Source organism: Peromyscus maniculatus, chromosome X (genome assembly GCF_049852395.1).
Source record: "Peromyscus maniculatus bairdii isolate BWxNUB_F1_BW_parent chromosome X, HU_Pman_BW_mat_3.1, whole genome shotgun sequence".
Lineage (NCBI taxonomy): Eukaryota > Metazoa > Chordata > Mammalia > Rodentia > Cricetidae > Peromyscus > Peromyscus maniculatus.
In genome coordinates, this window is record NC_134875.1 from 22,142,650 (window position 1) to 22,214,738 (window position 72,089).

Here is a 72,089-nt window from a genome sequence, read left to right on the forward strand (position 1 = left end):
GCTCAGCAGGATTATCTAGATATCTTCAAGGGCCATGAACTGCAGACAGAATGTCTATAGGAGCATACTGCGCTGTATCTGTTGGAGTTGTTATGGCACATTCCTAAAGTCCTTACTAGAACTGAGTATAGCAGGTGGTCTAAGGTGGGGTCTGTATTGCCTTCACATTACTGATTGTGTGATATTGACTAAGTCATTCATCTTTGAGCCCCAGTTTCTTCATCTGAAAAATAATTGGCAATCAATGCACACCACACAAGTCTGCGATATGGAATTGTGTGACACATTGTTGTGTGTGAACTTTTTTCTGAGACAACATGAACTAACAACTACAACCCAGGTAGAAAAACAACAATAGAAACAAAGAAATGATTCTACCCATGTGTAGCTTGGTGAACCAATGATTCTAACAGGTTGCTTATAGTAGCATGGGTGAGGGGGTGGTTATTTACAGAACATGGGTAACTTATGGGTGATTATACCACTAAAGAAAATGTTTCTGTCTCACAGGAAGTGTTAACTGTCTTTAAATGCTTGAAGAAAATCAGGCTTCATTAGCTCCTCCCATGTTTCATGACAGAAAGTTAATGGGCCTAATGGTGTAAAGGTCTTGTGCAGGTAATCACAAGTGCTCAGAGTTCTAAATGACAACAGCCATTTCAAGTCAGGGGACACTGTAGTCAAGAGTTTTTCTGCAACCTGCCTGGCCTGCGGTCAGGACAAATCTCTCTCACCCACCAGTCCCAAGTAAACACACAGAGGATTATATTAATTAAAACTTCTCAAACATTAGCTCAGGCCTACCACTATCTCTTACACTTAAATTATCTCATAATTCTTATTTATGTTTAGCCATGTGGCTTGGTACCTTTTCCCATTTCTGCCTTCACATCTTGCTTCCGCTGTGTCTGGCTGGCAACTCCTGACTCAGCCTTCCTCTTCCTACCATTCTCCTCTCTGCTTGTCCCACCTATACTTTCTGCCTGGCTAACTGGTCAATCAGCACTTTATTTATTAATCAATCAGAGCAGCACATTCACAGCACATAGTGTGATATCCACAGCACTTCCCCTTTTCTTTTTTTTTTAAAGGAAGGTTTTAACTTTAACAGTAAAATTACATACAGCAAAACAATTATCAAGCAAGAATTACAGTTACAACATCTAGTCTATTTATAATATCTAGTCTATTTGTATTTGGCAAAATCAAAGAAGACATCTCATCCATCCTATATTTGTGAGTCTAAGGTTTTATATCTAACTTATCTTTTATCATAACTAAGGAAATTTAAACTATCTAGTCTTCAACTACATCAAAGACCTCAGAAGGATATAATATTACCTGAGAAATGGGAAAAGGACGCAAGCAACTTTTGGGAGTCTTGCAAGAGTAGACAGAAACAGCTGACAGCCTGGACAGTCATCCAAATTTCCTCTGTAAAGTTGAGGCATCTGTCTTCAGCCCACAGGCCTAGCATCTCTCAATCACTTCTTTCTGTGTCCTGTAGAATGTCTGGCAGTTTCCTCTGTGAAACAGGAACCTGAAGGACCATTTTGTAAGCAAAGTTCAGTGGTCACCTTTCTATGGGTCTTGCATGTCCAGTTGATCAAGCAGTCCAGACAAGAACAGTTTCTTGCCCAAATGGCTATTTTTGCCAAGAAGAAGATAAATTCCACATAGAGTGTCTTCGATGCCCATCCTCCTCTCTGAAATAAATCGGTGCTGCCAGGAGCAGACATGTCTCACTGTCCAGAAAGCCTAAATTTTTTTTTAAATTAATGCTTGACTCAGAACCTTGTTTTATTTAAATGTGTTCTTCATGCTACAATACAACCCTTCAGAGTCAATCAAATATGTAACGTCAACAGTTTCCTCAAAACTCTTAAAAACTCACAGCCACAGTCCTACACCTCTATAAGGCAGCTTCAGTATGCAAAAGATCACAACACAGTAATTGTGGAATTAAATCCCATTTTTATGCAAATCAAAAGAAAAGCAAACAAGAGTATCAAATATCAAACTACCAAAAGCCAGTGACATTATTCAGTATGTGTATTTCTCAACCCCTTAAACTTCATTCTCAACACTGGGGAGTTGCTCCCTGCCAAGTTTTTAGAGACAGGGTTTTTCTGTGTAGCCCTGGCCGTCCTGGAACTCGCTCTGTAGACCAGGCTAGCTGCTTCTGCCTCCATAGTGCTGGGATTAAAGTTATGCACTACCACCACTACCACTGCCTAGCCTTTTTTTTTTTTTAATTCCCCAGCAATTCTCATGACAGCTAGAGTTGGAAATCACTGCTCTAACAGAACATCTAATTAAGCAAAATCACGATTAATTCAAAAGCACAGCACAGGAAAATTGCAGGCACGTGGGGGATAGACTTAGAACCAACACACTCTACTTTTGAACAGTCTTTATCTCTTCTAAGGCTCAAAGATTACTAATAGCATAATTTACACCATAATCCTACCAACTACTACAGCTAGGGGCAGTAGTCAGCAGTAGGGTGCTTGTTCATCATGCAGGAGACTCTGTTACTAAAACAAAGACCCCGGAAAACACAACCTGGACAGAACCTTGTCAACTATCATTTATCATCCATCATTATAATACTATTTTTTGCTGAGGGAAGACTGAGATTTTTAGGCGTAAATAAGAAAGACACAGTCTCAGGGCACTGGAAGAGGGTGAGACCTTCTGGTGCTGGATTGCCCTGGTCCCATCCCGGAAAAAGCTAAGAGCAAAGGGTCACCTGTGGCAAGGGACTGAGCACTCAATTTCTAAGAGCCTTGCTCATTTGAGCTCACTGGTCTTCCTTCCCTTCCAATTTCAGATAACAGAAGACCAAATAAAGGGAGTGGGTCACGGAAAGTGTGGGCCCTTGTTTTTGACAGCAACAACTGTCCTTCACCATGGAGCCACTCCTGGATAAAATCATGAAGAGACCATTTCATTTTAGATAGGTTCATGATATGTGTGCTATAGCAAAGGCTGGTTGTCGTGAAGTTTCACTTCAAACTTTCACTCATTGACAAATCAGACATCATTTTGGAATGTTTAACTTCTGCTAAAATGTAGATTTAACCCAATATAGTATGTACTTTAACATTTACTTGTAGGCCCTATATTAGAAGTTGAGGTTGAATTCATCACCAAAATGAGAATATTCTTACAGCTACTTCTAAGGTAATGAGCTACGAAATTAATTCCCTAGTATTGCTTTGAAAATATACCCCTAGACATTAAAAGAAATCCCAATTCCATCCAAGGCATTGTTTAACTTGGATTCTTCAGTCATCATCTACAGTTGGCTTAATGGTCACTCCTCTTCTTATCTGACCCCAACCAATTAAACGCCAATGTTTCTCAACTCTTCGGCTAAGGGCAGTTTTTTCTCCTACTTCTGTGCACAGAGGATTATCAAAACAATCTTGCCCAAATCAGCCTTGACGGCACTAACTCTTCCTCCCGTTGACAGGGATCCTATGTTGACCATAAGCACTTCATTCTTAGACAGCTCTTGGACCTTTGCTGCTTTCTTGTCTCCTTCAGTTCGGATGCCCAGAAGACGTCTAAGCAGGAAATAGGAAATTTCCAGTTCTGTGAATATTTCAGGCAAAGCTCCAACTGCACCAAGCACTTGTCCCACCATTCTGTCAGCTCTGCACAAAGTGGGGTCAATCTTTGTGTCAACTCCAATGAGGCCACCTGTTCCGCAAAAAGTGATACAATTTTGGAAAAGATTGGTTTACACATGAGTTTTCCTTCACTATCTTTGGAAACAATACCAGGCCTCACTTCTATCTCCTGGCCTACCTTTAACACTCCTTTTAGAATACTACCACCAGCTACACCTCCCTTAAGGTCATCAACTTCACAGCCAGGTTTGTTGACATCAAATGACCTGATAACAATGAGACGGGGGTTCTGAAGTAAAGTCTTTTGGGGGCACTGGTATTTTCTTCTCTATGTACTCACAGACGACTTCAATATTGTATTTCAGCTGAGCAGAAATTGGAATAATTGGTGCTCCTTCTGCTACTGTTCCTTGTACAAATGCAAGAATCTGCTCATATTGTTCCTTAGCCTGACTTTCTTTTACCAGATCAATTTTATTTTGTAAGATCAAAATATGCTTGAGTTTCATGATTTCTATGGCAGCCAGGTGTTCAGAAGTCTGAGGCTGAGGACAAGATTCATTACCAGCTATCAACAGAAGAGCTGCGTCCATCATTGCTGCGCTGTTCAGCATCGTAGCCATCAAAATATCATGGCCAGGACAGTCAACAAAGGAAACATGCCTGACTAGTTTGAAGTTCCCTTTGGTCCCTGGAATGTCAGTAGGAAACTCGTCTGGTGTACTACTTCCGCATGACCTGTAACATTCTGATCTAGGACAACTTGGGTCATCAAGTTTATAAATCTTAGCATTAGCATATCCAAGCTTGATGGTAATATTTCTTTCTAGTTCAGTTTTGAATCTGACGGTGTGAACTCCAGAAATAGCCTTTACCACAGTGGACTTCCCATGAGCTACATGACCAATTGTACCAATATTAATTGTAGCTTGTCTGCTGATAACTTCATGTGAAAGTGGTGTCAACTTGGTGACATCCAATGTGGCGAGATCCTGTCGGGAAAGATGTGGCTGCCCGAGAGTCACTCCAACCTCACCCCCAGCCATCTTCCTCAATTTTTAAAATATTTTAAATGCCATATTTTGTAGGTCTTTGAAGTGTTTGAAGATTACCTACCTAATTGAATTATTACCTACCTAATTGAATTGAATATCTATGTATACCTAGAAAACATGACTAAAAGTTTGACTATCATAGAAGACTAATTATTAATCTGTATTTCTTAATTATCCATTACAATCTAAATGAGTTACATAAACATAATACCTCAAACGAGAATAGAAATATATATACAGTATAACAAAATTAACTTCAAATTTGTATCAATAAACTAAAAACTACAGCAATGTAAAACATTTCTAAACAAGTTGTCGCTTGTTTAAAAAAGTAGGTTCATTATTCGACCCCTTCATCCTATCATATCTAAACTATCCCTTTTCTTCTTTAGAAAGAGATTGCATTTATAATCAACCTGTTTTAGATAAAAATAAACATTCATAAACAATATTTTGAGAATTTGGGCATAGCTTCTCATACTACTTCCTGCTCCATGAGGGCATTGTATTCCTATGGGGACACAAAGCAAATTTTAGGATTACGGAGTAGTCTGTGAGGCTGTATTCTCTGAGCCATTTGCCTTGAAACCATTCTGGATGTTGAATCATCTGGGCCATGGTGTCATCGGAGACCTTTCAGGGGGTCTTGGCTTGTCAAACCTGATGTATCTTAATCTGGAACAAACCCATAGCCTCTTGATTCCTGTGGAAACAAAAGCAGAGCCTCCTTTCCAAAACAGCATATCCTTAGATTCAAATTTTGAAGTCAAGGTACCTTAAAAATATACATATTAGTTTAATTCAGCAGCCTTTACAATCAAATGTCTCTGCAGATAAAAATATCAAAGACAACACAATCCAGATTCTCTGTGTGATATCCATCTTTTTGTGGCTTATTTTTTATATTACTTTTACTTTCTCTTTAAAGACTTTATTTTTTAAAACTATCTATTTCTTTATATAACTGCATATATTTCTGTTTGAAGAAACTGCATATGGAGTTAACTATCATTGTGGCAGAGGTTAGCCACTGGACAACAAAGTGTCCTAGAATCAACTGCTGACAAACAGGACAAAATGGACAGACAGGACATGAAACAAAGGACACTGATTCTTGTTAAGACAAGTGTGGTTGTGGCTTTAGCATCAGGCATCCTCTGAGGCCAGGACAATATGGCACCATTGCTGAAGTGGCCTTTGCAATCTTGAAAAGGTACAGAGCCCCTTTCTTCGAAGGCAGCTGAACAGGCAGTGGACTGATGGCTTCTGATATGCAATGGAACAGCTGCTAAAACAGTTTTTTTTTTTGAGACAGGGTTTCTCTGTGTAGCTTTGTGCTTTTTCCTGGAACTCACTTGGAAGCTCAGGCTGGCCTCGAACTCACAGAGATCCTCCTAGCTCTACCTCCTGAGTGCTGGGATTAAAGGCATGCACCATCCCCCCACCCCACCCCCACCCCCACCCCCCACCCCCCCTCCCCGGGCTAACAGTTATTCTTGAAAGAGTAACAAGGCTGATGGAGTCCAACCTCTCAATGGTAGACTGGCATTTAATAAAAGAGATGAAGCTATCCACAAGCCAAGAAGAATGGGTTGTGGAGAAGAACAGAATGCTTAGATGAAGTCACCCACAAGCCAAGAAAAATGGACAACTGAATTAAAAAAAACATCAACAATTTCCAGAATTTAAAATCCTGAATCATGACAGGACACTAGTGGAATTCAGGTGTTTCTGGTACACGGACTGCTCTCACCCAATGTGAGGTTGAACTGTAGGCTTTGTGTATATCCTACTTCACAAATGAGTCTGTCAGATACGCTAAGCCTGTAGGCTGAAGATGATGCCCCAACACTGCGGAGAAACCTCGGGTGACTGTCCAGGCAGCTGGCTGTTTCTGTCAACTCACATTGTTTTTTGGAAGCCACTTGTGTGCACTTCCTGTTTTATTAAGTAATATTATTTCCTTCTTGCGTCTCTGAGAGAGTCGAAGATTAGATAGTTCTAGTTATAGTTAGTTGAAAATTAGATAGTTAGAGTTATAGTGAGTTGAAGATTAGATAGTTATAGTTAAAGATTAGATAGTTATAGTGTTCCTTGTTAAGAATTTCAGAAAAGAAACTCACTAAAGAGGTGTAAGTGTATAAATTTGTAAGACATTATAAGATAGCTCTGTTAGTAATATAAGTTAGAATAGAAAGTGAATCAGGTACATTTTGGACTTACCAAATAGGGTAGATAATGGAATATTTTCTCTGAGTCTGTCAAATGCAAATGGACTAGATATTGTTTAGGTATTTATTGCTTGTATATATTGTATATAGTTATTGCACTTATTATATATGGTTTTTCTTATATTAGTTATAACTTTTTTCCTTTTTCCTTTTTGCTAGAATAGAAAGGGGAAATATGGTGATATTTTATTTGTGCTGAAATGTGATTTTATTTGTTAATAAATAAAGTTGACTGGAGATCAGAGGTCAAATCGAGTCATAAGCAGAGACAGGCAGTGGTAACACACGCCCTTAATCTGATCAAATGACAGGCAGAGTCTCTGTGTGGTCAAGGACACAGCCAAGCTGGTGACATGAACCTTTAATCCCAGTATCAACTATAGAGACCTGGAGATCTGTATAGACAGGCACTTACGAGGAAGTCATGTGGTTGGGTTTAGAGCCAATGAGAAGGCAGAACAGAAAGGCAATAAAAAGACAAGTCAGACATTAGAAGCTCTCTCTCCAGGGAAGCTACTGCTGGTGGTAAGCTAAAGCTAGTCATGGCTCTTGCTCTGATCTCTTTGGCTATTAACTCTGTATTTGGCCCTGTGTTTCTTATTTAATAAGACTGTTTAGAAATTTGTCTACAGGACACTGTTCCATAGCACACATAATAGAATTTTGCAACTGGGACCTACCCGGTTGCTCAAGTGTAGCCAGAGGTCCTAGTGACATAAAGAGAATCTCCCAGGTTCTTTTCACTGTTGTATACCTGTTTTAATGTCAGTAGGCATGGTGTGAAAGGCAAAGGAGATGCTTCACAGATAACAGAATACATTCAGAGAAACCAGTGCAAACCCAGTGTACTAGTTATCCAACAAAAGCAACTTGAGGAAGGAAGGGTCTATTTCGGCTTACCATTCAAGGGTAGGCACAGTCTGTCATGGCAGAGAAACCATGGTGTCAGGAGCAGAAGGTAGCTGGCCACATTACAATCACAGTCAGGAAGCAGAGGAGATGACTTCTGGTGCTCGGCTGGCTTTCTCTGATTTTGTCAATCCAGGACTCCAGACCATGGAATGATGCTACCCACATTTAGAGTGGAATCCCCACCTCAGTTAACTCAGTCTAGAACTGCCTTCAGAGATATGCCAAGAGAGATTCATCTGCTAGGGGATTCTAGATGTTGTCAAGTTGACAATCAATGCCAACTATCACATCCAGTCTCCTAGGAAGTGACAGTCTGAGCCAGTGAAATATAGTGATCATCAAAAGACTGAATAGAATTCAAGGTGTGTGTGTGTGTGTGTGTGTGTGTGTGTGAGAGAGAGAGAGAGAGAGAGAGAGAGAGAGAGAGAGAGGGAGGGAGGGAGGGAGGAAGGGAGGGAGAGGGAGAGGGGATTCAGGACACTACAACAGGATCTCTGAAGCAGGTAGACATTCTGTTGGTATGGGAATGAGGGTACATGTACAGTACATGTCTAACTACAGTATTAATGTCTTTTGGGTACAAATAAGAAGGCAATGAATTACTTATTCTGCTTTGAATGCAGCTTAGTGGTGGGGCCCCAGCTGCATAGCTCCTTGTGCTAAAGGAAAGCAGAAAATACTCTAATAATCTCCTTTGCCTCTGTTTCATTTTCTCAGATGGGTTTTTCACAATGGAGAACCAAAGCAGAACTTTCTTCCCTTTTCTGGTACTCTGCTTGCCAGGGCTGGGGCCAACTTTACACAGCCTTCACTATGGGCTGGGTAGGTTCTGACTCCAGAAATTTCAATTGCAGAAAGTATCCAGAGAGGCCATCTAGCAGAGTCATTACTTTGGATTAAGGCTTCATGTAGTAATGAACTCAAAATATTCTCCCTATCACTTGATCTACCTTCCCAAACATACATATATACCACTGATATATATATATATATACACATACAAACATATATATGTGCGCGTGTGTGTATATATATATACCATATGATGAATGATATACTCTCCAGAGAATGCAATTACAGGAAGTGTAAGTATATCAAGGAGGAGACAGATATGCTTGGCCAATTTTCAACTGTCTGTAGCACGAATCTTAGAAGGTCTTATTAATTAAAAACAAACCTGATGCCAGGTATTGGGGTGAAAGCTGGAAGATCAGAGAAGCAGAACAAGCCACAGCTTCCTTACCTCACCAGTTCCTCAGCTGATCCTGCTTCCTCAGACTGGAAGCCTCTGAGTCCTCATCTGATTGGGTCTCAGCTGAACTGCTGCTCAAAAGCCTAAAAGCTTAACCAGTTCTAGTTCCTGGTCCTCAAGTCTTATATACCTTTCTTCTTTCTGCCATCACTTCCTGGGATTAAAGGTGTGTGTCACCATGCCTGGCTGTTTCCAGTGTGGCCTTGAACTCACAGAGATCCGGATGGATCTCTGCCTCCAGAATGCTAGGATTAAAGGCGTGTGTGCCACCATTTTCTGGCCTCTATGTCTATCTAGTGGCTGTTCAGTTCTCTGACCTCAGATAAGTTTATTAGGGTGCACAATATTCTGGGGAACACAATATCACCACAACTGTCAGTTTAAGATCATAGTAACAACAACAAAGGGAACTTGTGCTGATTCTTTGTGATCTCTGCTCATCCTCCCTATAAGACTATTGATCCTGTCTTAGAAGACGAGGAACCCAAGTTGCCAAGTTAACAAGGGTAGTAAGTGACTAATGTAAGCCTGCACATTCAGTCTCTGGTGCTTCTTTGGAGAGAGGCCCAACTCTGGTGTTTCTCTTTCATGCCTGTCTTTGAAGCCAGACTGCTTGCAATGGTGTTTGCTCAATATTACCACTGATGCTTCTTAGGCATATTGTTTCCAAAATAAAAAGAATGACTAGCAAAGGTCCATTGGTACTGGAAGAGTTATTTTTCTAGCTTTGTCTTCTGGAGCCCGGGGTATACACCCTGAGAACATCATGCTTTGATCTAGTCGAAAAGGAGCAGGAGTTGGAAATCACAGTAGGTTTCCAGAGTAGGAGCTTAAGTGGGACTTAGAAACCCAGCAGTGCACAGCATCCCAGACCTTTTAGTTCACTGCTGGCAAGAGTCCTCTGGGAGGCAAAATGAACCCTCCACTTTGCCACTTCAGAAGCGCCTCTGCCTCCTGCCCCATGGGCAAGTCATATTGCCACCTCCTTTGTGAACGCATTCCTAGCCTCAGGGCCAGAACTCATTGATCCTCTTCTGCTGTGGGACATTCTGTATGGCAAATGTGTTGCTCTGATTGGTCAATAAATAAAACACTGATTGGCCAGTGGCTAGGCAGGAAGTATAGGTGGGACTAACAGAGAGGAGAAAAGAAAGAACAGGAAGACAGAGGGAGACACTGCCAGCCGCTACCAGGACAAGCAGCATGTCAAGATGCCGGTAAGCCACGAGCCACGTGGCAAGGTATAGATTTATGGAAATGGATTAATTTAAGCTATAAGAACAGTTAGCAAGAAGCCTGCCATGGCCATACAGTTTGTAAGCAATATAAGTCTCTGTGTTTACTTGGTTGGGTCTGAGAGGCTGTGGGACTGGCGGGTGACAAAGATTTGTCCTAACTATGGACAAGGCAGGAAAACTCTAGCTACAAACTCTTCTGTCTTCTAACTGCACTTGCTATGACAGCTCTTAGCACTTTGTTTTAGTTCACTGTGCAACTAAGGGCCCTGTCGTCGGAGAGACTGGTCATATTCATAAATCCTTTGATTCCCATATCCCCAGTCTAGCGCATTTCCTATTTCACCATATCTGAAACCACACTGATTGGAAGATACACCGTTATTTCAAAAATGACTGAGAAAAAGTACTAACGGCTATACCATGGCATACCGTTAGTTTGAAGTTGTATCCTGAATTCAGGAAAGTCAAGTGTTTTTTAAAGCATGCATTAGAATATGTGACATCTGGGGACTGCAGCAAAGGCTACCTGCTGCACAAGTTTGAGGGCCCGAGTTTGGAGTCCCAGTGCCCAACGAAAAGCTGGGCACTCAGAGGCAGAGACAGGAGGAAGCCAGGGCCTCAGTGGCCATTCAGTCTAGTCCGTTGGCGAGTGCCAGGTTCAGTGGGAGACCCTGTCTCAAAAAATAAAGTGGAGAATGATAGAAGACAACTAATTGTAGCAGAAATCTTAAAAGTTCTTATTAATAAAATCAAACCTGAGCCAGGTATTGGGGTGAACACTGGAAGATGAGAGAGACAGAACAAGCTACAGCTAACCTCACCTGGCCAACTTCTCAGCTGATCTTGTTTCCTCAGACTGGAAGCTTCTGTGTCCTCATCCAAAGGGATCTCAGCTGAACTGTGCTGCTCGAAAGCCTAAAAGCTTAACCAGCCAAATGCTTCTTAGTTTCTGGTCTTCACACCTTATATACCTTTCTGTTTTTGCCATCACTCCCTGGGATTAAAGACTCACTCCCTGGGATTAAAGGCATGTGTCACCATGCCTGGCTGTTTCCAATGTGACCTCAAACTCACAGAGATCCAGAGGGATTTCTACCTCTGGAGTGCTAGGATTAAAGGTGTGAGTGCCACCATTTTCTAGCCTTTGTATCCACTGGCTGTTCTGTCTCTGACCCCAGATAACTTTATTAGGGTGCACAATATTTTGGGGAACAAAATACCACCACAACTGTTGACTTGTGGCCTCTACATGCATACACACACATGTATGTACACACACACACACACACACACACACACACACACACACCACGTACATAATTAAAACATTTCTAAAATGAGCTATGATAACAAAGGTTCAGCAAAATTTTACAGAACTGGAGCCCATTCCAATAACACTGACAAGCCAGGTTTCTTGTGGGGAAGAATTAAGGACTTGGTGGTACTTGGTGGTTCCATTGCTGATTTCAAATTCTTCACTCAACAAGTTAAAGGGATGAGTGCTCTAATGTGCCACCCCCATTTTAAAAATACTTGTATATTTAATTAGCAATTGGAAAGGTAAGGGAGAAGAATATGTAGTTGGAGGTCAACAAGGGCTACACACTGAGGCCCTGTCTTAAAAAAAGAAATGAAGGAAGGAGGGAAGGAAGGAAGGAAGGAAGGAAGGAAGGAAGGAAGGAAGGGGAAAGAGAGAGGGGAAGGAAGAAAGGAAGGAAGGACAAGAGGGAGGGAAGAAGGAAGGAAGGAAGGAAGGAAGGAAGGAAGGAAGGAAGGAAGGAAGGAAGGAAGGAAGGAAGGAAGGGGAAAGAGAGAGGGGAAGGAAGAAAGGAAGGAAGGACAAGAGGGAGGGAAGAAGGAAGGAAGGAAGGAAAGAAGGGAGGGAGGGAGGAAGGAAGGAAGGAAGGAAGGGAGGAAGGAAGGGAGGGAGGGAGGGAGGGAGGGAGGGAGGGAGGGAGGGAGGGAGGGAGGAAGGAAGGAAAAGAAACATATTAACAGTGGGAGTATAACTCAATGGTAGTGTGCTTGCCCTAGCCTAAAGATTGGATTCCCAGCACCACATAGACAAAAACAGAATCACGTTGAATGGTTGAGCTTGGTGGTAGAGCACAGTGTGACAGCTCAGCATGCTATCATTAAGGATGAGCACCTTCATAGGGCAAAGACAAATGAAGATTTTTTTTTTTTTTTTGGTTTTTCGAGGCAGGGTTTCTCGGTGTTATTTTGGTGCCTGTCCTGGATCTCACTTTGTAGACCACACTGGCCTCGAACTCACAGAGATCCGCCTGGCTCTGCCTCCTGAGTGCTGGGATTAAAGGTGTACGCCACCACCGCCCAGCCAAATGAAAAAAAAATTTTCTGGAGCTGAGGACTGAACCCAGAGCGTCGCTAAGCAAGCGCTCTACCACCTAGCTAAATCCCCAACCCCCAAATGAAGAATTTTTAAGGGTGTGTTGAAGAATAAATAGATTCAAGCAGGGCAGAGAACTCCTAGTTAGTTTCCTTCTGTGGGTAGACCCTTGGTGGGAAGTCAGAGTGACCGCTAAAGCCACAAGCATCTTCGCTTTGAAGCAGGCTCCCAGTGCCCGCATTCCCGTTCTCAGGGCTAAGTGGAAAGGCACCAACATTAACCTTCCAATCGAATCCTGTCTTCCCTGGCCAGGCAACCTTGCCTAGCTCCTGAGTCAGCTTAGTTTGCTTCCATTCATTACCTTCCCTTGTCTTAATGAAGAGAGAGAGAGAGAGAGAGAGAGAGAGAGAGAGAGAGAGAGAGAGAGAGAGAGAGAGAGAAAGGAGTAGTAACCTCCCTTACTTGTTCCACACATTTACTGGCACAATATTTGGAGATGTTGAAATAACATAAAGATCCTGCATACAGTTCCTTGGAAAGGCAGGTGTGAAGTATAGGTGCCCCAAAATATTAGAGGTGAATGTGCCTGATGCCACAGCAATTTCACATCATCGTGGGTACAGCTAGTTACACTTCCAAATAAAAATCATTAAGTTGAAGTCGCTACCTAAAACCTGAACAGAACGTTTCATAAATGATGCTCAGGCTAACCTTGGACCTCTAGGCTGCAGTGATCCTTCTGTTCTTGCTTCTGGAGTGATGGAACTACAGGCCCATGCCACCATAGTCAGCTCTGAAGAGCATCTTTACGGCAGATCTGTTCTCTCATTTTATGTTAGGGCTTTTAGATCTAGAAGAAAGTCATAGTCACTGGGAAATCAGAGTATCCTGACTGCCAGTTTGGGCATTTTTCCACCTTTCTGACTGTACCCCACTTTCGTAGTCTGTGATTACATCTGACTCATTTGGGGTTAGAAATACCCCAATAAGAGGCTAGAGAGATGGCTCTGATGTTAAAAGCACTGGCTGCTCTTGCAGAGGACCTGGGTTTGCTCCCCAGCACCCACATGGTGGCTCACACCTATGTATAATCCAGTTCCAGGGGATTTGAGGCCTTCTTCCGGCCTTCATAGGCACCAGGTACATATGTGGTGTTCAGATATTTGTGCATGCAAACCACCCATACAAATCAAATTATTAAAATAATTAGTGATTCCCTTGTTTATATACACCACATTAAAAAATACCAGGGCTAGTGAAGTCACAGATCTTCGAGGAGAACCTACAACCACTCCTGTACTAAACCAGCATAGCTCTTAACTACATTCTAAATGTTTGTCCTTACACCACAGATAAGTGTTCTCCTCACAACCCAAATGCAGAGTTATGGAGCACAGTCCCAATGGATACATCTAGAAAACAACAACTGAACATAAGGTCAGGAAACATTTTTCAAAAATGAGGGGACAGAAAAAAATTGTAAGAGCCAGAGGATTAGGGAGTTTGCTGTGAGACTGTGTCTCCTAGTAATGTTAGAATCTATACCCATAAAGTCTCACCAACATGGTTGCCTAAACATGATCTGAACAAGGACAACAGGAATAGACATGCCAAATGGACTAGGAAAATCCCAGGAGGCCTCAGCTCTACACAAAGAACTACAGCAAACTAAGGAATGCTCAAAGTGGGAGAAATAGTCTTTCCCAAGGAAGAGCACTCCACCTGGTTATCCAATACCAAATGTGCCGAAAACATACATCCAAGTAGCATTATACAGACTAACCAGGTTATATTTAGGAATATGCCTGCATATGCATACACATATGGGTATGTAACAATTAATAAAAAAAAGAGGCCATAAATTTGAGAGAGAACAAGGAGGGTATGTGATGTGAGTGCGTTTAGAAGGACGAAAGGGTAGGAAGAAATGATGTAGTTATATTATAATCTCAAAAAATGCCATGCAAGTATGTGTCTGACTACCAGAAATCTTGATGGTCAACACCCACCAACTCAGAGAATCACTGAGCCATCATTTCCACCAAAGGACAGAGGCAGCATATTTTCACTCTTTGTAGATACAAAGCAAATGATCATTTTCTGGGCCCCTTACAGGGGTGGGTGATGTGACCTAAATCAAGCCAGCACACTAGACGTTTGTCCAGATGACATCTAACACCTTTCACAGCAGTCCTAGCTCAATGATAGAAGCCAGTTAAGGACTTGGAAAATTCCCCTGGCTGAACTCTGGGAGAACTGTGTAAACTAAGTGCCTCTCGCTGGCCAACATAAGAAAATGCAAGAGCCATGGCTGACAGGCCCTGATTCTAGCAAAGGTCAGAACAGTGATCTAAATCATCCTGTAGTCTATGAGAACTGTGTCAAAGTCCAAGGAAAAAGCATGGGGGAAATCAGCAGGGGAGATTGTGTTCCCCAGATGTTTCCATGTACCTAATCAAGGTTAGACCCCAAAGAAAATAGATACATATTTGTCCTGCTGTTTGACCAGGCAACTACAAAAGTCACAGGCATATTCTATGCTTATACATGTAAACAAGATTTTTATTGTTCACATTGATTACCACAGATGGGAGAACATTGATGTGCCAAGGACATGGCTAACAAGATCACACAATGCTGCTGATTCGGATTCATCCGTGATCTGGTGAATCAGTTTGGGTTTTTTATTGTTGTTTTGTCTTAGTGATATTATATATGCACCCATATAAAAGAGATTTTAGAAGTATCAGTTCAGATTCTTGACAATGACTTCATCAAAAAGAGAAAACAGATGCTTCAAAGTTAACATCTGCACGATCTGTTGGTATTTTGATTCACCTGTAGGTATTCTGATTCACCATAAAGATTGCAAGCTATCAAATACATTTTAGCAGTACACAAATGGGTGGTACAATAAACATCGACTTGGCTCAATGACTTGCCCAGTGAAAGGCTTTTTCCCCCTTGAGTTTAAAAACCATTCCCAGTGAAGTGGTCAGCGGTACGCGATGACCTTATCACGGAAGCAAGTTGTCTTCCAAGCAACTCCAGGGCTCTGCTGTTCTTTGCTCGCAGGGTCTTCTCAGCTCTCAGCTCATTCTTGATGGCACCCAGCTCTAAGCGGATCTTTTCCATTTCCAGCTCGTAAAACAATCTCATCTCTTCTCTGAGGAGTGCAGTACTGAGTTCAGTTTGTTGCTTCAGTTTCAAGAGAGTGTCTTTCAAGTTTCTGTTCTCTAGATCCAACCTGTACATAAGTTCTTTGGCTTGCTGGAGCTCTTCGGTTAAGTTTTTTACGTTTGTCACTTTTTCAGACAGGTCATTTTTTAAAGCTTGCAGTTCCCAGTCATTCTTTGAAGCAGCTGTCCCTGGTTCTTGAAGATTGACAGATTTCATTGAGGCTTCCTTTCGAGAGTTCAAAAGTTCTTTTTCGGCGTTTTCAAAGTCCTCTTCAATCTCCCTGCATTTCAGGTTAAGTTCTCCCAGCTCTTCGTTCAGGAGGTGCAAACGGAGTTTTGGTGGCATTTCTTCTGACCATTTCTTCCTGGTGCCTTGTACGGCAGTCGGCAATTCCTTTCTACTCCACGCGGAGGCGCTCTCCCTTCTGTAGGAACTTGCCTTGGTTGCACCACCCAAATTAAGCAAGTCCAAGAAGGCAGAATCTGTCTTTGCCACGTTCTTTGACGCGTTCATCCTTCTCTCTCCTAAATTGGGGTCTTGTTCTCTTTCCACTATTGGGGAATAACAGTCTTTGCTCCTAAATGTGTTCCCTTCTTGAACCTTTTTACTGGCAAAGTTAAAAATTCTCCCCATTCTCCTGGATTTGTCTGCAGGTGTTTCTTCAGAGAAAGACTGAAGAGGAGCAGCCTCTTCTAGAACATCAGGCTCATTTAAAAAAGGAGTGAACGTATTGTCTTTCCACTGCTTTCGTCTAGCATCCATTTTGTTGGGCACCTCTGATTTCCTGAAAAACAAAATTTAAAACCAAGCTAAACGATCTTCATGAGTCGCCCACGAAGTAGAAAGAACTAAGAATGCTTGTTTGCACCTGAAGGTGCCTGAACAGTTGAGGGCCATCTCTCCTCAAACTATCGAGTGACTCGGACCTTCTTTCCCTTTTGTATAGATGAAAGGGGCTAACGCAGCTAAGGTCTGCGAACACCTGCACCTGTAATATTCTTCCATCCCATGAAATGGAATCAGTAAATGAATGCATTTAGTTCTTCTTTGTAGACAGTTCTACGGGAAGGCAACTGTGTGCATGAAAACAAACTGCTTTAAAATAATCAAGAGGTTCTTTTGAAATTACTAGGCAAATATTGTTAATACCGTTTCCTTCAATGTGTCTTACTCTGTGTCTCGTTCTCTCAGATCGAACTACTGTTTGTTCATTCCTTAAAGTGACTGAAACTTCAAGACTTGATGAAACATGAGCTGCTTCTGGTAAAGTGTACCAGGCAGACTTCCTCATGACTAACTCTGCCAAATGCCCTTCTGCCTTGACCTATAAATTCCTGCTAGTCCAGTCTTAGGCTTTGCCAAGTGTACAGAATTCTCTCTGTTCGGAGAGCAGTTTTATAATGAGCTGCCATGTCAACAATTGAAAATATTAATGCTATTGAAAGTGGTTTTTTTTTCATATACAGACTCTGAGTATCAGTTGCAGGTGAAAACATAGCCTACAAAATCTCAACCAGCATCCAAAGTTTAGAAATACTGGAGGGCAATCCCCGCCAGTGTGGGAGGCAGCACCAGCTTTACAGCTCCAGCATTCCGAGGAGGAGTAGGCAGAAGGAGTCGGAGTTCAAGGCCAGTCTTGGCTACACATAGAGTTTGAGATCAGCCTGACTTTCATGAGATTCCCCCATCCAAAACACAAACAAGCCAAAAAAAAAGTTTAGTTAATCAGGACTGGAGTGTAGCTCAGTGACAGAGTGTTTCTTTAGTATGTAACAAATCCTGGGTTCCATTCCCAGACCGTAGTGACAAGAAATGCATGGTGTACACTTGCCAGAATCATGGTTTTTCCTCTAGAAATAGTCTTTTCTGACTTTTCTTAGTCTCTCAGTCACACTCCAGAAGCATCTATGACATGCCTGTCCTGGAATGGAATGATGATCAATCATAATCTTGGTTTCTCTCCTTTTCACAACTACGAACACAGATGAGTCAAACAAGTATGAGGGAAAGGAATGGATGCAAGAGGAAAGAGAGCAGGCTGAGCTTGTGTGCCACATCTTTTCAAAAATCAAAACTTTACCAGAGAATTCTGTAAAACAAACTGCTCACAGTTACGGTGAGGCCACTCTATACCTGGCCATGCAAGGAGGGCCATCAAAGGCAGAGGTCTGGGTACAGAGAGAATTCATGTAGAAAACTCTCCATTAATAATTTTCACGTTTGGGGGCTGGGCTCAGTGGCTAAGGTACTGACTGCTCTTCCAGAGGACCGGGGATTCAATTCCCAGCAACCATGTGGCAGATCACAACTGTCTGTACCTGCAGTTCCATGGGATCCGACACCCTCACACAGACTTATATGCAAGCAAAACACAAATTCACATAAAATAAAAAAAAATAATTACAAAAAATAATTTTAATGTTGCTCCTCAGATGCATGCGCACACATACTTTTTCATTTTTACCCTGTCTTTCTTCCCCACACCTCTGTAGAATTTCCTGAGTGGCTGAAAGGATTTGCCTTTCAATGAATCCTAGAAATGCAATCCTTTCTCCAAGAAGCTGGAAGAGTCCATTGATTAAACAACTGGCTCAGAGATCCAGAGGGACTGGAGCAAGGCCTCATAGGCTGTAGTCATGAAACTGAGCTCCTGTCTCCCAGGTCAGTGCTTGTTCTGAAAACCCCCTTTCTTCATCTGCTAGGTGTCATTCCACAGACTGAAAGAACAGATTCCATTGTTCGCAGAGCTTAGGGGATCCTTTAAGGAGCCACAGGAGGAGAGAGAAAAGCTGACGGGGGGAGGGGAAGAGAGAAAGAAATGTCTGAAAGGCTCCTGGCATTCCTCTCCCCAGGCTTCCCCAGGCAGGGTCAAGGGGTCTCCCAGATGCTCCCTTTTCTCTTTCACTGGCAAGACAGCCTTTAAGGACTTGTTCCCACATTTAGTTAGAGCGTGGCAACGCTCCAAGGAGGCCTGAGATCTGTCAGCAGCACCTTCTTCAGCGCAGTTTGCTTTCTCGGGCAGAGCAAGTATGGCATGAGGACTAGGAGCAAGGACAAGGGATATGCTTGAAAAATAATGACATCCCCCCACCTTGGCCGGGCAGCCATTTTGTCCTCAATCAACCTCACTAGGTGATTTGCCTCAGCAGACTCGGGAAGCCGTTACTGAAAGCACACACAGGCCCTTTCAGCTGGGCAGTGTGCACATGTGTTCTTGTGTCCACTCCACTATACATTGAACCTCGAAGGACCCCAGAGAAATGAAAAATTCAAAGAATCCAGTCAGAACACAGACAGGAGAAAAATAAAGTCACGACAAAAATAACATCAGAGGGCGTCTAGGAAAATTTTTCCCTGGAAGGCCTCGGGGCGGCACAGCTAGTTATACAACTCGAGCTACACTTGCTCTACCTGAAAACATCGCCATTGATCCTCTGGGAACTATTTTGTGGTGGCAAAGTCGTGGGGCATTTGGGGGCAGTAAGAGATGGCCTGCCTCATGCTTGGTATGTTTTTTCAAAATGGTTCGCAACGAATGTCGGGTGTGTCTTATTTGTTTCCTGAGCACCTCTCTTTCTGTTAACCTCTGTGCTTAAGATTTGTGTCAAAGATATCTTCAGTGAACTAAGAGGAGGAGGGGGAGGAGGGGGGCTTCTAGAGAGGCTTGAAGTCAAGAATGGTGGTGGCGAACACCTTTAATCCCACCACTTGGGAGGCAGAGCCAGGCAGATCTCTGTGAGTTCAAGGCCAGCCTGGGCTACAGAGCAAGTTGCAGAACAGCCAGGGCTGTTACACAGAGAAACCCTGTCTTGAAAAACAAACAAACAAACAAAGCTACAAAAAAGTGTTTTGGAATCACTGATTAAACAAATTGAGAGTGAATTAATAATGTAATGTGATGTAACATAATATTAATGTTGAGGACAAATCCAAGAGTGATTATTTATTAAGACTCTCAGATTTATCATTGTACTGAAAATACTAGGTGAAAGTGTATCTATCTTCATACAGCTTCAGAAAATGATATGCTACTGTTTATTGGGAAAGAAGAAATCAATAAAACCACTTCTCTTTCATGTTCAAGGTCAGGCCCTGGGGAGGAATCTTCCATTAAGGTGTACAGGAAACTTAATTATTTGTTTTCTAAAATATTTGTATTTGAAATCATATGCTTTGGGAAAGTTCCTGATGCAACCCCAATATGGTTTTTTTCCCTCTGTTGTGTTATTCCATTTACATTAGAGTATGGTTTCAAATGTTCAGAACTCTCTTTGTATAAATACAGGTCTGTTTGTAAGTGCAGCTATTTGTCGTGTCATAGGTAGGCAGTGACTGGGAAGCAGTTATGGGAGGATGTCAGGGGCTTTTGCCCATCTCACAAAGATCCTCTTTCTCAAGCTATGTAAACGTGGAGTGATGGTTGGTAAAGTTCACCCCCCCCACACACACCCATATTGAGCAACATCAGTCACTACTCAGCCATTCAACTTCCCTCAGCTGGCTTTCCAGGCTGGAGAGATGGCTCAGCAGTTAAGAGCACTGGCTGCTCCTCTATAGGACCTAGGTTCAATGTCCAACACCCACATGGCAGCCGCTCACAACTGTCTGGAACTCCAGTTGCAGGGAATCCATTGTACTAGGTATTCATGTGGTGCATCTATCTGTGCAAGCAGGCAAAATACCCATACACATAAAATGCATAAATCTTTTTTTTTTTTTAAAAAAAAGTCTGGCTTTCAGTCATCCCTTAGGAACCATTAAGTGAAAACAAAGAACACCCTCTCTTTATTCTTGGTGGTTTCCACTCTTTTGAGCCTCAGAAAAACCGCTCAGCCAAAATAGGAAAAGAAAATATCTTACTCCGCTAGGCATGGTAGTGCATGTCTTTAATTCCAGCACTCGGGAGGCAGAGGCAGGTGGATGGCTGTGAGTTTGAAGCCAGCCTGGTCTACAGAGTGAGTTAAGGCCAGTCAGGGCTAAAGAGTGAGACTTTGTCTGGGGGGGGGGGGGGGGGCGGGGAGTAAGCTTGCAACTTTTTTTCTATTTTCATTGCTTCCGGGCAGGAAACAGAGAATTCTGACCTGGTTCCTCTAGGATACCTTCTGGTTTCCCACCCTCTTCCACTAAGTTGTAGAAGACCACTTAATAACCAAATGAAGAACCAAGGGAACTGTGTGCAACCCAAGTGGATCAGTGTGTTCTGCTAGACAAACCGAGGGGAGACGGAAAGGATTGGGGCAGGTTGGGGCAGGCAAAGTGCTTGTCTTTCAGAACCCAGGAAGACTGCCTTCTGGGAGGCAGTCGTAAGGGATTAAAACAGAGGTGATGAACCTGCTTCACAGCTGGTTAATAGCAAATGGCCCCCCTCAAGAACTGTGATCCCTAACACCAGGACTCTGTCCCAATCCCAGGAAGTGGGGCTTACAGCTAAATCTACATATGCGCATTTCCTGGTGTTCTTAGAAGTTGTAACACTGGCTGTAGGACAGGCTGAGACTTTTCTCTCCAAAACTATGAGTAAATTCATTTTTCCACTTCAAATCTGTCATATTCCTTTTTCTGGTAGCATGACCGAGCATTCCGAGCCAGAGCCAAGTGTAATGGTCACACTGGTATCTGGTAACACTTGATTTTAATTGAATGGTTTTTGTTTTTTTAAGAAGAAGAAAAGAAAATCCATAATCTCCTCTCTCGCTTACAAAGTGCTTTGGATGACATTTTAGGGCAAGGGCTTTAATTTTTTCCCTTGAAGTTTATTTGGCTTAGCTAAAGTCTTCAGGGCACTTTTCTTTTGAATGTTTATGAGGCTATCTTGAAAGCATACTGACAATGAAGACTGATGATTCTGTTACAAAGTTGAAGGTTTATGTTGGGCAAGACTCTGGGCTTCCAAACTCCCAGGATGAGATAACAGCCAGAACAACTGTACTTACCCTTCCTGAGGTCCAAGGTCTTTAGACCGGATGTCACTGGTCTCCTCCAACTTGAGCTGGAAAAAAAACAGTCCACCCCCATCCCCCTGAAGTGTAATCAGGAAATATAATTTAAAGAATGTTCAAACTCATGTTCCTCTCTGAAGTGTGTACTAATGTCACACATGCTACACCTACAATGTCCATGGGTCTACCTGCACTGTGGCAGACCAGACAGAAGCAATTCCTCTTTTTAAGTTTCCAGTACATTTTCCCAACTGTTCCTCAGGCAATACACATGGCAAGTGGGACAAGAATCATGGTGAAACTGTATTCAACACAGTGTCTCTCTACCCTTTGTGTGTATTGAAGAAATGAACCACCAGTGGTGGAGACAGAGGCTTGCTGAGCATAAAGAGCCACATTAGCAAAGGGCTGGAGCCTAGTCCTGGCTTCCCTCCCTTAGAGTACAGTTAAATTATAAAAACAGGACAAAGAGAAGTGCTCTCGTTTTCTGCTTTCATCTTTCAGGGCCCTAACATATGGGTCAAGTGTCCACTTCCTCGGATAGAATCTTTTCTATTGTTTGGTCAGAATGGTGAGAGAAACAATGTTCCATTGAAAACTGGGTACCGTGTATGGTTATCAACCCCAACTCTTTGTTATTAGTGTGAAATTATTCCTTCTTGAAGAAGAGATACGGAGTCACCTGAGTTCCCAAGGCTCTGACTTTATTACTATGGGAGTCACATTCTTACTATAAAGCTGTATCTTTGTATGCATAGTTTGGGGATTTTTTTCTCTGTGAATGGTTAACTGAAACTCCTGCCAGCCTTGCTTCTGTGGAAAAGAAGGTGGCGGGGAACGAGATGTTGCTAGAGCCCCCACTGCAGGTGATACTTTTCACCTCCCCAGTCCCGATCCTGTATCGGGCGGGTGAATGGACAAGCTTGACCCCACTTCTCCTTCCACAACCCCTTTCCCACGCCCCGTTTCTTTTCAAACACTCGCCAGCTCCAGCCTGGGGCTCTCAAGAGAAAAAACAAAAACAAAAAACAAAAACCTGCTGCCGGGACTTCCTTGGTTTTCCGCCTTCTTACTGGGCGAGTCGGGGGTAACGAGGGGCGCGCCAGGGGAGCCCGTGATGTCCCTTCCACAGACATACCTGGAAGCGCGGGTGCGGTCTGAAGAGCCCTGTCCGCTCTTCCCCGAAGCCAGCCACCACCGGCAGGCGGCAGCCCCTTGTTCAGTGCCAGCCACCGCGACCGCGACCGGCCAGGCTGGCCGGGGTAGAGCCTCTGCAGTGCAGCTCCAGCGCGGGCCGCACTGTTGCCTAGCAACCAGGCGGATGGATTTAAAGGGACCTGGGCACTGAAGGGACCCGGCTCTGCAGGCTGAGTTACTGCTAGACAGGGAGTCCAGGCCAGGCCAGAGCACTGAGCATGCCCGGTAGGGCGGCCACCGTGGTGGCTTCTGCCAGGCAAGAAATAGGAAGGCAGGGAGAAGAAGCTGAGTCAGAATAGGAAGGGTCAAGAAAGTATGAGGCAAACCCATCCACCAGTGGGACTGTTAGAATGGGTCTGGGAGACATTCAAGGCTATGTAGTAATTTCTGTGGACGGATGGAGTAGCAGTTGCATAGGGTTAATTCCTAGGTTTGATATATTAGTTACATGATGTTATGGATGCTTAACTTTGATCTGGGTTGGAGTCAGAGTTGCTAATAATGTGGGGGTTGCATCATATTCCCCATCCCTATCCCCATGCACACCCTTGCAGGTCAGCACAATGACTTAGCCAGGAGTTCTGTATTGGGGCAAGTACTAAGGATCTTGAATCAAGAGAGTCTTGTCATCTCCTGGGTAAACTGACGGAGGGGGGGGGCAAGGGGAGGAGATGGCAGCTGGAAACATGAGGGATGAAATGGCGGAGTTGGGGAAGGGACGGAGAGGGGGAGCAATGAAAGATATCTTGATAGAAGGAGCAATTATGGGGTTCGGGAGAAACCTAGTGCTAGGGAAATCCCCAGGAATCTACAAGGATGACCCCAGCTAAGACCCCTAGCAATAGTGGAGAGGGTGCCTGAACTGGCTTTCCTCAGTAATCAGATTGGTGACTACCCTAATTGTCATCATAGACCCTTCATCCAGTAACTGACAGAAGTAGATACAGAGATCCACAGCCAAGCACTGGGCAGAGCTCCTGGAGTCCAGCTGAAGAGAGGGAGGAGGGATTATATGAGCAAGGGGGTCAAGACCATGACAGGAAAACTACAGAGACAGCTGACCCAAGCTCGTGGAAGCTCACAGACTCTAGATCAACAGCTAGGGAGCCTGCATGGGACGGACCTAGGTTGTGGGTTCCTGGGAGTTTCACTGGCACCAGGTTTCTCTCTAACCCAAAAATGCCCCCCTCCCCCCAGCATCAAGATGTCTGTTTCTACTCTCCCCCTTCATCCCATCCCCAGCCCACCTCCTGCACTCAGCCTACTCAACCCACACCCTCAAGTTCCCATTCCCTAATCCCTCTCCACCCCCACCTGTGGTGGTATTGTGTTCCCCAAAATATTGTGCACCCTAATAAACTTATCTGGGGTCAGAGAACAGAACAGCCATTAGATATAGAGGCCAGAAAATGGTGGCATACACACCTTTAATCCTAGCATTCCAGAGGCAGAGATCCACCTGGATCTCTGTGAGTTCAAAGCCACACTGGAAACAGCCAGGCATGGTGACTCACACCTTTAATCTCAGGAAGTGATGGCAGAAAGCAGAAAGGTATATAAGGCATGAGGACCAGGAACTAGGCTGGTTAAGCTTTTAGGCATTTGAGCAGCAGTTCAGCTAAGATCCACCTGGATAAGGACTCAGAGGCTTCCAGTCTGAGGAAACAGGATCAACTGTTGGCGAGGTGAGGTGACTGTGGTGTGTTCTGCTTCTCTGATCTTCCAGCTTTCACCCCAGTATCTGGCCTCGGATTTGGTTTTATTAATAAGAACTTTTAAGATTCATGCTACACTCACCCCCAGTTTACCCAGGAGATCTCTTCTATTTCTCCTTCCCATGGAAATCCATTCATCCCTGTTTGGGCCTTCTTTGTGATCTAGTTTCTCTTGGGCTATGGATTGTAGGTTGGTTATCCTGTGCTTTACTCCTAATATCCACTTATAAGTGAGTACATATTGTGTTTGTCTTTCTGGGTCTTGGTTACCTTACTCAGAATGATTTTTTTTCTAGTCCATCCATTTTCCTGCAATTTTATGATGTTATTGTTTTTCACTGCTGAGTAATACTCCATTGTGTATATGTACCACATTTTCTTAATCAATTCTTCGGTTGAGGGACATGTAGGTTGTTTCCAGGTTCTGGCTATTATGAATAATGCTGCTATGAACATAGTTGGGCAAGTATCCTTGTGGTATGATTAAGCATCCTTTAGGTATATGCCCAAGAGTTACATAGAACTGTGGCTTTTTGTTTTGTTTTTGAGACAGGGTTTCTCTGTGTAACAGCCCTGGATGTCCTCTAAAAGCCCTGGCTGTCCTGGAACTCACTTTCTAGACCAGGCTGGCCTTGAACTCACAGAGATCTGCCCGACTCTTCCCCTACCTCCATTCTTAATTGATCCTTGGCTTCCTCTCCTACTCCTTTCACCTTGCTGTCTCCACTCCAGCAGGCTGGCTGTCTGGTTTTGAAAATACCCATGTTCCTCTCTACCATCTTTGCTCAACTTGTTCCCTTTGTTTTAAATGCTTTTTTCCAGGACATCAGCACATCTTCCTTCCTTCCCTCCCTGTGTTAGACTGTTTTCTTGTTGCTGTGATAAAATATGCTGACAGAAGCAGTTTAAGGGAGAGAGACTTTATTCCGGATCAGTTCAATAATACACTCCTTCATGGTGAAGAAGTCGGAGCATAGGAGGCTGAAGCAACTGTCATAGCATATCCACAATCAGGAGACCGAGAATTAGGACTGCATGGTGCTGCTCAGCTCCCCTTCCCCATTTGTCCAGTTCAGGATCCCAGCCAGGGAATGGTGCCACCCACAGTAGGTGGGTCTTCCCACTTCAATGAAAACAATCAAGATAATCCCCTCCAGACATGCCCCAAGAGTACTGCTTAGTTTTCTCAAATTGACAAGTAACACTAGTCATCATGCTCCCTCAAGTCCTAGTGCTTCTTGGTGAGACCTGCATTGACCATTGCGGTTTCTGAAAATATGACAAATGCTTTTATTCCGGATAGGGCATTGGTTAAATGGCCCAACACTGGATGCATCCTTACTAGACAGCAAGTATTGCTGGAAAGTATTTATTGAATGAACCTTGATGTTTGGGCCTCTAATGCTTCAGATTTATTATCTGCCATGGATACTTATCATTCTCTGTGATGTTCTATTTTTGTCTGTGTTTGAAGTCGTCATTAACTCTTTTTAAAATTTATTTTTAAATAGTAATACAAAGTAGATAGATGGCATTGGTTTTGTTTTTTTTTTTTTTTGTGTGTGTGTGTGTGTGTGTGTGTGTGTGTGTGTGTGTGTGTAACCGATCCCTCTACACTATATTCTCCCTCTGTCGTCTTCTTGCCGGTGACTTTTCTGCCCAAACAGCCCCTCTTTCTACTTTCATCACATGTTTTCCAATATTCCAATAATCACCTTTTTATTCCCTCTCCTAAGATTTCTTCTTCCCCTTTCTGGATCCCCTTTCTACTCTCATGAGCTACACACATACAAATTTACACACACACACAGACTCTAGAGTAAACACATCTGAGGGAAATGTGGTATTTGTCTGAGTCTGCCTTGTTTTGCTTAATGCAATCATTTCCAGTTTCATTTATTTCCTCACAAATGCTGTGATTTCATTTTTCTTTAGGCCTTAATAAAGTTCCATTGTGTATCTGTACCACATGTTCTTTGTCCAGTTCTTCTTAAACATCTAGAATGGTTCCATGTATTTGGTACCAAGAACAATACAGCAATAAACTGAATGGGAAAGCATCTCTGTTGTAGCAGGCTTTTTCTTTTGGGCCACCAACCAGCTCCCAAATCATGACACAGAGACTCATTAGTTTTGAATGCTCAGCCTAGCTTAGCTCTTTTCTGGCTGGCTCCTTTAACTTTAGTGAACCTGTTTCTCTAGCTACCTTTTGCCTTGGGTCTTTTTACCTTTCCTGCTTTCTTGTTGTCTCTGTATCTGGTTGGCTGATGGCTGTCTGGCTTCTAGCCCTGGGCATGTCCCCCTCCCTCTTTCTCTCCTCTCATTCTTCTTCTCTCATTCCTTTTTTTCTTTTTGAGCCTAGATTTCTCCTCCTATTTGTTCTCTCTGCCTGCCAGCCCAGCCTATCCTTTCTCTGTCTAGCTCTCGGCAGTTCAGCTCTTTCTTTATTAGACCAATCAGGTGACTTAAGCAGGCAAGGTGAAACAAATGTAGCATGCCTTTTCAAAATTAAACAAATGCACCATAAACAAAAGTAACCCACTTCACACAATAAGTAATGTTCTGCAGCAGAAACAAATATAACACATTTTTGCCTAGTTAAAATAATAGTCTACAACATTCTGTAGTATGTTGACTTAGGGTATATACCTGGGTCATAATATAGGTCTTGTTTTAGTGTTTTGAAGATTCTCCATACGGACTTCCATAGTGGCTACACCAGTTTGCACTACCACCAACAGTGTGTAAAGATTTTATTTCCCCAATCCTTGTATTTGCTATTGTTTGTTTTCTTGATGCTAGCCATCCTGATTGGGCTGACATAGAGTATCAATTAGTTTTAAAATGTATTTTCTGAATGGCTAAGAATGCTGAACACTTTTAAAAAATGTTTACTGGCCAGTTTTAGTTTTTCTTTAGAGAACTGTTTATTCAGTTTAAGAACCCATTTATTGACTGGATTTTAGTGTTTCCTGTTTTCTTGGTCTTCAGGGATTTTGGTTGTTTTGTTTTCTGGAGACAGAGGCTCACTATGTAGTTGTCTGTTCTGGAATTTAGGATGTAGTCCAGGCTGGCCTCGAACTCAGAGGTCTGCCTGCCTTGGTCTTCTGAGTCCTGGAATTAAAGGTGTGCATCACCACACCAGGTTCTTTTAGTATTTAGCTTTATAGTTCTTTATATATCTTAGATATTAGGTCCTTGTTTGATTTGTAGTTGGCGAAGACTTTGCTGCATTCTGAAGACCATCTTCACTTTAATGATTGTTGCCTTCCGTAATAGAGGTGCTGGTAGTGAGGTAGAGGGTCCCCACGTTTATTCCATAGGGTGGACAAAGTTGAATATCTGGGAAAGACAGAAGACCGAGTCACTGAGAAAGTGAAAGTAACAGCTTGATTGAAACAAGCAAACTGCTTCCTTTGGGATGGGTGGGGCCCTAGAGCTGGAAGCCCTCCCCGCTTCCTCTATTGGTCCCCTTCAGATACCGCCCCTGAACCAGTACATGCCTCACAATGTCTTCTGGGAACTAGAAACCAATCTTAGAGAATCCACTTTCACTTTTCCTGTCTAGTCATGTCCTGCTAACTCTCCCTCACTTTACCACACAGAAGCTTTTTTTTGGTTATGTATATTCATTCTCCTTAGTCAGTTCTTGGATTGTTTTCTGTGCTATTAGAGCCCTTTCCAGAAAATCTTTGTCTTTGCCTGTGTCTTCAAGTGCTTTACCTATGCTTTCTCCGAGCAGTTTCAAGATTTCAGGACTTTTTAAAAGGTCTTTGAGCTGTTCCAGTTTGAAGTGATTTTTGTGCACCATGAAAGATATGGAGTTCCCATTCTTCTCTAAGTGGAAATCGAGTTTTCCCAGTACCATTTGCTAAAGAGGCCGACTTCTCTCCATGGAAGCTCTATGACCCCCAATTTGTCAAAAATTATGTGGCTGTAACTCCGAGCCTCTTATTTTATTGTTCTTCATCTATGTTTCTGTGCCAGTACCATGCTGAACTTTAACATGGCCGCTCTGTAATAGAATTTGAAATCAGGTATCCTGATAGCTCCAGCTTTTTTCTTAGCCTTGCCTCCTGGGGGGTAGTGTTTCTGTTGTATTTTCATGGAAACCTTTATATTGATTTTTAGTTCTGTGATGAATGTCATATGGATTTTAATGGGGGGGGTGCATTCATTCTTTCTGTGGGTCACTTTTGGGACTAGAACTATTTGACACTGTTAATTCCACCAGTCCACGAGCATGGGAGGTCTTTATCTTTCACCGCCTTCAATTTGCTTCTTTAATGTCTCAAACTTTTCATTATAGAAGGTTTCCCCCTCCTTGGAAAGTTTAATTTGTACTTAAAAAAATAAGCTGTTGGGAATAGGATCTCTCCATGATTTCTCTTTTGAGAATTTGACTATTGGCACACAGGAAAGCAACTACTTTTTAATGCTGGTTTTGTGTCCTTCTACTTTGTTGAACGTGTGATCAGGAATAAGAACTTTCTGGTGGAGTACCTAGAGTCTTTTAAGTATTGAGTATAGTATCATGTCATCGGTAAACAGGAATTCTTTGACTTTTTTTGTTTGTTTGTTTGTTTGTTTTTTGAGACAGGGTTTCTCTATGTAGCCTTGGCTGTCCTGGAACTCACCCTGTAGACCAGGCTGGCCTCAAACTTACAGAGAGCCATCTGCCTTGACTTACCCTTTTTTTTTAATGTTGAAAGTTCTTTTTTTTAATTATGTAATTTTATTTATGTACATTGGTGTGTGAGTGTCAGATCCCCTGGAGCTGGAGCTACAGACAGTTGTGAGCTGTCATGTGGTTGCTGGGAATTGAACCCAGGTCCTCTGGAAGAGCAGCTAGTGCTCTTAACTGCTGAGCCATCTCTTTAGCCCTTTACTTACTTTTTGAGACAGGGTCTCTGGTATCTGAGATTAGCTTAAAGCTCTCCATGGAGCTGAGAATGACCTTAAACCCCTGATCCTCTTGCTTCTACCTCCAAAGTACTGAGAAATTTTCCTGTCTTATTTGTATCCATTTTATTTCTTTCTCTTGTCTTACTCTTATAGATAAGACTTTGAACACTGATCTGGTTAATTTTTTGTCAACTTGACACGAGCTAGAGTCATTTGAGAAGAGGACCCTCAGTTGAGAACATGCCCCCATCAGATTAGCCTGTGGACAAGTCTGTGGGACACTTTCTTCATGAATGACTGATATGGGAGGGTCTAGCTCACTGTGGACAGTGCTCCTGTGAGGCAAGTGCTCCTGGCTGGCACACGAGCAAGCGAGGAGGAGCAAGGCAGTCAGCAGCACCCCTCTCCACGGCTTTCCTCTTCGGCTCCTGCATCCGGATGCTTTCCCTGCTTGAGTTCCTGCCTTGACTTCCCTCACTGATGGACTGGTACCTGAAAGTCTAAGATGAAATGAACCCTTTCCTTCCTCAGTTTCTTTTGGTCCTGGTGTTTGATCACAGCAATAGAAACCCTAACTAACACAAGCACTATGTTGAACAAGAGCAGAGTAAACATCCTTGTCCCGCTCCTGACTTTAGAGGAAATGCTTTCAGTATTTTCCCCACTTAGTATAATGTCAGTTATAGGTTTGGCATATTTAATTTGTTATATTGAGGCATCCTTCCATTCCTGTTTTCAGAGATTTTATCATGAAGATATGCTGAATTTTCCTAAAAAGCCTTTTCTACATCTTCTCAAATCCTTCATCTATATGAGTCTCTCTACTGTTCATATACCTCACTCAAAAACAAACTACAAAAAACAAAAACAAAAAAACCTCGGGCTGGAGAGATGGCTCAGTGGTTAAGAGCACTGGCTGTTCTTCCAGAGGTCCTGAGTTCAATTCCCAGCAACTACATGGTGGCTCACAACCATCTGTAATGAGATCTGGTGCCCTCTTCTGGCGTGAAGGGACACATGCAGGCAGAATACTGTATATGTAATAAATAAATAAATCTTTTAAAAAAAACAGACAACAACAAAAAAAACTTCAGAAACAAAATTCAGCTATCTTCTACTTCAGCTAAACATACCTCAGAAATGTAAAATAATGCCACTTTATGCACTAAAAATTTTGTTTTGAATCAGGTGGTGGTGATACACACCTTCCCAGCACTCGGGAGCCAGAGGCAGGTGGATCTCTGTGAGTTTGAGGCCTCCCTGGTCTACAAAGCGAGTTCCAGGACAGTCTCCAAAGCTATACAGAGAAACCCTGTCTCAAAAAACAAAACAAAACAAAACAAAACAAGAATTTTGTTTTGGAAAAAAAATTTATAAAATGTCATTCACATTAACATGAGTTTTTGTTACCTTTTAGATGGCAATACATAGTTTTTTAATTTCTCAATTTTATTTTCTAGTCTGGTATGTATCAATAAATACAGTTCATGTGAACCAAAGCTGTTTAACATTTGCAGTAAGTTTTACCAGTTTGAAAGTATCTTGGAGGCTGGCTATGTAGCTCAGTTAGCATGGTGATCGCTTAGCATATGCCAAGACATTGTTCCATCCCTAGCACACACACACTGGTTGTTACTCCAGCATTTGGAAGGTGGAGGAAGGAAAAAGAGTAGCTTGGAACTTAGAAGTGTAAGAACTACTGATCTAAGATATACTCAGGAGTGGCATTGGCAGATTATAGTTTACCTTCTATTTCCAAATATTCTCTCAAATGGTTGGACCAATGTAAAGTCTCACTTTTATTGTGTTAGGATGCCTGTCATTTGTTTCAGGCCTAAGTTCTGCTTATGTCTGAGAGGAGCCGAAGCCGGGAGTGCTGCTTTGAGTTGGCATGCCTCTGAGTACTAGTGAGATTGTGTTACTTCCCATGTATTTATTGGCCTTCCAAATTTGTCTCTTATTTCATGTTTCTGTTTCTATTTTTATCCATTTCTTGAGTTATCTTTTTGCATCATTTAAAAATATTTTTTGTTTCTTATTTGACAATTTCATATGTGTATATAGGGGATTTTGATCATGTTCACCCTACACAATATTATATCCTCTTGGTTTAATTTCGGTAGGTCATCTGCATGTGGGAATTTATTAATTTCTTCTAGATTTTATGATTCTTTGGAATATAAATTTTCAGTGTATTCACTAATAACTCTCCAAATTTCATTAAATTCATTCCTAACCTTCTTGTTTCACTTCTAGTTTTATAAATTTGGATGTTCATGGGGTTGGAGAGATGGCTTAGCAGTTAAGAGCAATGGCTGCTCTTCCAGAGGTCCTGGGTTCAATTCCTAGATCCCACGTGGCGGTTCATAATCTGATACCCTTCTGGTCTGTAGGCATACATGCAGACAAAGCACCTTTATACATAAAAAAAGAGGAAAAAATTAGATCTTCTCACTCTCCTTTTATTTTGGCTATGGTTTTATCAATTGTTGATCTTGCTTATTTTTTCCAAAAATCATCTCTCTGGTTGATTTTATATATTGTTCTTTTAGCTTTCATTTCTGTAGCTGAAGTTTTCCTGTGTCCCGCCTGGTCCTGGGTCAGGACTAATCTCTCTCATCCACCAGTCCCGTAGTCACTCAGAGGCTTATATTAGTTACAAACTGTATGGCCATTAGCTCAGGCTTATTATTGACTAGCTTTTACATTTAAATTAACCCATAATTCTTATCTATGTTTAGCCACATGGCTTGGTACCTTTTCTCAGTTCTGCCTTCACATCTTGCTTCCTCTGTGTCTGGCTGGCGACACCTGACTCTGCTCTCCTCTTCCCAGCATTCTCCTCTTCTGCTGGCCCCACTTATAATTTCTGCCTGGCTACTGGCCAATCAGCATTTTATTAAACCAGTGTACAAGGACATTATCCCACAGCACATTTTAATAATTTTTGCCTTGATCTTTATTATTTCTTGCTGGCTACTGCTGTTTGGATTTACATTGATCTTGTTTTTTCCAAGACCTTGATGTTCATCATTAGGTTATTTATTTGGGATCTGTATGATTTCTAACATATATATTAAATTCCAGAGATTTTGAAAGTTTACTGAAATAGGTAAAACACAGGATAAATATTTAAAAGTTTACTGGTAGATGTGATTGCTGACCTAAAAGAGGGTACAAGCAAAAGAATTAAGTCAGTCAAAAACCTTTCAGAAATGTGTTAGCTTTTTCCAATGACTGTCATACATTGTGGCTTTCATTTTCATTTAATTCTAAGAATTTTTAAATGTCCTTTCTGATTTCTTCAATGACCTAACAGTCACTCATTCAGTCTCCATGTATTTATGTCATTTCTCTAGTTACTGATTTCTAGTTTTAGTCTACTATGATCCTATAAGATAAAAAAGATTGGATTCTTTTGTATAAAGATTTGCCTTGTAATCTAGAATGTGTCTTGTGAAAGTACATGGACTGCTGAAATGAGGGTATATTCTGTACCTGTGGGATGAAATAATCTCTCTATATATCTGCTAAATCTGTTTGTTCTACAGAATGTTTTTTGATTGATTGATTGATTGATTGATTGATGTTAAGTTTGGATGAGAGTGGGGTAGTGAAGCCATCTGATGTTTTGTGTACATTATTGTTTGCTTTATGAAATTAGGAGCCTCATTTAGTGCATATGCATTTACTATTGCTTTATCTTCTTGACGAATGATTCCCTTTATTAATAAATAGTGACCTTCTTTATATTTTTGGAATAGTTTTGATTTGAAGTTGACCTTATCAGATCTTAGAATAGATTCCAGCTTTGTTTTGCTTCCATTAATTTGATAGATTGCCTTCCTGCCTTAGACACTCAGAAGTCAGTCAGCCAGTCTGTATCTCTTTATTGGTGAGCTGAGGCCATTGTGCTGAAAGTTATTATGGTGAAATGTTTAGTAGTTTCTAAAATGTTGGCTGTTTTTCTAGTTGGTTGAATTATTGTTTGATCTCTTCTATCTCAGTTATTAGTGCTGGGAGTTTGCTGGTTTACTGTGTTGGGACATGACAGATTCTTTCCTGACTTTCCTTTGTTCATCCATTATTCTCATGAAATTTATTGTTTCCTGTGATCTTGTGATTGATGCTGTCTTTCTTCTTCTGTGTATATTATTCTCTTATCTTCTGCAGCACTGGCTTGAGAAACATAAACTACCTTAGCTAGCTTGTCTTGATGGGCTATTATTTCTCTATTGACTTTAAAAGATAGTTTTGTTGGATAAAGCAATATTGGTGGGTAAGGTATTTACTTTCAGGGCTTGAACTACATGGTTCCTTACTCTCATGGATCTTAGGGGTTTTGTTGAGAGAACTGAGGTCTGACTTCATAAGTGAATTGGCTTTTTTCCTTTACAGCTTTGAATGATTGTTTGCTTTGCATTTTTGGCAGCTTGATTGTAGTATTTTTTTTGCATGTACTTAGGGGTCTGCATATTTGAATATCTCTCTACATTTGGAAATTGTTCTGCTATAATTTCATTGAATAGAATCTCTACACTATTAGCATTTATCTTAGCTCCTTCTAGCTCATGGAGTCTTTGGTCTCCTGATTCTACCTCAGAATTCTTCAGTATTGTTATCACAATCACTCATTTTCACATACATTTATTTTTTATTTATTTATTTACTTACTTATTTATTTATTTAGGTTTTTCAAGACAGGGTTTCTCTGTGTAGTTTTGGTGCCTGTCCTGGATCTCGCTCTGTAGACCAGGCTGGCCTCTAACTCACAGAGATCCACCTGGCTCTGCCTCCCAAGTACTGGTTTTAAAGGCGTGTGCCACCGACGCCCAACTTGTATTTATCTTTTTACCTCCATGTATACATGTTCATGCCATGACATACATGTGAAGGTCAGAGGACAACTTGCAGGAGTCAATTCTCCTTTTTCACCATGCAGGTCCCAGGGATTGAACTCAGGTCAATGGCTTGGCAGCAAGCACCTTTACCCACTGAGCCATTTTGCTGACTTATTTACTATATTATCTTGTTGATGTCTGAATATATTCATCAACCTTGCTCTTCTGTTGTGGAATATTATTTTAAGAAGTGTTACATTTATTTATGCTTTGGAGCATTTGTTGAATGATACAAAGATGTGTTGCATTCTTTTATGTTGCATTTGTTTAACTCTGGGAAGCTGTGTTACTTTGCCTGCATAAAACACTTGATGGTCTAATAAAGATCTGAATGGTCAATAGCTAGGCAGGAGAAGGGATTGGAGGGGCTGGCAGGCAGAGAGAATAAATAAAAGGAGAAATCTGGGAGAAGGAATGAGAGAGGAGGGAGGACTTCAGGGGCCAACCACCCAGCCACCCAGCCACCCAAGGAGACATGGAATAAGAAGGAAAGAAAAGGGATACAGAAACAGAAAGATAAAGGCCCCAAGGCCAAAGATAGGATAATATAAGTTATGAAAAGCTGGCTATAAACAAACCAAGCTAAGGCCAGGCATTTATAATTAAGAATTAGACTCCATGGATTTATTTGGGAGCTGGGTGGTGGGCCCACAGAAGAGCTAAAGAGTAAAAAGAACAAAACCAACCAACAACACTCTTCATCTCTGATGTTCTTCCTTCTGCTTTGTGTGCTCTATTAGTAATGATTCCCACTGTGGTTTTATTTGATGTATTGATTATTCATTTCCAACATTTCTATTTTTTCAAAATCTCAATTTTATCACTGAATTTTTCCTCTATATTATTGGCTTTTCCATCCATACTGCTGATTTCCTCAACTATTTTGCTGGATTTCCCCCTCTATATTGTTGCCTTTTCTCTCCAGGTCTTGGATTGAATTCATCTTCTTGTTTGTATCCTCTTTTTAGTCAGTGATCATTTCTGTAAATTTATTTCTTTTTATTTACATTGGTGTTTTGCCTTCATGTATGTCTATGTGAGGGTATCAGGTCCCCTAGAACTGGAGTTACAGACAGTTGTGAGTTGTCATGTGGGTCCTGGAAATTAAACCCAGGTCCTCTGGAAGAACAGTTAGCACTCTTAACCTCCGAACCATTTCTCTATCCCTATCAGTGATCATTTTTATCAGTATATTTTTGAATTTTTCATTAGATATTGCATACGTCCAGTAGCTGAGGAGCTCTGGGTTGTTTTTGTTTTTGTTTTTGTTTTAAGAGTCAAGTGACTTTGCTGTTTCATATTTCTTTTGTTGTTGTTGTTTTTGAGACAGTTCTGCCTGCCATGGAACTCACTCTGTAGACCAGGCTGGCATTGGACTCACAGAGATCCACCTGCCTCTGTCTCTCAGAGTGCTGGGATTAAAGGCGTGCACTACTACACCACCAGGCCTAGCAATGTACTCCTGAAGGCTCAATCCCACAATCCTACCAAGACAATAGAACACAAAGGGCTGTATCAACAACATCAAACCATACAAGACTTAGAAATATACCTAATATCAACTAACTGTCATCACACATCAGAAATGACCAAAAAAGGAAAAGGCAAACTACTATATAATGTGATGTTCAGTTAAAGGCTTGTTGTGGAATATTATTTTAAGGTGTGTTACATTTGTTTATGCTGTGGAACATTTGTTTAATGATACAAAGTTGTGTTGCATTCTTTTATGTTGCATTTGTTTAACTCCGTGAAGCTGTGTTACACCTGATGGTGTTTTAGACAGGCACAGTAACACAGCTTCACAGAATTAAAAGAGCTGAACGGCCAATAGTGAGGCAGAAGAAAGGATAGGTGGGGCTGGCAGGTAGAGAGAATAAAGAGAAGGAGAAATCTGGGAGGAAAAGAAGAAAGAGCAAGAGAACAAGGGGAGGAGGACACCAGGGGCCAGCCACTGAGCCACCCAGCCATGGAGTAAGAGTGAAAGCAAGAAGTACAGAAGTAAGAAAAGGAAAAAGCCCAAGGGCAGAAGATAAATGGGTTAATTTAAAGTTAAGGGAAGCCAGCAAGAAACAAACTAAGCTAAGGCCGGGCATTTATAAGTCATAATAAGTCTCTGTGTGTGATTTATTTGGGAGTTGGGTGGCAGCCCCCCAAAAAAGCTAAGAGTAAACAACAGCAAAGGCTACTTAGTTGATGTGTGTGGATGGTATATTAATGATATGAAGAGTCAGGAGAGGGTAGAAACAAGAAAATATAAGTAAAAGGCAAGAAGAGTAATTATAATAGTAATAATAATAATTGCAGAAAAGAATGTTGCGGAGAGAATAATGAGAGAGCAAGATATTAGGAAGAGAAAAAGTAAAAGACATATACAAAGAGGATTTCTCAATAAAGAAAATTTTTAGACTAAAATTAGAACAATGTAAGACAAAGAATAAATGTAAGAGTGTTTTTTTAAAAACTAAGCAAGTCAAGCACTACTACTAGGAAGAAACAACATGAAACCAGAGGAAGAAGAGGAGGAGGAGGAGAAGAGGGAAACAAATATTACTCCCTAATGAAAAAAATGTATAAATAAAAGTGAATGTATGTTGAAAGCAGCTAATTGGTGAAAGCATACTTTTTTTTCCCCTCGAGGCAGGGTTTCTGTCCTGGAACTCACTCTGTAGACCAGGCTAGCCTCTAACTCACAGAGATCTGCCTACCCCTGCCTCCCGAGTGCTGGAATTAAAGGTGTGTGCCACCACCGCCCGGCTAAAAGCGTTCTTTTACATATACTGAAGTGGAACAAAAAAAAAAAAAAAAAAAAAAAAAGAGGGGCAAAAAGATAGAAAAAGAAAAACAGACTGAATTTTGGAGCGGCTTCCTTCTGAGTCTTTAAAAACTGCATAGGGAATTGAACTTGGGAACCCTTGCTTTTTTTGTGTGTATGGTTTAGGCTAATGTTGAGCCTTGATTAGACGAACAGATGCCCAACGTCTGTCAAACCTAGCTTCACTTTACTGGCTTCCCATCTTTGTGCAGCAATGCCCTCTGCTGGCCACATGTAGCTTTGCAGCCTGTGGGCCGGTAAGACTATCTCACCCTCCTGAGATTTTCCAGATCACAGCCTATAGGTGGCCAACGTTCTAGCCGGGGCGTGTGTCCCAGTTGAATTTGGAGTGAAGGAAGCAAATGTGGCACTGAGATGGGTACAGGTGGCGGACCTGTCTTCATACTTTCAAGGCCCCGCGAGTATTAATCACTCTGCTGGAGGGATGCCATTGTGGATGCTATATATAACCTGGATTTTCAGTGTTCTTGGGCTCTACAGTAGTGAGGAAGTGGCTCCAGAGTGTGACCCATTTGCTGACTTCAGATTAAGAGCTCTCAAACTCCAGTGTTATTCCTAGTTGAGATCTGCTGCTCCTGTCCACCAACGACAAGGCTAGCTTTCCTTATGTATTCTTTGTTTTTGTTTTTGTTTTTGTTTTCGGGACAGTGTTTCTCTGTGTAGCCCCGGCTGTCCTGGAACTCGCTCTGTAGACCAGGCTGGCTTCGAACTCACAGAGATCTGTCTGCCTCTGCCTCCCGAGTGCTGGGATTAAAGGAGTGCACCACCACCGCCCTGCTCCTTATATATGTTTCTTGAACAGAGCCTCTTAGCACCTGCATCCTTTGTCCTATCAGCATCCATCCCTGTGGCACTCGACTGCCACCCAGGCCTCTGTGTGTGTGTGTGTGGGGGGGGTTGTTTTTGTTTTTGTTTTTGTTTTTTGAGACAGGGTTTCTCTCTGTAGATTTGGTGCCTGTCCTGGATCTCACTCTGTAGGCCAGGCTGGCCTCGAACTCACAAAGATCTGCCTGGCTCTGCCTCCCGAGTGCTGGGCACCCAGGCCTTTTATACTAGTTTGTTTAAAAAATTAATGCAACATATTCTGACCATGGTTTTCCCTCTCCCACCTCCTCCCAGACCCTCCCTACCTCCCCACCTATCCAACTTTACAACTTTTCTTTCTCTCTTTAGAACCAAATAGGCAAATAAAACAAACAAACCAGAATAAACAACAACAACAACAACAACAAAGCACAAGAAACACACACACACACACACACACACACACACACACACACACACACACACACCCCAAAACCAACCAAACAAAAGCAGAAACCACAATATACAATCAAAATACATGGGCCTTCTTCTATATTGATGGCTGAGGCAGGTCAAATTGTGATTTTCCTGCCCATGCATGTTCACCGTTTTCAGCCTCTCAGAGAACCTTAGATTTTAAATAAAAGGTTTTTTGTTTTGTTTTGTTTTGTTTTGTTTTTCAAGACAGGGTTTCTCTGTGTAGTTTTGCGCCTTTCCTGGATCTCACTCTGTAGACCAGGCTGGCCTCGAACTCACAGAGATCCGCCTGGTTCTGCCTCCCAAGTGTCATGCCCAGCATATTTTAAATAAAAGTTTTTTGTTTTTTGTTTTATTTATTTATTATGTATACAGTGTTCTGCCTGCATGTATGTCTGCAGGCCAGAAGAGGGCACTAGATTTCATTACAGATGGTGGTTGTGAACCACCATGTGGTTGCTGGGAATTGAACTCAGGACCTCTGGAAGAGCAGTCAGTGTTCTTAACCTCTGAGCCATCTCTCCAGCCCATAAAAGGTTTTCTTATTGGTGTATCAGCTGTCTTTTTCCATACAGTTTCCAGGAATTTCCAAAATTTTTTACAAACAGTCATTATTTAGATTTTTTCCCTCCTGCACACATGTTTATTTCTGCAAATATACCAGGCATAATCTTCTTAATATTCATCTAATAACTACATGATTTACATTCCCTGTTTGTTATTTGTGTTGATTCTCATTTGTGAACTGCTCACTTTTCCTTATAAAATAATGTGAATACATTCTTTGCGATTGAGGACAAAGATGCACTCCTCTTCAAAGGATCTGTTTGTTTTTTTGAGGTGTCTGGCAATATTAACAGGCCAGGGTCTTTTTAAATTTGTGGTTAGAAGTTTCGTTAGTCACTCAGGCAACAGGAGTGGGGTCTGCACAATTACAACTTCTAGGCTGTTCCCCACCTGCACTCACTGTCTGCTCAGCACCAGTAAGTTAAGATTCTTTTTAGTCTCCCTTGGAGCACATAGGAAAACAAGTTAAGGTATCCTTTTTGCTTCTCATTTCCATGTCATAGAAATGAAAAAGGATTCCCGTGCCACCTTTAGGGGATCTCTAGCCTTCTCCTTAATCTATAATTTGTGTACCTTTTGATAACGCTGAACTCCATGAATTCTTTAGACTGGGCAGTGGATAAGAACGACTTTTGTTCTTCCAGTATTTCTGCGCTCGGTCTCTTAGGTTTAACCGTGCTAAATCCTTACCTTGCCTATCTTAGAGGCCTTTAAATCGCTGTTTTCTCATCTGGTAGTCAGGACTTTCTGCTATGTTCTGCAGTGACAACATGCAAGAACAGAAAGCCCGAACTCCTTCCTTGATCCATTGCAACACAGCTTCGGGAGCCCCCCAAATTCCTCTTCCTGCGGTCAAAAATGATCATGAAGCTGTCATAGCAATTCCACGTACTTTTTCCTCCTATCTAATTCCGCCTCCACATAGTCTCTACCACTGGATCCTTCCGTGCCTGCACTGCCTTTGTCTGAACTTCAAACTACTGAGATCTTATGTATTCCTTCAACAGCTTCCGACTTGGGTGCTTTCTGCCGGCTCTTCCTCAACCAGTCCACATTCCCCATAGCAATCAAAGTGATCGATCTTTTCAAAAGGAAAATTGCATCGCATAATTTTACTTGGGTAAAATTCCTCAATGTGCTGCGTTTGAGCATTCAATAAATTCCAAGCTGTTTAACATTGCCCACAGAGCCTTGTAGGATTTAACTTCTGCCCGTGGACACACATTTATCCTCCTGTATAACGAATGGTGTGTAGGCAGACTGACTCTGTTCAGTTTCTCAGGTGTGTCCTTTTTCTCTCACTTCAAAGCCTTGATGCACGCTGTTATCCCTTTTTGTTGGACACTTGTCAACTCTTTAGTCACACTTAGTATCTCACCTTGACTGTCCATTTGTCAGACGTCTTCTCTGATCACTTAATCCAATAGGCTCTTGTCCTTTTCCTTAAGGACATTTATGATAGTTCATCATTATTCACTGTGGGTTCATTTATTCCGGATCTAGTCCACAGTCATGTGTGAACACTAGGAATACAGAGGTCCCGTGTGTAATCTTTCCACTCCCTGCCCAGGAGTTAGCATAGTGTTTGACTCAAACTAGTTGAAGAAACATGTGCCAAATGATGGATCTCCCTCCCTTTAAATGACCGGTTGAAAAGCACAATTACCTATGTACAGTTATTCCCTGGTGAGTACGGAAGGAGGATCAAGGAGGATGGTAGCTTAAATGATAGTAGCACTCATAAGAAAAAACGTTTGAAGAAGATATGTACAGGGGGCGGGAGAGAGAGCTTTTACAGGGGACCTGGATTCAGTTCCCAGAACCCACATGGCAGCTCACAACCATCACAAACTCCAGATAAGGGGCATCCAATTCTGCCTTCTGACTTCCATCAGTACCAGGCACGTAGGCAGAACACTTCTACACGCAAGATAAGATAATGAATCTGAAATAGAAAAGGCATACATGCATAGACTAATATAGCTTCCAGCTAGGTGGTTCCGTTGGGTTTTCCTGATTTGTATTTAAAACCAGGACTTTCATCAAGGAGTTAGGACAAGTTTTTTTTTTTTTTAATTATTGTTGTCTATACTTGGATGCTTAAAATATCTACATTTAAAGCAAATTACACCCTACAGAGAGTTATTTTTCTCATGTGCATTTGGACATTTGCTATTTAGAACTCTGAAAGCATTTTCCCACTGGTGCACTATCATAGACAGTGCTTACTTTCTTATGGCTAGCTCATGCTTTACCTATCATTCATCTTCAGAATGTAAATTGTGAGTTACTCTTTGCTGAGAAATGTTTGAGCCCCTAGGATACAAGAAACAAAAATAAAAATTCTGTCCTTGTGGATCTTATCTTCACGTGACCAAAGAGGAAAGAAGTGACAGATAAAAAACAGTAAATTGTGACGGATGGTACAGTGAAAAACAAATCAGGCTGTAAGAAGAGGAAAGGAGCCGGATGGTAGTGGCACACACGCCTTTAATCCCAGCAGGTAGAGCCAGGCGGATCTCTGTGAGTTCAAGGCCAGCCTGGTCTACAGAGCGAGATCCAGGACAGCCAGAACTGTTACACAGAGAAACTCTGTCTGGGGGGGGTGGCGGGAGGAAATGAGGGCAGGGCATTGCAATATTAGTTTAAGTATGAGAAGCATAATTCCATACAATTGCCTAAAAATGACTTAGATTGGGTGTTATTCATAGAGTGGAGGTACAAGGAAAGACTTTCAACTGGTAAATTTTTATCAAGAACCACACTTTTTCCCCTGTAGTAGTGGCAAGTAGAGCCATGCTCAGTCTCTAAGGAACTGACAAGCTACTGTAGCCTGAGACAGGGTTCCCAAAAAGGACATGGCTAGGGGAGGCGAGAGGCTGAGAGAAGTGTCAGAGACTCCAAGAAGACAGAAATGAGAAGCCAAGAAACAAAACACACTTCTTGCTGACGATATAGATGACTGCTAATAGCTAGTTCCACTGTTCAGTTATGGTGCTGAGGATGGAAGCCGGGGCATCCTCAAACATGCTAGACAAATATTTCAGCACTGAGCAATAACATTTCTAGGCCATGATGACCAGGACTGAGACAAGATGTTGTTAAAATTCATACGTGCTTTGTTACATAGCTATTGAACAAAGACATGTCTTGGAAAAATTATATCAGAACTTGCTAGAATTATAAATGATATTTTCATATCTCAAAATGCATCAATAATAGACATAGTAACAGGATTGATGAGGATGAAATAGCATAGCCAGGTCTGCACAGTGGTGTAAGGCCAGCTATCAGAGGCAGCTTGATCTCTGAGTTTGAAGCCAGCAAGGTCTCCATATAGTGAGTTCCAGGTCAGCTGGGGTCCATACCAAGTCCCCGTTTTTTGTTTTTGTTTTTGTTTTTTAAAGATGTACTTATTTATTATGTATACAGTGTTCTGCCTGCATGTATATCTACAGGCCAGAAGAGGGCACCAGATCTCATTACAGATGCTTGTGAGTCACCATGTGGTTGCTGGGAATTGAACTCTGGAATTCAATTCCAGAAAGGACCTCTGGAAGAGCAGTCAGTGCTCTTAACCACTGAGTCATCTCTCCAGCCCCACAAGCCCCTGCTTTTTGTTTTGTTTTTGTTTTGGAGAGAAATACTATAGCCATATAGGTAAGGTAATAGTAAAATATAGATACAAGCAATACTAAGACTGCCTGACTCATCATGCTGTATTTATATATTCACACACACACAGAGCTTTGATATGCACCCATAGGCTTGTATATTTGAATGTTTAGTTCCTAGTAAGTGGACTATTTAGGAAGGATTGGGAGGTGTGGCCTTGTTGGAGAAAGTGTGTCACTGGGTGTGGCCTTTGAGGTTTCTAGAGCCCATGCCATGCCCAGTCTCCCTCTCTCTCTGCTTCCTGTCTACAGATCAGGATATAAGCTCTCAGCTCTTGCTCCAGGCCTGCCTGCCTGCTGCCACTGTCCCTGCCATGATTGTCATGGACTCCCTCTCAGAAATGGTAAGCCAGACCCTAATTAAATACTTTATTTTATAACTTGCCTTGGTCATGCTGATTCTTCAAAGCAATAGAAAAGTAACTAAGGCAGAAAATATATATTCATTTATATATACACATACCTTTATTTTATTTGTTTTATCTTATTGGGGGGGGGGGCAGGTCAAGACAGGGTTTCTCTGTGTAGCTCTCTCTGGCTGTCCTGGAACTCACTCCGTAGACCAGGCTGACCTCGAACTCAGAGATCCACCTGCTTTTGCCTCTGGAGTGTTGGAATTAAAGGCGTGTGCCATCACTGCCTGGCATATATATATATATATATATATATATATATATATATATCAATAATTAAAGAAAGGGCATGAATTTGAGAGAGAGCATGGAGGATCGGGGAAGGGTTGGAAAGAGGAGGTGGTAAAAAGATATGAATACAATATAAGTATATGGAAGCTTAAAAATGAGCCAGGCAGTGGTGGCACACACCTTTAATCCCAGCACTTGGGAGGCAGAGGCAGACAGATCTCTGTGAGTTCACGGCCAGCCTGGTCTACAGAGAGAGTTCCAGAACAGGTACCAAAACTACACAGAGAAACCCTGTCTCGAAAAAAAAAAAAACTAACTAACTAACTATCTAACTAACTAAATAAATAAATAAATAAATAACTTTAATAAAAGTTACATAAAGCAACGACAAGGAGAAAGACAAATCCACATGTGTAAAACTGAGGCTTCACTATTCTCTCTCAATAATGAGTACCACAGGTAGGATGAAATTCATTAAGAACGCAGGAGAGGGATTGGAGCAATGGTTCTGTGGGTCAGAGTGATTACTGCTCTTGCAAGGGGCCTGCATTGGATTTCCAGCACCCACCCATACAGTGGCTTACAACTGTCTGTACCTCCAGCTTCAAGTGATGTGACCCCTTTTTGTGACCTCCTCCTCAGGCACACACATGGTGTACATACATATATGCAGGCAAAACACTCATACACATAAAATTTTTCAAAATGTAGGAATTCTGGGGCTAGAGAAATGGTTCGGTGATTAAGAACACAAGTTTGGTTCTCAGCACCCACAGTGGGTGGTTCATAACCACCTGTAACTGCAGCTCCAGAAGATCTGACAGCCCCTTCATAGGCCCTGCACTCAGATGCACATGCATACACAGAGACAAACACATACACTTAATTTAAAATCAAATGCATGCCATCTCATTCAGGTCACAAATGACAGGATCTCCTTTTGAAAGTTGAATAATATTCCATTGTGTATGTATGTCACATTCCTTTTTCTATTTACAAGTCCATGGACACCCGAGTTGGCTCCAGATCTTGGCTATTATGAATACTGGTGCAATGGACATGAGAGTGTGATATGCTTATTTTGAAATGATACATTTTCAGAGAGGGCTGTGGTGGTACACACCTTTAATCCCAGCACTGGGGAGGTAGAAGCAGGCAGATCTCTGTGAGTTTGAGGCCAGCCTAGTTGGTCTACAGAGTGAGTTCCAAGACAGTTAGCACTGTTATACAGAGAAAACCCATCTCAAAAAAACAAAAAAAAAACCAAAAACAAACAAACAAACAAACAAACAAAAAAGGCTGGAGAGATGGCTCAGAGGTTAAGAACACTGGCTTTTCTTCCATAGGTCCTGAGTTCAATTCCCAGCAACCACATGGTGGCTCACAACCATCTGTAATGAGATCTGGCGCCCTCTTCTGGCCTGCAGGCATACATGCAGGCAGATCACTGTATACATAATGAATAAATAAATCTTTAAAAAAAAGGGAAGGAAGAAAAAGAAAAAAGAAAAGAAATAGAAATGAGGGGGACTGGGGGACTGGAGAGATGGCTCAGTGGTTAAGAGTACTGACTTCTCTTCCAGAGGGCCTGGGTTCAATTCCCAGTATCCACATGGCAGCTCACAACTGTCTGTAACTCCAGTTCTAGGGAATCAGATTCCTTCACACCAATGCACATAAAATGAAGTGAAATAAATAAAAAAGAAATAGAAATGATGCAGTTTGGTATGTATAGGTTTTTTTTTTGTGCTAGGAATTGAATTGAACCCAGTGACTTGTACATGCTAAGCAAGTGATCCACCACTAAGCCACATCTCCAGCTCATATAGCTCATCTTATGTTAATTATGCAACAACAAAGTTGCTCTTGAAAAATATTACAAAAAGAATAAGAGTAGCGAGCATTCTGGAGAGCCTCGTTCCCCTGAGGGATCCTGTAGGAGAAGGTAGTATTAGAGCTCCCCAAGAGGAAAGTGTGTGTCTTGAAAGCAAAACATTTTGTCATACTAATGTGATTTTCTTGTAGAAATATTATCTTGAAATTTCAAATAGTGTAAAAGAGATGACATTTTTAGATGTACCTGAAGAGAAACATAGATTTGTAAAACTTATAATATTATTTTTGATGTCAAAAACCTTTCTTACCATCTCTGTTCCTTTTAGATTCATATGCATTTTATTTTTAATTTTTGTTACATGTATTTATTTATGTGTGTGTTTATGCACACGTGCACAGCTCTTACGTGGGGATCAGAGGACAACTGTCAGAAGTCAGTTCTCTTTTTCCACCATGTGGGTCCAGGGATTGACTTCTGGTCAACAGGCCTGGTGGCGGACTCCTCTACCCAACAACCAGCTCCTTGGTCCTCACATGCACTTACAAAAGTCCAGCAGTTGGGTCCAGTACAAAATGAAAGAAGAAACAATAAATCTTGTGCCCCTTTCACAACTTAATCTTGACCTTACAAGTTACCATCTTTAATAGTGTCTTATGAAATTAGGTACAATATTCAAGTTGGAAGGAGAGGTTTTGTTTTGTTTTTCATTTTGTTTTGACACAAAGCACAGGGTCTGAAACAAATGGACCTGTATTCTTTTTAACAGCCACATGTTATTCCTCTGACTGCTATACCTCCACTTCATTTAACCAGACCTTCATTCGTGAAGATTTAAGTTGTTTGCAGTGGTTAGGCATTTCACCACTGCTGTGAGCATTCTTAATCCTTGCCATTCTTCAAGGCACGTGTTTGTAGAGAATCATTTAAGAAGTGGTTGAGAAAGTCAGGAAGCTAGGAGACCAGGGCAGTATTAGTGTGATTAGCAGCCTGGACCTCGGCCCTTAGAGATTGCAGGGATTTGCTGGCTGGAAACATTTGCCTTGGTTCCATCACCCCCTCCTGAATATGGGAAGTCCATTATTCCATTGTGAGTGAGGCCGGGCACTGGAAATGTTTTACTGGGTATTTGTATTTCTTTAAAGAAGCGTTTTGCAAACGTGAACCGAAAAGTGAGCGTGTATGCAAACATGCCACTTTAGGGGAGCCCAGCTAGTAGAGTAAATGAAATACACTTTCATGTTACTTATACTTCAAAGCAAATCCAACTTCCCTCTTACCCATATAAGTGCTAAATCGCTAAAAAGCAGGACAATAGAAACACGGTTTTCTGTCATTTAAGAAAAAATAGGCCTGTAATGTGCCGAGGGCAGTCAAACATATGGTGAGAATTAAGATTTTCAGAGGGATAGAAAGGATGGTTTGTTTCTTTCTTTGGCTAAAAGGTTATGACCTGCCATGCACCACATGACCTGTCAAGACCTACTGACTGCCTCTCCCCCAATTATCCTGGGGAAAATGGACCTCACTAGCTCTTCCTCACGCTTGCCTTCATCTGCTGTTCCTGCATCCTTATCCCTACTAAAGGCGCAGCTCGTATCCAGTCAGCCAGGGTGGAAATCTGAGGCTCACCACCATTTCTTTCTCTGGCCCACACAGCTGCCACCAGTTCCTCACCCTTCCCTCTGAGGCTCCGTGAGGAAGAAGCAAGGTCATTTGTGATGAAGTGCCCAGTCAGAAAAAATGGCAGTTTGCTCCATCCCTGACAGTTACCACAAACCGCCCCCCCACACACACACCAGTCTCCTGTGGAAAGCAAGCAGTTGTCTGTCCTCTTCTTGCGGATTTACTGCTTTCCACGCGGCCCTGCTCAGGCTTCTGCCTTGCTTGTTAAACTGTCTACCTGAAGGCATCGGTGGAGAAGACGGCGCCCCATTCAGTAGGCAGGAAGAATGGAGTTGTCCATGTGGAACACATTCATTGAAAAAAAAAATCCCCTAATCTTTTTCCTTTATAAGCGGAAAGGATGGGGACAACTTCTCTTCTTACATGTCAGTATTGTTTGCAACTTTGCTCATGGAGGAAAATTCGATGGAAGGCTCTCTCTCAGAGTGCTTTTGGAAGGGAGATCATAGCAGAGGCAGAGGGAGAGTGTCTCAGTGGTGGTGGGAAGCGAAATACAAGTCTACAATCACCACCCCCGACCTACTTGTAGGTCACCAGTATCTACCCTACCATGAAGCTGATTCCGGGCCCGGGCCTTCCACCACCTTCTGTAGGTGGAAATGTAGAAGCTACACATTCACTTCACAGTGTCTATTATCCTCAGCAATAATTAAGAACATAAATGGCCCACTTCTAAAAGTAGAATTATCCATTGAAATAGGAAATATTATGAGGTTTGGATGAGGTGCTGTTTCGGATTATCTTCACCACTACTTTCAGAGGGTCGAATTACCTCTGTAGTTTAACAACCCTGGAAAACATGTGTTTAGTAATAAACATAAGCTCTTCTGGGGAAGCTACAAATAGGATTGCTTCTGGTGTGTGTGTGTGTGTGTGTGTGTGTGTGTGTGTGTGTGTGTAATGTGCATGTACTTCCTTTGACACAAAGGGAGAACTATCATTAATATTTGGCAGTTTGCAGATAATTTTTAAATGTGTTGAAACCCTCCAACATTTGCCAGGCATCAAAAGAAAAAAAATCTAGTATCTATTCAGTATTGAGGTGCGTCCATTCAAGCAACTTAGTTGCTCATTACTTGTCTGGGTTACTATATTTTAAGACGTTAAACAAACGGAAAGTATTTTTCTGAGACGGGGTTTCTCTGTGCAACAGCCCTGGCTAGCCTGGAACTATGTAGACTAGGCTGGCCTACACCTCACAGAGATCCACCAGCCTTGGCCTCCAGAATGCTGGCTTTAAGGGAGTGTGCCTCCATGCATGATGGAAAGCACTTTTTATTTATTCTTTAAAATGTTTTATTGCATTGACTTGAGAGAAAGACACCATGGTACACTTGTGGAGGTCACAACTCTTTGGGCACATGGTTCTTCCTTTCTGCCATGTGGCTCTCAGGAATAGAACTCAAGTTGTCAGGCTTGATGCTGTGTTTATCCAGTAAGCATTCATCTTGCACATCTTGCAGGCCCCTAAAATTACTAATTAGCTAATTAATTAATTATATAATTAATCTTTGGTGGTGCTAGAGATTGAACCCAGGTGACCCTAGTGAATAATAGGCAAAGATTCTGTGACCAAACTACATGTCAAGCCCCTAAAGCACTTTTTATATGGGAAAAGTGGTTTCCCTCCTTACAACACACACACATGCTTCCGTTCTTCAGAAGTAAACACGCAGCAATCTTAAGAATACTTTTAGAAATAACCCACGGAGGGGCTGGAGAGATGGCTCAGTGGTTAGGAACACTTAAACCTGGGTTCAACTCCCAGCACCCATGTGGTGATTTACAAGTGACTCCATTTCTGGGGGATACGACATTCTCTTCTGTTCTGTGAGGGCATGGCATACATGCATGTGGTGTACTAACATACATTCAAGCAAAAACTGATATGCACAAAATCAAAATAAATAAATCTTTAAAAAGAAATATCCTAAGGAAATATGTGTACATACACACAACACTCCATTCTTTAAATAAATGAGAGTATTATTCATATTTTCCACAGAATTTTCACTTGTTATACCTTGGGGATTGTTAAACAGCAATAGATAGATGCTATTATCTTTATTACATGTACAAAACCATAGTTTCCATGGTATAGATATGAACCAATTCTCATTTTAGATATTTAGATCATTTCTATGTTTTTTATTACAAGGAATACTATCAACTTTCTCCTTCTGTGCCTTAACAGGGGAGTATGTAAAAGTCACGGAAGTGATGAAAATGTCCCTGACTCCCCAGATTCAGGAGCTGCCAATATCTCACAGGCAACATTGTTTCTTCCATACGGGTGCACTGTCTTTGCTCCATTATTCTGAGGCAAGTTTCTTCCTTAAATATTTCATAACAACCCCCCCAAAAAAGGAAAAGAACTCCTTTTAAGAGTCATGAGGCTGTAGCGATGGCTCAGTGATTAAGAGTGCATGCTGATCTTCCAGAGGGCCCACGTTCAGTTCCCAGTATGCATGTCCAGTGGCTCACAACTGACTTTATCTGCAGCTCCGGGGGACCTGACACCCTTTTCTGGCTTCCAAGGGCACCTACACACATGTGGCATTCACACACACACACACACACACACACACACACACACACACACGCACGCAAAATAAAAATTGTAAAAATAAACATCACAATACATTAAAGTTTGAGAAGAATTTCTTACTCTGGTCCCAGTGGTCCATGTCTTTAATCCTAGCACTAGGGAGGCAGAAACAGGGTGTCTCTGTGAGTTTGCAATTAGCCAGGGCTACACAGTGAGACCTTGTCTCTAAACAACAACAGACCCCAAACCAAAAGAGGATTCCTTGACCTCAATGATATCCCGTGCCTTCTGGAGTCACATGTGCCTCCTGGACTATTGTTTAAATCATATTTGTTATACTCAGATTTATTAAATAACATATTTGTTAAACAATAGATTTCAAGTAAGGCTGACACATTACATGTGGCTGTCATGTTGTAATTTCTGAACTCCTTTTCTTCCTTGCAAGATTTGGGGTGTTGAAACTGTGTTGTTTGCCTTCCAGGTTCACACACCTCGAGTTTTGCTGACTACATTTCGAGGTGTTGAATGTGTTCTTCTTTCTCCCTCGTCTATGATGCAAATTGGTGATTTGGTCAAGTCTCCTGGAAATCGGAGAGATTAGATGTTGTGCAGCTCCCTTTAGGAGAGGCTTGGCACCCTTATGTCCAGATTGATAGGAGTGTACTCAGAGAAGAAATCCCTCAAAGTGTATTTTTCCATCCTATTTTGTATTCTGATTAGCATTACCAAATTATAAAATCACTCTTCACAGAAATCCTGCCATGTTTACATTCCACCTGAAATAAATGAGACCTTGTGTTTTCCACCATGAAGGTGTCTTCTTTTAGTCTTTGCTGATCTGATGCCTGAAAAAGTATTCTCTTGCCAAGTGCTAATACCATTGATACTGGACTGGAACTAGATTTCATGTTGCTGTGTAACAATTCCTTTCTCTTCTCTCTCATATGGGTGTATCATGGCAGGACCAAATTCTCTTAAACTGTAGTAACAACCCAAAGCACCCGTACAAGCTCAATCAGTGGCCACATGGGAAGTGTTTGTGCAAATTTAATGCGGAGGCACATGGGCCGCACTCCTGCTTTTGCTCATGAGTGCAAGTGGAGATGAAAGACCTCTTGCCTTCACAACTAGAAAATGGATGGATCACCTCATTCTCCAAACCCATGTCCGGAGTAATAGCTCCGTGCCAAGCATCTGGGAGGACCCAGGGATAGATAAAGGCTGTGGATGTTGGGCTAAGAGTTCACAGTCCAGTGAGGGAGGCAGCGCACTTAATCACAGTGTGGTTAAAATTTAGAGGAGGGGAGAGGTCACATCAGTTGGAGGGATCAAGAGTGGTGTTTTCCAAAGGGCCTTGAAGAATGGGAAGGCTTATCAGATGAGGGTAACAGGAAGGGCAGAAGCCGAGGCTGGAGATGAAGAAAGTCCAACTCAAGCAATCCTGAGAAAGCCACTTTAGATAAAGGACCCGTGACTACATGTGAAGAGACCACAGGGCTGGACAGCATTTAGAAAGCCATGGTTATTTATGACATATAACACTTTGAATATTGAAGAGGAAATAATTGTTACTTCTATAAAAAGTGAAAAGTCCAAATACAGTTGTTGCTGTTTTTTTGAAATAGTATTACATGGAATGGATCTTCCTAATAGCACCTCAATACCATGTGATACAATGTGTTTTACACACACACACACACACACACACACACACACACACACACACACAAATTTTAATAACTTTAAAAGATTTATTTCATTTGCATGTGTATGAATGTTCTGCCTGCATGTATGTACATGTACCATGTTTATGCCTGGTGTCCACAGAGGCCACAAAGAAGACTTTGGATTTCCTGGAACAGGAGTTATGGATGGTTGTGAGCTATCATGTGAGTACTGGGGATGAACCTGGATCCTCTGTAAGAGCAGAAAGTATTCTTTTTTTAAAAAAAATTTATTAAGAATTTTTTATTCATTTTATATACCAATCAAAGATCCCCTCATCCCTCCTCCTGCTCCTCTAGACTCCCCCCCAAGCCACCCCCATTCCCTCCTATAAGAAGGTAAGACCTCCCATGGGGAGGTACATTTAGTAGAGGCAGGTCCAAGCCCCTCACCCTGTATCAGGGCTGTTTGAGGTGTCCTACCATAGGTAATAGGCTCCAAAAAGCCAGATCAAGCACTAGGAATGGATCCTGAGCCTACTGCCAGGGCCCCTTAAGCAGATCAAGCTACACAATGTCTCACCATGCAGAGGGCCTAGTCCAGAGGCTCCACAGGTGTTGATCTAACGTTCATGAGTTCCAACTAGTTTGGTTTGGTTGTCTCTGTAGGTTTCCCCATCATGATCTTCATGCCCTAGCAACAAGTATTCTTAACCACTAAGCCAACTCTCCAACCTGGAACTCACTCTGTAGACCAGGCTGGCCTCAAACTCACAAGAGATCTGCCTGCCTCTGCTTCCTTAGTGCTGGGATTAAGGGAATGTACCACCTCACTATTTTAACATTTTAATTACCATAGTAATTTTATATACATGTAATGAACACCAACTTAAAACAGTTTCTATAGTGTTTGTTCTGCATAGACTAGTTAGAGAGGAAAGAGAGGAAATCCCACTTCCTCCTTGCTTACTTAAAACTAAGTGGCATCAAGGTACAAGGTTTCTTTTTAGTTATAAATACAAATAACAAAATGTTCAAGAAAAATTGCAGAGTTTTATTTTATGGTGTAGGGATTAGACCCCAGATGCTCCAACATGCTAGGCAAACTGACTCTACCACCAAGCTATATCCAAACTCTTCAAATTCTTTCCTCCTTTTTCCAATTTCTTGAGACAGATGCAAACTTATACTGTAGTCCAGGATAGCCTGTAACTCCTGCCTCTGTCTCTGTGGTGCTGAAATTACAATCTTGTACCATCAGGCCTAGCTTTAGAATTCTTTCTTTCTCTCTCTTTCTTTCTCTCTCTTTCTTTCTCTCTCTTTCTTTCTCTCTCTTTCTTTCTCTCTCTCTTCTCTCTCTCTTTCTTTCTTTCTTTCTTTCTTTCTTTCTTTCTTTCTTTCTTTCTTTCTTTCTTTCTTTCTTTCTTTCTTTCTTTTGTAATTCCATGTGCACTGATGTTTTCCCTGCATGTATGTCTGTAAGAGAATGTCGGATCCCCTGGAACTGGAATTACAGACAGCTGTGAGCTGCCATGTGGGTGCTGGGACCTGAACCCACCTCCTCTGGAAGAGCAGCCAGTGCTCTTAACCACTGAGCCATCTCCCCAGCCTAGCTTTAGAATTTTTAACAACCAAATTCATGACCTTAGTTTATTTCTCTTCTGTGGTAGAGGAGAACAGGTATCAGTTATCTCAGAGAGCCAAGGCTCTTTAGACAGCAAACTACAACAGTAATGAGCATTTTCTGAAGAGTGGCCATAAATAAGATGTCTTTCAGGGGGCTGGGAGAGAGTTCAATTTCCAGCAACCACTTGGTGACTCCCAGCCATCTAGAGTGGGATCTGATACCCTCTTTTGGCGTAAAATCATATATACAGATAGAACACTCATATACATAAAATTAAGTAAATCTTTTTTTTAAAAAATGTGTTTCATAGAATTAGTATTCTTTAAATTTTTATTTTCTGGAATTGATTTTGTTTTGTTTGCAGGAGTGTTTTTCCTGCATGTGTTCACCCAGTGCTGAAGGAGGTCAGAAGAACACATTGGATCTCCTGGTGTTGGAGTTGCAGATGGTTGTGAGCCTCTATGTGGGTGCTGAGAATTGAACTTCGATCATTTGCAAAAACAGCCAGTCAATCACTATCTTTGAATTTTTCTGTCAGGAGGGAAATGTTCTGTCTTCATTGACTAGTCTAGAGGCCCAAACCCCATGTGCCTTTTGAGGGACAAAGGAGACTCCCTATTCTTAGTTGACTTTCATTAGTTGTGTTTTAAATAGAAAATAGCATGGTTTTTGTTTGTTTTTTTTTGAGACAATATATAGCTTTGGAGCCTTTCCTGGAACTCACTCTGTAGCCCAGGCTGGCCTCGAACTCACAAAGATCTGCCTGCCTCTGCCTGCCTGGTGCTGGGATTAAAGGTGTGCACCACCACCACCACCACCACCACCACCACCACCACCACCACCACCACCACCACCACCACTGCCGCCGCTGCCTGGCTTGAAAACAGCATGTTTTAAACTTAAAAAAAAAAGCTCTTCTTTTTTCCCTAAAAGATTATTGTTTAAAATACCCTCCGGCAGTACAGCCTGAACTTATGCATCATTACCATTCATTCTACAAGGACAAGATGCAGTCTGGAGCAATAGAACTTTAGATACCCAGAACACTCCATTTTCGATGGAGGGAGTGATCATTTCCTTCTTTATTCTGCGTTTACTGGACCCTATTCTTTTAACAAAGGCAAGCATGTGGATGCTGCACACCACTTGTTACCATGTAGATAAAGATGAAAGCTCTTTGTGTTTTGTTTTGTTGTTCAAGACACGGTTTCTCTGTGTAGCTCTGGATGTTCTGGAACTCACTCTGTAGACCAGGCTGGCCTCGAACTCACTGAGATCTGCCTGCCTCTGCCTCCCAAGTGCTGGGACTAAAGGCGTGTGCCGCCGCCACCCAAAAAGATGAAACTCTTAGTAGGAACATGACCTCTGAGTTCTTTAACTGAGTTGAGTTCTCCTCCACCTGCAGATACATCACCCAGCAGAAATATGCTGTGGCTTATCAATCAAGAGTACCTTTTGTGGACTGGAGAGATGGTGCAGTGGTTAAGGTATGGTGTGTGTACTTGTTCACACAGAAGAACCAGGTTCAGTTCCCGGTACCTAATATGGTGGCTCACAACCATCCATAATTCTAGATCCAGACATCCAACATCTTTTGGCCTCCAGGGCACTACATTCATGTGGTACCCAGCCATGCATGCACACAAAACACCGATACACAAAATAATAAAATAAAAATAAAATTTAAAAAGAGAGTTCCTTGTGTGGACTTTTGAAAAAATAGAATTTCAGATTCCTTAGCACATTTCTTGACCCCTCGAGCTTGTGAAATGTAGAGTAGTGAAACTAAGGAAAACTATTGACCAGAAAAATAAGCCTTTCTGAGGGGCACCAGGAATCCACAACAAAATCTACATTTCACAGAAAATCCAGGCATTTTCATTAAAAAAAACAAAAACAAAAAAAAAAACCTGTAAAGATAAACAGAATGTCCTTCCACACCACGGGTTTTTAATCATACAAAATGTCCAAATCCAAGGTAAACCAAGAACTAAGAAAAACTAGCACCTACTAACTTGCATTTCTCAAGACCCAGGTGGTGACTTAGAGCCTGATTACAAGGCATTAAAAAAAAAAAAAAAAAAAAAAGCTACTTACCCTGAGCCAGGGATGAGGTTATTCTCTGACAGTCTGGCTGCTGAGCTCTCCAGCTGCACGGAATGTTCAAACCAGGTGAATTACAATGAGTTATTTCACAACAGGGAGAAATGAGATCTGAGAGCAAATTTCCAGAGTGACGTCAATAACCTCCATGTAACAACTAAACGAAGCAGACATACGAGTTGATTCTGAATCCAACACTTTCTTCGTCATGTCATTTTCCTAATGCATCAAGTCCTTGCTCACCTGATCATTAATGAAGCCCTTTCAGATGCGCTGAATTCTTTATCTGCCATGCTTTCTGACAGAACAATTTAAGTATTGTTAGTTCCAATTTCAACCCTCTAGACTCCTAGTGTCTAGGAGGCAGAAGTCAACAGATCTCTCTTCCTTTTGTTCTAGAAGCTATTTAAATTTGTAGATGCATACCACATCCTTCCTCTGACAGGCTGACTTCCAGGAACTAACCTGTGGTTTTGAAAGTGGAGTATTTTCCATATCGGGCTGTATTACTGATTGCTGACACTATTCATGTATTCTGAAACTGTGCCTCAGGGCTTTTACAGTAGGCTACCAAGAAAAATCAAAGAGCAATAAACACAAAAACAGGAGCCTCCCACATCTAAAAGTTATTTTCCCCCTTCATGTGTTGTTCACTAGGTGAGCACTAAGAACATTGAAAGCAAGGATAAAACAAATTTCCTGTGGTCCCTATAATGTTTTCTTTATGAGTCTATAAATAATGCAAGAATGCATAATTCTTCATTTTAGAGTTCTGGGAACAGATCCTGAGAATTAAGCTGTCACGGTGTGGTCACATTTCCTCATTCAGACTAGCCCTTTACATTTTTTAAAATCCCACAGTGGGTGGAACTGTCCCCTTCCTACTTGGGATTTATTTACTATGAACTATTTTGATTTTTTTTTAAGATGTCTTAGAATGAATTATGTAGACTGACAAAAAAAATCATTAGAGCGAGCTCTCAGCATGGCTCCTAGAAGAACAGTGTTCTCAGCACGTTGGGCAAGTCCGGCTTGTAGGAGGTTGTGTGTCCTATCCAGGCTCAAGTTTCACAGCTATCTCCACTTTGAAACTATAAAGAAAAGCCTTGCTTTTTTTAAAAGGAGGAATCGAGTCCATTTTATGCTTACGTTGGAAACATTTCAACATTTCAACTCCAGCGGAACGCTCCACTTTGAAACAGAAAGATCCCAGGATGGAGTGAAAGCAGTTCACTGTTGACAAGTTACTGCTGTCTGTGGCAGAAAGCGGCCTGCTCTAACGCTCAGGCCGAGCCCGGAAGTGCGAGTCGCTCAGTGGTACACTTCAACGTTATTCTACAGACGCCACCTGAGAAACAAGGGGGCGAAACACAGCCTCTTCAAACTAGTATTGAACAAATCCAAATTTGGAAATTATGTATTCCTTTGGGGCTCAAAATGAAGGCAGCAGAGAATTCTAAATGTGGGTGGTGTCTTAACCCCCCAAAAGCTTCAGATGTCATTCTCTGGGGAAGCATTTTGAAAACAGTAAACAATGTGACAATAAGGCATGACAAGTTAAAGCAGGGGGGGGGGGGAATATTCCTGAACTCTGAATTTTCCAAGTTTAAATTTGTGAAAACCAGAAGCTTTGTTTGTTTGTTTGTTTTCTTGGGGGGCTGTGTGTATGTGTTTTATTTTTGTTTATTTTTTTTAATAAGGCTGACACCATAAGAGAGGTATTTTAGCAGGGAAGATAAGCATCTCATAAAATTTTTATCAGTAAGGGCTGTTAGAGTTCAGTAGTACAGGCTTGCATATTGTATTAGAGACCATGGGTTTAGTCTCCAGCACTGGAAAAAAAATAAATAAAACACCCAATATAATTAGTATAAAAAGAGATGATACATGTGTTCCTCTCCTAAATTCCAAGTAGGAAGCAGTATGAAATAAAAAGGGCCCTGCACTGTGGGTCACATCTGCAATCCCAGGACTTTGAAGACTGAAGCAGAGATTCACCATAGGCTGAAGGCCAGCCTGGGGTACATAGTGAATATAGGACAACCTGGGCTACAGACAGAGACTCTGTACAAAACAAACAAATAAGAAGTGTTCAGAGGCAAACGTGGTAGTACCAGCCTGTGATCCTAGCATTCAAAAGGCTGAGGTAAGAGGATCACAAGCTTGGGCTCAACCTTGGCTACACACACAGTGAGATACTGTCTCCAGAAAGTTGACTCAATACTGAATTAGCTGGTCTGATGACCTGAGTTCTAGTTTAGCTGCATAACCTTGAACAAGTCACTTAAACATGCTGTGCTGAAGTTTTGATTAAATGTGCTCTTTAAGAAACCCCTGCTTGGGTGGGAGGAGCGATGGGGGGGGGGAGGTCTGTGGCTAGCATGTGGAGTGAGTAGAAATTTTCTTAAAAAAGAAACCCCTGCTTTCGAACTTTCTAGTTTGGTTGATCTTACTAGTGCACAGGTGTGGAGAAACAGCCCCACACAGACACACACAGCCCTGTTTTTGTGGCATATAGTAGTTGCTACAGGCAACTGCCACAGTCAAGAGGTTGTGACCAAATTTCTCACAGATCTGGAGGGCTTGGAGGAGCCGAGGACAAGTTTAACCTTGGTCACTGACACACAAATGCTAGCCAGTTCTCTCTGGCCAGGTTCGAGAACATACGAAGGGTAGAGGGACAGTTCCGTTTGTGGGCTCGAATTGTGTTTCCTCCACTTGATCATCCTGTGTGGTTTTGGAACTAGGGCTCTGAGATGGCTTGGCTCTGAAGTCCTGTGCTGGAGCCCTGGTCTCCAGTGTTATGGCCTTGAGAGGTTGCAAGGCTTTTAAGCAGCCTGGTAAGTGGATTAATGTCTTTTCCATGAGGCTGGCGTAGCTCTGTTGAGACTCCATCAGTTCTCATGGGGATGCTGCAGTTATTACCCAAGCAGGTTGTTGTAAAGTGAGTACTGCACCTCCCTTGGGTCTTTCTCACACATGTGCCTTCCATTTTCTCCCATGAACTGAAGCTTTATGAGGCTGAGCAGAAAGATAAGGAATGCCATGCTCTCTGGCTTCCAGAACCAGGGGCTAAAACTGGTCTCTTTTCTTTACAAATTACACAGGCGCTGGTAATTCATTATAGCAGCACAAAGTGGACCAGTACTCTTCGCAAAGTTAAACGGCTTTAGTTTCCTCAATTGTAAAATGAGGAGACAGTAAAAACCTTAGCTTGTAGAGCTGTTCTGAGGATCTCTTTGTGTGTGTGTGTGTGTGTGTGTGTGTGTCTGTGTGTTTGGTGTGTGACTTAGAATTGTGGATGGCACATTATACACATTAATAAACATAGCTACTATTATGAAATGAACACATAACGAAGCCTTGATTAACAGAGATAGATTAATGACTTGGAAACACAGGGAAAGCAATATGAACAGCTAATAGCCATAGTGTGGATATTGGATAATAAGGAGAGGGGAGGAAGTAGCTGGAGCTAGTGGTGGTGATGGAAGTACTGTGCAGTGTGGTCCTCACTGGCCATCTGTACTACACGGTGCTTGCAATGTGTCAAATAGCAGATTGTGAAGCCTCTTTGCCCCCACATTATGAGAGTTTTATCCTGAGCATTTGTTCAAATGAGTACATACATCTCACATATACTGTGTTAAAGAAAACACTCTATTGCACTCTTTCATTTGTCTCTATCTTTTTATTCATTTATTTGTTACGGTGTTGGGGATCGAACCCAGGCTACCATTCATGCTAGTCAAGGCTTCTGCCCCAGATCTGGATTCGCAGCCTCTTCTTTTCACCTTTAAATTGTATTTACCTATTTACTGTCTGTATGTCTGTCTGTGCACCACTTGTGTGCCTGGTGTCCATGGACAGCAGGAGAGCTGAATCCTCTGAGACTGAAGTGACAGGTAGTTGTGTGTGTTGTGTGGGTGCTGCGAACGGAACTGTTGAACCACCTCTCCAGCCCTGCCTTTTTAAGAGGCCATTTGAAACACTGAAATGACTCGGGTGACCAGGCTTGATGGGCCTCACTCTTAATCCTAGCACCTTGAGAGGGAGAGGCAGACTACTCTGTGAGTTCAAAGTCAGCCTGGCCTTCATAGTGAGTTCTAGGTCAGCCAGGGCTACATAGTGAGACTGACTGGAAAAATACAATACAATAGTGTGTGTGATGCATATTGTCTTTCTAGTGGACGGATTGCTGTAAAATGCTAAAGCAACTCACTGTCCCTGTCCTCCAACTCTCTCACTGGAAGGTGATGCACCATGTGACTGCTCCTGACAGTGCCAGTCCTCTTGCTGTCACATGTCTGCGCCCTGAGCAGACCTGTGCCCTGGGAGACCAGGAGGCAACAGCTATTCGTGAGTGTGTGATCCCTAATTAATCCCTCAATGACTAAGTCTTCTTCCCAGACATCCATGGATTTCTCGAATTAGCTTTCCTCCAAAGTTCTAAAGGAACTCACTTTTTTCCTAGTGTTTTTGAGATAGGGTTTCTCTGTGTAGCCCTGGCTGTCCTGGAACTCACTCTATAGACCAGGCTGGCCTTGAACTCAGAGATCCACCTGCCTCTGCCTCCTGAGTGCTGGGATTAAAGGCGTGCGCCACCACCCGGCAGGAACTCACATTTTATTACTCATACCAGGCCTGGACTTTGACTGTTGACTCCAAATGCTGTCAGCTTTGCAGAGTCTCCTTCCTGGGGGTCAAGGTTCCTGAAATGGTGCTTGAGGGGTGGGACCTATCTTTGAGCTCTGGCGTCACTGTAGTCCGACAGTGCACTGGCACTCACATCACCAATCCTCTCACAACAGAAAGGTAACACTCACAAGGTATCTCACGGGGCTGTAATGGCAGCCGCTTGTACAAAGCATTCAGAGCCAAACCTGTCGCACCGTGAGCACTCACCAACACTGCAGAATACTAACCCTACTTTTGCTAGGGAGGGAGTCGTCTGAATTGTTAACTCTGTGTTGAGCTCAGGTGAGTCAACTACTGAGGGCATTATGCCCGTGCATGGTAAAGTAAAGGCGTCACCAACGATTTCAGGTAAAAACAGCTGTGGACGTCATTGCTAGTGACAAGGTAGAATGCAAACTGGGCTCCTCGGCTGTGGAGTAATTATGGCTGTGGGTGTGAGATTGCCGAGAGGAAGCAGAGTGAGCAAGGAAGATGGAGACCTGAGTCACTCACATGGCTTCCCTAAGGCCTCACTTCAGGCAGAATGTGAACAAGAGTAATACATTCATCCCCCTCCCGGTTTTCAAGTGGATATCAAACACGATAGTGCATGTGTGTGGATGTGCTCTGGACACAGTTGAACTGTCAAGCAGGGGCCCCAGTCCCTTCATCTCCTCCTAAAAGCGAGAGAACACAATTCAAGTAAAACGCATGTGCTTTGGTAGTTCAGAAAAAGCACAAGCCACCTTGTGCTAGATGAAACAAGGAAGGTTTCCTGTGGGGCTTGGGACTTGAAGTGACCCTGAAAGAATATAAAGATAAACCTGGAGACCGTAGGTTTACTCAATAGTCCATGTGTCTGTGCCATGTGGTGAAATTTCAGTCCCCTTTGGACATATGCATAAAGAGGTTTTCTGAATCTTCCTGCTGACTTTCATGAAAGTGAACCCTTATTCATAGCATGGATGGGGTAATGTGAAACCTGGGCCTCAGGCTTCCATGTTTTCTTTTTGTGGATTATTTTCCAATATGGTAGATCTGTGTGGAATATTTCCACACTAACACCTGATGGATCTTACTCTCTGAGATCAAATGCTTTGTGTTATCACTTATATCCAACAGAGATTGTTGAATACTTAAATAAGCATCCTGATGTATGAGGAACTATACCTTAAATAACCAGGAAAGTAACGTCCAGAAATAAAGAAAAAAGTTCACGACACAGATAAAAAGCCAGTCTCCATTAATCTTAACAGACCATCTCAGTTCTCTCTTCAGAGGTAACTCATTCATTACCGTCATTATTGCCAGTTAAAAGAAAGCTGGGGGAGAAAAGAGGGGGACAGGAGAAGGGGGAACAGTGAAGAGGGGCAAATGAGATAAAGAGCAATGATTTATGGGGTGGCAAGAGCCCTCCGAGGTAATCTAGTAAGTGATTTGCTTAAATGCCATTCAGCTAGTTAGTGACAGAGCACGGGCTCCAACTGAAATGTCCCGGTTTTCACTCCAGGTCCCCACTGCCTGGTTTTAGGGAAGAAGGGCTATGGTAGTCAGTGGGAATGGAAAAAAACAAATTCCCAGCCTCAGTAGACTCCGATTCCCAGCCCCTCCCCCTCTTTGAGATGCAAAAACCTCTCCCAACAACCGGTCTGAACCGCTGCCTTTAAGCTTCCCTAAGTCACCCCAAGGACCTTCTCTATGAGCTAGCTAGGTCTTTCCGGAGGAATCCCCTGGAGTTATCCTTATCTACTAGGAGGACATTGCTTGATCTCTTGGTTATATATTTTTAGACAGAGTTAAAGAATTGCGAATGTTATCTAGTAGTTTCCTTACGGTTCCGGGGAAGGCAGTAAACATTGAATGTTGAAATAGAGCTCGCAAAGTAGAGAAGAGCTGACGTTTCTGATATCCCGCAATGCAAATATTCACTCTAGCCACAAGACCAACAATAGGATTGTCAAAACACGCTGAAAAGGGTTTCTTGAAATGACAGAGTTCCCTCCATCATCACAGTATCTACAATCTACTTGGGCGGAAGGACAAAGCTCAATTATCCAAAATGGCCTCAGCAGAGACGTGATAATACCTCACCTCATTAGCACGTTAGCATATGCTATAAAATATGATAATTTTCAGCTCAGATAAAGGATTTTTATTCTTTTTCTCTATAAAAGGCTGGGGTGGGGATCCAATTCATGACATTCCTTAACAACAATGGGGACACTGTTTCCACGCTGCTCCTTCCAAAAGGCATTTCTGAAAGCTAGAGATAGTGCCTTTTAGAAAGTAGAGCACATTTTCTGGCACAATACTTAATTTATTCGTCTTCAATGCCATGCCTGGTGGAATGAGGGAAATAGGGGACATTCTGTCCAACCTGATGAGGCAGAATTCGAACCCAAACACTGGAACCGTTTACAGGGCTCTTTGAATGTGAAGTGAGTCTGTAAGAAGTGCAGGGAAGGCAGGAAGTGAGCTAGCCTTTCTCTTTTGAATTGTACAGTTGAGGAAAAACCTAAGAAGCTATTATTGAAGAAATCGTCAACCTGCAGCTCATGATTTTGACCATGAAGTTGTGTGTTGGAGGCCAAACGTTTATCATAATCTGGGATTTCCATCTGGAGTGCCATGTAAAAGGTGAAAACCTGCTCATTTACGGGTTCATCTGTGCAGCTGCTGAGTTTCTTCAAACTCTTGAATGGGAAGATGGTAGTTTAGGTGTCTTCAACCTGGTACAGGCTGTAACGATTGCAGTTCAATTGTGAAGATGACCGGAAATTTGCAAATTTTCTCTTCAAAGTTTCTTTCTGGGCTTTGCCGGCACTGCTGAAACTCCAGACCTTGGCATCTAGAGATCAGGCTCCCAGGAACCGGAAGAAAAGAGAAGAGCAGGAAGAAAAAAGAAGGGTAGGGAACAAACTCATGTATCTCACCCATCCTTCCAACACTCACTCCTACAGGAAAATCGAGCTTCAAAAGAAAAGGATCTAAGATTTGTTTCAAATCAGATCATAGAGCAGGAGCTTGAATGCCTGCAGAGCATGTGCCAGGCCCTGGCTTTTAATCTCTGACAAAGGGAAAAACAAAGAAACAAACAACAACAACAACAACAACAACAAAAACAACCATGACAGCAGCTTTCTTTACTTTGGTTCTGTGACAGTTTGTAGAGGCATTTTAGATAGATCATGTGTTGGAGCCTCAGTTTCTTCATCTGCAAAATGAAGCAATTAATTAGATGATCAATTAGGACTTCCCAAAGGACCTTGCCAAATTACAATACCGGTTCCACTGTCCTTGAAAAGTCACTCCTGTCACTGCAGAATTTCAGCACAAATGTGATGTCCAAAGAATATGAGAAGGTGACCTGGAATTGGGCAAAATCAAAGACAAATTTGGACTTCTTTCCACAAATTGTCTTTATCAGTCAAATGCCAGAAGTATATCTGTGGATACAAAACCCAGCAAAAACAATGTTAGATTTGTTAAGAGCTTTAGGTCTTAGTTTTAAGACTTTTAGTCAAACTTGGTAACACTGCAGTTTAAGAGATGTGAGATTTAAGTCTCACAGTGTGAGAGATAATTAACCAAATATAGATAATAGTTTGTGGACGGTGAGTTGAGCTGTAAATGAAGTGGCTGAAATGGCAGAAAGAAACTGCCACCCAAAACAAGGCTAACCAGGCCCCTTTCTTTAGGAGCCCAAACACAAAAGGAATGTTCTTTACTACTGCTATAGTTCCATTCCTGACACAGAACTAAAAATCAAGGAAATGGATGACATCCCTCCTTGCAGCAAATTTTAAGGACATTACAAACCCCAGTTTCAAGAAGAGCATGAGGCTTAATGAAAAGAGGTAATTAGCTGAGTGAGACCACAAAGGCTTCAAAACAGAGCAAAGCAAAACGGATTCTTGCTTTTGTGGGCCGATGAACCAAACTGGTGAAGGCCGTTCAATGTCTGGTTTGTTGATTATCCTTTCATATTCTGTTTTAGAAAATAAGTGGCTTAATGGATAAATGTAAGGCTATAGCTACACCTAGTAACCAATAAAAAGACATTGCATCCACATAACACTACAAAGAATATAATGTGGGAATCAATATTTCTCTAATGGAACATGACATGATTAAAATACACAGAGAAAGAAACCAAATTTGATTTCAGATCAAGCTAAAGAAAACCTCCAATAATATGACTGGGTCTGAAGGCTGCAACATTTTAAGGTCTGTATCTTATTCAAAAGAAGCTGTATACTGCTGTTGTCAAGATCCGATGGTTTCCATGCTTTCATTTATAATGTCTTGAAGGCACAGTTGCAAATCAAATATCTATAAAAGGATTTGAAGATTTTTGCATTACATTCTAAAAATATAGTTTACACTAGATATGGACTAGAACTATTTGTCTTGTTCTCCAAAATCAACAAGCATACTCTATATTTAAATGCCTTTGTTTATTAGCCTTGATATCCTCCAAGGAAACACTGAACTTTGGTCTAGTTAATTAATTATAAAATCATAAAAGGTTTCACATGCAGTAAGTAGTACAGTGCTTTTGGCAACACATGCCAACATATTGTGTTTGCTTCTTTGAATACTTAAAACACATCCAAGATTAATGTTTCTCAGCTCAGCAAGTTGATCCATCCTCTATCTAAACATATTCACAAATATGCAGGCCATGCTTGAATCAGTTCCACATTTCTTTCTGCTTTTATCTTTCCCGTCTTAATTCATAAAGATGCTTTAATAAGCAGCAACTGTGGAAATGGCATCACTAAAAGCTGTTTGTCTTGCTGATGTTAATCTTCTTGTTTTTTAAATTTAAGGAGTAGAGTTTCAAGTAGTAAAATCCATTAGGACTTTAAAAACTGGGGCGATATGGGCAGATCACCCTATTCTGAGAGAATGAGAGTACATGGAGAGCTCCAATTAGGGTCATACATTAAACCATTTTCAATAATAAACCCCTGTTCTTCCATCTTTGATTTTTTAATAATTAATTTTCCTGTTGACTTAGACATTCTTTTAAACTTTCAAAAGTAAACCGCTCTGCACTTGCTTTGAGAAAATGAATTGTCTTCTATGTTTTAAAGTAGAGCCTCCTCTGCAGGCTGTTGTCTGTTGGAAGACGCCCCATTACAGTGGGTGCTGCTAGCCCTGCTGGTTAGGCTGTCCCAAGCTGTCATTGACATCTTCAGGCATCTGGATAATTCAACACATTGCACTGCACCTTCCTATGAAGCATGAAAAAGGCCAGACAACAATTCCACTTCCTTCAGGAGACAGTTAAAGAGTTTCTTTAAGCTTAGTAGAGAGAACTACGAAGGTGAGGATAAAGGTTATCTTTAAGGAGAGCAGGGGAGAGGAAGAAGAGAGATGGGGAGAGGGGGGAGAGAGGGCAAGAAGGGAGGGAGGTAGAGGGGAAGGAAGGTTGATCCCATATAGATAGTACAAGGGGATCAAGGTTTGTTTCAGCTGTAGTGGACACAATATTAAATGACTTAAAGTTTCTTCTAAATCTGTATTTATTTTGACTTCTTAATTAAAACATTTAAAGAACTGTTTTGGTGTAAGATCATGAAACAATTAGACAATTTTTAACACTAGTTTTCTTATTTAGGAAGAAAAATTGTTTTGGTGATAAATTTCTGGTGACTGCTTTGAATATAAATCTTGATCATTTATCAAGTTCCATATCATAACACTTTGTTCTCTTAGAAGATGTGTAATGGTATAAAGGCAGACAAAAAGTAATTTTAAAAATGGATTAAAAAAAGCAATGTGTGTAAAACATTACTGGTTTACAGCTTTTTCTTTGATTACAGCATTACAGTCTGCTAGCAATTTTATGGTTTGTAATACCAGAAGTTCCACTTCTAAGGTCACATAAACAGGAAAATCAAAGTGTTTCAAACAGAGTGTAAAAATACCTTAACACTATTTAATCTTAATAGTGAATCACTTCAATGTCTACTGAGTCAGTTCCCAAGGTAGGAGAATTCACTTGAGAAACATTTTTTCTACTGAGGGAAAGCAGGATATTCTTACATATATTTAATATTTGTCTATACATTTGACTTAAAATATTAAAGTTGTAAAAATATAGTGATTGGTCCCAGAAAGCTTGTTTTTGACATACTGCTGAGAGAAGCAAGGACCCACAGAACAATGTCATTGGAAAGTATCACATATTAGGCAAATTCATTGCATGAAAGTGCTAGTACCAACGCCACCCATCTGACTTGGCAAAGAGGTCATTTAATTCTATTTAAATTACTCTCGTCATTCAAAACAAAATTCACACAGTATTAAAAATAAGAAATCTTGTAAATAATGTAAGAATGTGAGACACTATTTAAAAAATCAAACTTGGCAAAGATCACTTTAAAAAAGTTTATTTGCAAGTGAAATGTAAGAACATGTATTTAAATACATTCATAGTTTAGAAAGTTGATTCACCTCTTGCTGCCATTCATTTTCCTAGAAATCTTTTGAGAGTGTGATAAATATATTTTTTAACTTTCAACATTTGGTATCAACCTGTATTAAGTGTATGTTCATTTAATAAGTGAAACTTTCTGTTCCTTATCAAAGGATAAACCTTTGATATTAAATTCACATTGACTTTATTTAAAGATATATTGCTTTTTTTGTTTACATGATTTATGTTAGTATGTGTGTGCTATTGCAAAAAATAATACTTAGAAATTCATTATGAACCCTAATTTTCCTGTTTTGGTAACATATTTTTTCATATACAAATTAGTGTTTGGCACCTAAGAAATACAAAGAAAATTCTCAGGTTGATTTTTTAAAAATGTTTTTGCTATTCAAAATAAGATGATTCATTTAAAGGTATAAAATGTTTTTAAGTCAAAGATTCTGTAGTTCAAAAAAAAACTGTGAAGACAAATTTTATAGAATTGTAACAAATTCACAACTCCTGCCTCACGAACAAATAGCAAAACAACATTTGAAGTATTATTTTCTTGGGACCCTAGTCTTTTTTTTGAATTCAGTGGGAGTGATTTGCTCCCTTTGTTTTAGGCCTCATGAGCATGCACATGGACACACACACACAAGGCACAAGTATGGTGAAAGACATGTTTCAATAGGACCCAGAATTTCCGAGGGGACAAGAGACCTCAACTGGAAGGGTAGGTACAAAACTTTGAAGTAGTAAATACACGTGGAACAAAAGATCTACTCTAGCTGTGGGAGGAACATGATACTCTTAAATTATTTTCTGGTTTCCATGGGGACCTTTTCTTCTGAGATACATCGTTATGTTTAACAGAGCCACTTAATATGATTTTGAAATCAAATGAAGAGATTTTTAAACTAGATAAAAATGTTAATTACTAGTATTTTTAAAGGTATTAAAATCTAAAGTACTTGTCATTGCTGCTTTATACGGCACAATTAAGCCTAGAGGTGGTTACAGAAGAATATCCCTCCCCTTTCAGGCAGAGAATAGCTCAAAATATCTCTGTTTGGGGTAGGATATTATGCTGGATATAGTTTTTGTTTTTTTAAATCTACTATTAGCACAAAATATGGCAAGAATTTCAAGTTGTGCTGAGAGGTCTTTCTTACGCTCATAAAAGATGAACAGATTCCTCCTCCCTTTGGCCAATTTCCCTACCTTTGTCTTACAGAATATCTGGATTTCTGTGTGGGCATGTATGCTCTAGGATAAGTACATATGTACATATACATGTATATGTATTGTGTGTAGACACACATTGGTCAAGCTGGGGGTAAATGACATGCCTGGGGGGTGCTAGGAGTTGTGGCTCTTTTATTTCGCAGAATGTCAGAGTATTGTTTGTCTCACAATACTGGGAGCAAGCAGGAGCCTGGCGGGAGCCTGGAGCCTTAAGCCCTGAGCTGTGGTCTGGGGGAGGGGACAGGGTTGCGGGGTCACAAGCTCTTAGCTTTTAGCCTCAGCATGACCACAAGTTTTCAAGCAAGAAGGGATCACGTGCTTTTCTTTGAGCTGTTAGTTATTCTGACTGTGTGTATATGTGTATTACTTTGCTTTTTTTCTGATTCTCTAGCTGTTTGGGCTGATGATTACATTTTTTTTGGCAATAGTGAAAGACAAAACCTGTTTACTTTGTGTATCAAAATGCTCAAGTTTTCTATAATTTTTATCATGTACTTAGTTAAATTTACCCCTGCACAAGAAAGGAACTGAAATGGAAGAAATTATTTTTTCCAGCTGGGGAACTTGATCCAGACATTCTATATGTTGCAAACACTAAAAAACAAAAACAAACAAACAAAAAAACCACCAAGGAATTATCCTGGAAAAGCAATCCTAAAATACCTTATTTTGGGTCTTGTTCTGAATTTAAAGCAAAGGGGGAGTTGAGAGAGGGTTGAAAGCTTGGGAGGGGATAGGTAGACTCTGGGAGGATGATTTGTTTAATGAACTGTTAAAACTTGGGAAATTTTAAGTGAGTGGAATCCCTCAACATGGTATTGAAACCGTCCACGTAGTTTCACTTGGGGGAAGCTATTTCTACTTGGACTCGTTTCACACGATATTTTCATCGCCTCCAGCTCCCTTCTGTCTCTTAACCAAGATACCTACAGTCTGGATGATGAACTGAGATTTCTGGTGATAAGGAGATTTATCTGGGAAAATATTTCAAAAACGGGGTAATGACTCTTCTTGTTCTGATGCTCAAGAGGATGTTTACTCATTAACCCACCGCTCCAGCTGCAGCTGCAGGACACAATTAATTATGCTAATAGTTTGTGTGGAGCGGATGTAACTCCCCTACTCCGCCCCCTCTGGGGAGGGGGTGGCAAAAGGGAAGGAGACACCCTGGGGTCGGATCACATGATATTATCTTCGCGCCACTTTCGCAATCCTCCCTTTTTTCCGCTAGGTTTTGCCTGAGCTCACAGGTTTTTTTATCTTGCTTTAATGCAAAGTCTCTTAAAGTAGGGTCTGGGATAATCTCCCCACTCCTCCTCTTTCCATCGCTGGTTATCACTAAAGGTCCAAAGTTGCACTGCTGTCTATGCAAGCCTCGCAAGGGAGCTCTGGTTGGATGTTAAACTTCTGTTTGTATAGTTCCCAGAAAGCATCAGGCAAACGGGCCAGCGTGCGCTGAAAGGTCTGTTTGCGCGTTTTTGTCAAAGTGGGAGGGAGCCCACCTGTAGGACGAAATCACGTTGGAGAAATGAGGGTGCTTTGCATCGCTGAGTCCTGAGCTGAGCAGGCCGTTCTGGTTGGGCTCCACCACTGGCCAGGGAGCAGGAGACAAGTCTTTTGACTCTTTCAGTCTATAGTAATCCGCTCGCCTGAGCCCCTACTGTGCACCAGATTGAGAATCACGTGGTGCTCTTGTCCCCTTTTGAGCTTAGAGCTGCCACAATCACTCAAGGCAACAATATCGGGGAGTAAGGGACCTGGCTTCCTTTCTCAGCCCCAGCTCCCCTTCCTCACCCCTAGTTTCCTTCCAGTGCCCACCTCTCTGAGTAGTGTGCGTGCTCAATACCTTCAGGTCAATAATCCGGTCACTCACTCTCTTCCCTCAAACTCCCTAGATACTCTCTTGGGCCCGCACCTTCCAGAAAAGTGGAGACAAGTGTAGTCTGGTTACCCTATTTTGCCCCGTGATCTGTCTAGTATGCTTAACTCCTTATTGAGTGTGCATCTTGACACTAAGTCACTGTTTTGCTTTTGTACGTGGGGTGTACTCTAGTTTTGGCTTTTAAATAGCCTTCTCTTATGTGGAATGGGGAGAAAACAAGACTATTGCACTGTATCTTCTTGGCATTTGTGCGTGCACACAGGGACCGCTACGTTCACGATACCTAAGAAATTGATTTAGTGGGTAAAAGAGGCGCCCGGCAAGTGTGAAACCCTTCTAAGTCTAGTAGCCCCACATGCCAGAGCGGAACACTTGCACGTAGGCAGAGGGAACGCGCCGCATATGAATTTCTTCTCTCCTCGGGCCTTAGGGACACTTTCAGTCTAGCTGTGAGGTGCGCGCATGCGCGCGCGGAGTTGTGGGGGACACCCGGGTCCCACAGCTGCGTGGGCTTCGGTCGCCTATCTCCGGTGGGGGATGGGGCGAGCGCCTCAGGAGCGGGACCAGACGAGGTGGTGGCGAGTGCGCCATTCGGGGCCGAGCGACTGTGGCACCGGTTTGGGCTGGTTTCCCAGGAGCGCTTGGATTAAGGACTCGGGTGTTGGGGACAGAGGGCAATGCTGAGCGAGCGGTTCCGTGGGTCACAGGGGCACGGTGGGCTTTGGCCTGGGCGGGGTGGGGGTTCCGGTTCCTAATTCCTGGGTGGGCCGGGTGGGCGGGGGCGGGCTTTTCCCCCTAGACTATTAAAGGCGAAGGGCGGTCTCTTCCCAGGGATTCAACTTCTGGATGCAGCTCGAGGGGACGGAGGAGCGCTGCCACCAGGCTCGTGGGCGACAGCTGCGCAGCCCCGGACGCTTTGGGGCTTAGGTGCGTGGGCCGCCGGGGCGTGTTTCCTGCACGAGGCTCCTCGCGGCCCCTCCTCCACGGGCAGCACGGGGAGTCTCGGGCCAGGAGCGCTCCCGAGATGCGCGCGGCTCCCGGGGCCAGGACCACAGCGGGACGGTGGCGCTCGCCACCTGCCAGGGGCGGGCCCCAGGCCGGTCCCCTGCGTGCCGGCTCTGGCTGGAGACTGGATGGACGAGAAAACGCGGACCTCCGCTGGCGCCGCTGGGATCCTAGACGGTTACCTAAGGTGGGAAGGGATGGAGCACGCAGCCCTCGAGGAGAGCCAAGTACCCGAGTGCAGTTGAGGGGTGCCAGGCAACTCGTGAGAAACGACTCCCCCTCTCTCCATTGCTGCCCCGCAGGTTCCGGGAGAACTTTGAGAACTTGGGGGGGTGGCCGAATGACGGGGCGCACGTGGAGGGGGTGGGAAAGGACTCCCCTCCCCTTTGGCTTCTCTCCCACCAACCCGAGAATGGAGGGAGAGGGAGGCACGGGCTTGGCGCGGTTTTGGTGCTTTGAATGGAGAACCGCGTCTCCCATAATGCTTTGTTTCTTTCTCTTTAATCTTGGTGGCTGCTGAGGTGTCTCGAGGACCTAAGCGCATGGCTTGAGCGGTTAGAGCACACCCTGCATTCCCGGGAGGCCCCCGAACTTCAGCAGGAGCCGCAGGTGAGGGCCTGAGCAACGGGGCAGAGCCCCGAAGGAAATCCTAAGGTGGTGAAAGACTGAGTTCTCTGCGATTTTAGAGGTTGGACAGTGACTGCCTAGCACATGGGAGGTAGCGCAGAGGATGGGTTAGTTAAAGAAAGGTATTAACTAGAGGGGGCATTCTCTAAGGACTGGGGAGGTTTTGCCAGGTTGAGTCGGGTTTGGGAATATATTTTTAGTGGAGGCAAAACCCTTTAGGTGTAGAAACCCAGTTCAAGAAGATAAGTATTATCCCTATTTATTTACTAAGCCAATTCTTCTCTTAAGGAAGACAGATTTCATACTTGCTTAATAAGTTTTACGAATTTAATTTTTAAAAGCGTTTTAATGACTAGCTTAGTCACTAGTAAAAAAAATCCAACATTTAAAATAACCTTGCTCATTTTACATATTTCAAGTACTGTGTCCCTGAAGTTTATTGGTGTTCCCCCCCCCCTCACAAACCTCATCCTATCACGGAGAGGAGCGCGGGGGGGGGGGGGGCACGCTTTGTGAACCTTCAAATATTCAGATAGTGGCTAGCTCACTCCATTGCTGTATTTTCTTAGGTAAGATAAGCACTTGGAAATGAGAGAGGTTTTCCTGTGGAAGATAATGACATGAATCAAAAGAGCTAATCTGACTTCTTTGGGTTTAATGGAGAAAATGGGTCCATAAATGTTTAAACAGAAGTAGAGCCCTTTGAAATAGATCAAAATGTGACATCTCTAGGCCATCTGTGCATTATGTGAAGAGTGTAAGGCTGTTTCTTAAAGCAGCTCTGAAATTTCTCTCATTTTCTGTTAATGGGCTGGGGGCAGGGACTCTTCTAATCGAACACAGTGACTTTCTGTATGGCACTCCAAAGCTATCAGTTCTGTTTTTTACTTGTATCTTTTCTGGGCTCTGTCTCTTAGAAACTCAGAAAGGGGGTGGCTGGAGAGATGACTCAGCAGTTAAGAGCACTATCCTCTCTTCCAGAGGTCCCAGGTTCAATTCCCAGCACCCACATGGCAGCTCACAACTGTCTGTAACTCCAGTTCCAGGGGATCTGACACTCACACAGACATACATGCAGGAGAACACCAGTGCACAGAAAATAAAAACAAATAAATTATTTTTTAAAAAAGAAGATCAGGGTGGATGTTATAGGTCTACAAATTTTCTGGGATGCAAATATCAAGGTCTCTTCAATGGAGAGGGAATCCATAATCCTTTTACCCTTAGGAGTCAGACATTTTGA

At 42.1% G+C, this 72,089-nt stretch overlaps 1 protein-coding gene and 1 pseudogene across 2 annotated transcripts; both read right to left on the reverse strand.

The window, feature by feature from the left end:
• Positions 1 to 1,954: 1,954 nt before the first annotated feature.
• LOC102916731 (eukaryotic translation initiation factor 2 subunit 3, X-linked pseudogene) lies at positions 1,955 to 4,718 on the reverse strand (annotated as a pseudogene).
• Positions 4,719 to 15,217: 10,499 nt separating this feature from the next.
• On the reverse strand, positions 15,218 to 23,097 carry Ccdc160 (coiled-coil domain containing 160). 2 transcript variants are annotated; one of them, XM_016000855.3, is made up of 3 exons: positions 22,934 to 23,075; positions 21,790 to 21,845; positions 15,218 to 16,640 (listed from the first exon to the last, which is right to left on the reverse strand). In XM_016000855.3, the coding sequence occupies exon 3, from the start codon at positions 16,616 to 16,618 to the stop codon at positions 15,647 to 15,649; it is 972 nt and encodes a 323-aa protein (XP_015856341.1). In that variant the 5' UTR covers positions 16,619 to 16,640; positions 21,790 to 21,845; positions 22,934 to 23,075; the 3' UTR covers positions 15,218 to 15,646. The 2 variants fall into 2 exon arrangements, with proteins under 2 accessions (XP_015856341.1, XP_006982377.1); XM_006982315.4 differs by lacking the exon at positions 21,790 to 21,845 and having other exon boundaries at positions 22,934 to 23,097.
• Positions 23,098 to 72,089: the final 48,992 nt, after the last annotated feature.

Excerpts from the sequence above, each read along its gene's own strand:
- Ccdc160 (XM_006982315.4), bottom strand. The coding sequence starts at position 16,618 with ATGGATGCTAGACGAAAGCAGTGGAAAGACAATACGTTCACTCCTTTT.